The 72089-nt window shown below is 40.3% G+C and overlaps 1 protein-coding gene and 1 long non-coding RNA gene across 5 annotated transcripts in view; both read right to left on the bottom strand.

Moving 5' to 3' along the window:
- Positions 1–29739: 29739 nt before the first annotated feature.
- LOC138405861 (uncharacterized) lies at positions 29740–65423 on the bottom strand. Its single transcript, XR_011239532.1, has 3 exons — positions 65290–65423; positions 41353–41440; positions 29740–29856 (listed from the first exon to the last, which is right to left on the bottom strand). It is a non-coding gene; the product is annotated as an uncharacterized lncRNA (long non-coding RNA).
- Positions 65424–68272: 2849 nt separating this feature from the next.
- The window catches only part of ptp4a2b (protein tyrosine phosphatase 4A2b), a 22109-nt gene continuing 18292 nt past the window's right edge, over positions 68273–72089 (bottom strand). For all 4 annotated transcript variants that reach the window (XM_020090573.2, XM_069516075.1, XM_069516077.1 and 1 more), the window contains exons 6-7: positions 70282–70356; positions 68273–69568 (exon numbers count right to left, since the gene is read on the bottom strand). In XM_020090573.2, the coding sequence (XP_019946132.1) occupies positions 69457–69568; positions 70282–70356 (187 nt within the window). In that variant the 3' untranslated portion in view covers positions 68273–69456. The remainder of the gene's footprint in view (positions 69569–70281; positions 70357–72089) is intronic.

The following is a 72089-nucleotide window of genomic DNA, read 5'->3' as shown; positions in this document are numbered from 1 at the left end:
AGACATTAAAATCACGTCTCTGTGAGCTCTCTGCCTAAGTGCCCCCTTTTTTCTGCCACTTTAGCTCAGATTAAAAACAGAAGTGAGCAAAGCCTCCCCCTGCTCTCCTCACCTCGGTCAACATTCTCTCAGTTTGGGATGTTTCCCCTTAAACTTGCCTGAATGTCTCCAAACTTACATTCAATTCTCATCACTCTGGAATAAGAGAGGAGTCAAGGAAATAGCTATAGATCAGCAAACAAGGTAGGGCTGTCACTTTTTATTAGAATTTGTAACATTCATTCAAGCTTCAGTTCATAATTGACCTGTTATGACCCTTTTTGAATTCAAAATATTCAGTCCAGAAGCGCATCTGGTCGTCTGAAGTAGTTTGTCTCCTGATCCAGCACTGACCACTGATGTTACATTGTTTTGCTATAAAAATGGAGGACGCTAGGAAAACAAACGATCCCGAGCCAACAACCATGATTTAAATGGAAAAGTGATGTTCAAAGGTGCGGCTGTTTGTGGTTTTTGTACCATCCATCTGCTTTATAACAAATATGTGGACTCACCTCTTAGCAGCGGCTGAGCAGGCACAACAGAGCAACATCAAATGTTCAACTTTGGCTGCACGTCAAATTCATTCAAACTTGAATTTTGGAAAACTGACAGCGCTACAAGAGGGAATGACAACGTGCATCTTACTGAATCAGGAATTGGGCCTGGATTTTGGACTTATAATTGGCCCCTCTGTGTAAACTGTGGCCCCTTTACACACCCTGATTTAGAAAAATCCTAGACGTGCTACTGCCCACTCCCCACCCCCCGACTGCTGCGAACAACGAATCACCTTCTCGCCATCTATCATACATAACCACATCCACCCCTGGAGGCTTTATCAGCTAAAAACCCTTCAGTTGGAGATCCCAGGCATAAGCCCATGTGTAAATTTGCTGTACGGCCCTGAGGACACATTGCGCTGGGAGACAGCTGATAAAAGCTACCATTAAAACAGCATTTGGGGCCTTTTGCTCTGTAATGAAGATGGAGGAACTGCACTCTTGACAGTGTTGGTAGATAAGCAAACGTGTGCTCTGTTCGAGCTCTGAGCCATGGTTAGGTTAGTGTAGAGAAGAGGAAATAAAAACACTACATCTGTGCATTTAAGCTTGTACTGTGGTTTCTGCCCCGCTACGGCTAAATAGCTTGACACTATCTTGGATCTTGTGCATCCTGCGCGCTAGCATGTGTATTCAGAAAGTGTACTGTACTCTCCTGTGTGTGTGTGTGTGTGTGTGTGTATGTGTGTGTATGTGTGTGTGTGTGTGTGTGTGTGTGCCCTCGCAAATCTAATCTTGGGGCTGCAGCTTCAGTTGGAAGCTGCCTTGCAGTGGAGAAGATGTATATTTCATTAATTCGCAGTAGTGACCTCCTGGGCTGCTCACTGGTGTTCATCAGGCCTGCTGCTGAATCCTAATATCACTCTCCACAGCTACCTTCGCTGTCAGTGTGTGAGTAGCAGGGGAGAGGGAGGCTGCGCAGGGATATAGAGGTTGCAGGGGTCATTTTAGGAATGCCTCTGCTTCTGTCAGTGAGAGTGTTTGTGTGAGTGTGTATGTGTGTGTATCATGTACTTTTTTCACTTTGTGCATTGGGAGTTGAGGCAAAGTGGCTCCAGTACCAAGACCATTCCCCTGGTGAGAGTGGCTCCAGCTGAAAAAGACCACGGGACGAGCCGATGGAGATGATGGGTTATTAAGAGCCGAGGTGAGAAGGTGAGGTCAGGATCAGGACGCGGAGGAACCATAGAGGGAACCGCGGATTGCTTTTTACACCACTAGGAAGATTGCTTTGGAACAAACCGAAGCAGCTCTTGAGTAAATAAACACAGCTGTATCTGCGGGGTCATTCAGAGTATGGAATAAAAAGTGATAAACCTCCGACTTGTGTTTTTGAATATAGACTTTCCTTCTCACCAGGCTCTGGTCGCGTTGCAGTGAAGTTTCTGCACCAGTAGAGCAGCAAACAGAGAACAGACTGATTTTCCCTCAAGCACACTGCATTCTAATAAACCTGACGTCCTGGTAACAGTTGTTGACAGGAAACCTTTCCACTGCTTAGATGTTTAATTTTTTTTTACATCTGACAACTCAAACTACAATTTTCCTTGTGTGCATGTACCTAACAGTAGATATTTTCTGCCTGGTGTGTGTTCTCCTGCCAGTGACTCTGCACACAGAAGTAAGGCAGTTACCACAACAGTGCACAAGACTGTGAGAAGTTAAAGTATCACATTTGCAAGCAATGTCTTATCAGATGAGAATAATATTCAAGGTTTTGAAATAACCTCATCATCAAGTTACTCTCTGTGGATACATATTCCTGCCACAGCTCAGAACTGGAAAATGTTAACAAACTGAAATTATTTCACCAGAGCATCAAATATAGTTTGACTAAACGAGAATCAATCACAAAACTTTAAATCTTGCACATTCGTTAAAGATTTACCCTGAGAAACTTGATTAATTATAACCACAAATGTTTCTAATCGAAATGTTGGGGATTCCTGATTGGTGTAAAAGTGAGGCCAGTTTGTTTATTTCTTTTTCAATTGACACATAACCAATCTGAACTAGGGGGGAAGAGCACTGAGGTAAAAACAGAAATATCTAAGTGAAATAATCAGAAGTACTCCATGTTCATTTTGGATCCAATTGGTTCCACTGAAAAATTAACAGAAATAGAATGGCATTCAGTGGAGTGCATACCTCTGCCAAGGCCAACAGTGCCTTTAACTAAGCTGCACCAAATTACACACACTCACAGATACCAGTTCCCTAAATATGCCCGATTTATTTCATCAAGATCCAGGAATTATTCCCTGAGAAATTGGTTAATATATCTTTTAAAAAGCGCTGATCTCACTATATTAAAGAAAGTTCAAAAAAATCCTGGGTCCTCCCCAAACTTTAATGGCTGCTTTCTTGGCCCGTGTCCCATCTTTCTACCGCATTCTGTGAAAATCTGTTCAATGGTTCAGTCAGTTCAAACTGACAGGTGCTAAAACATAACCTCTACAACCTTAATAACGGAGGTAATAAAAAAAGACAAAGCTGGTTTTCAAAAAAAAAGAAAGAAAAAAGACAAAGCTGGTTTTCAGGTCTTCCTATGAGGAAATGGAAACAATATGTGGAACTATCAGCTGCCTCACCAGCAGTAATATGCTGAAAATTGAGCATCGCAAAAGCTAATTATTTTATTCAGCATTGTAAAAACATTATGACGGATGGCTAACGAGGACTAGAGCAGAGTCAACATTCATAATCATACTCCTTTTTGTGCTACATGATGAGAGGTTGGCTGTTGAGTGTTGGGGAGTAAAGCATTACACAGAAGCTCATTACAGAAATGTGACAACTTTTCAAACGAGTAGGGTGAGGGATTCAACTTCAAAATGTACGAATTACTAATCCTTGTGATCCTCAGTTACTTTGACATCTAGGGGTCAGCGTCACTGCTTCCTTACTGGGAGTTTGGTGATGGGTTGATAGCGGTTAGGGATTTCTGTTTCATTAGTTCACATACTGAGGATAACGAGGGCGTCGGTAACCCCAAAGTTGGGAACACATGTGAGTCTTCATTCAGCAATGACTTGGTCTTGTTCAGAGCTGGAGGTTGTGTGGACCTGCTGCTGTGCTTCCGTAAATATCTCAAAACTGTATCTTAGCTCCTTATGGCCCTGTTCAAACTAGGTCTAAACATCCGTCCTTAGAGAATCACAAAGTATGTGTGGTATAAGGATGCGTCGTAAATGTGTCTCCTGTAACAACTTGTGATCAGATCTCACTTACCCGCTCTATATGCAAATAGACATGTGTCATTTGTGTTCACATGGACCAAAACTTTGTCAGTTTGTGAAATTACATGTGTCTGATTTCAATGTGTGTACAGGGGTTTGTCTGTGCAAATAAGTGAGAGAGAGAGGTAAAGGTCAGAAGTCAGGAGGGGCTGAATGAATATCAAGCAGCTGTGCTGTGAAGAAAGCTTTTTCCAATATGAAAAAATTATTAGCCACCGTATGGACACTGAAAATACATAAAAATATCTTTGATTCATTGTTGCAGTGTGTGTGTGTGTGTGTGTGTGTGTGTACCCGATTTGCAAACAGCTTTTTGCTCAGAACTATTCTTTACTGGAAAATCCTTGTAAACTAAAATTCAAAAGATTGGAGTGGACCTTATGATTATGCTGCTTTCACAAAACTTTTTGACTCATATGTTTTCCTCCTTTTTCCTTACACTCAAAAAATGCTTTAGATAAATGAGAAGAAGTTATGCTTAAGCTTAACCTCAACATTAAATCTCTTTACAAACTCTTCCCCATTTGAGGTAGGGAAGTGGCATTGGAAGGTATGTCATGACCAGTGGGGCAGATGTTATCATGTGGATGGATGGATGGGCAGAAGGAGAGATGTGGCGATAGAGGGATGGATGAAGAACAACTGGGAGCTTGTCTCAGCCATAGGGCAAGATGAAAATCAGTGTGCAGCTTGACAAGGGGAGGGTGGGATGTGAAGAAGTGGAAGCGGGAGAGGTCAGGGGGTTGAGGAGAGAATGGGTACCTGCGGGTGGCGGCACAAAGCCCATGTTTACTGAAACAAACAGGCAAGATAAGATACATGAGAGGCCATGGGACTTTGGAGAAGAAAAAAAAAAGAGAAAGAGAAAGTATAGACTTGGGCTCAATTTAAAAAAATATACCCTGAAACACATTTGATAAATTTAGATAAAAAAATACATAATGCTGTTGCATTAACTAGCTATATGTTCACTGACTTTATCTAAGAAAGTTTAGTCTTCACTTCAGTGAACCCAGGTAGAGAGAATACAACCCATTGGTCAACTCAGTGTGGCAACACTAGTAACTAAAGACTTTTAATTTTCAAGAGGTGTATTTAATGATGGTGCTCAGACCAGCAGATAATGATTGGTACTGAGACCGTGTCCAAAATCATCCACTCATCATTCACTATTCTCTACTTCAATATGTTGTGATAACTATAGAGCACTACACAGTGAGCTCATCTGGGAAGCAAAAAAAACACTTTCAGGACACTCGGCGCATTTTCTCTTCGGCAATGACGTTAAACCAGCAACATCAGCCGCTGGAAAATACTGAAGTAAAATTAAAATGTTTATTTTGCACTTAGTATTTATATTTTAAGGTAAAGAAAACATGATGTTGAATCTTTAAATGGAGAAATAAACATGTTTGTGCTGTGATGCGCTGCTATGCTTCTATTTACATTTAACCAACAAGTCGGGCTGTTCCTGCTGCCCTCGCTCCTCTCGTCTCTCCACCACGAGCACAATACATGATGGTATATATTGCTTGGTTCGTGACTTTCAGTTGTACACTACTTTTCATCATGCATTGTGGGAAACAATGTGTGCACTATATAGGGTATCCTGTCCTGAAAACTTCACTTAACATTCAGACACCGCTTCAAAATGGCCAACTCCCTATATAGTTATTAGTGATTGATTTAGGACACAGCACAGGTCTTAACTTGGCACTAGCTCATGATTGGTCAGATTTATGGGCAGTTAGCGCAAATTAGGAAATGTTAGCAATAAAGTGACATAATATACACATACTGATTATAAACCCTAAGTGAAGTCAAATCACCTTGATTGCCTGCAGAACAGGACATAAACCGCACCTCCTCCATGTCCACAGATGGGAAATGGACCAAGCTAAAAGGTCAAAAGTAAAATAAAGTTGAATATGTGTTTTGCTCAAAGAAAACCAGCCACTAGGGATACTCTTTTGAGTAGTTCTAGTGCCGGTCCCAAACCCGGATAAATGGTGAGGGTTCCGTCAGGAAGGGCATCCGGCATAAAACTTGTGCCAAAACAAACATGCGGATCACTAATAGGAGGGGTAGTGGATATATTGGCAGATGATCCGCTGTGGCGACCCCGAAAAGGGAGCAGCCGAAAGATGAAGAAATTTGTTTTGCTCAAAGAGTGTTTCTGACATTTTAATATAAATGGTGTGAAATATCATGATTGACTGATGATACTTCGGCTTAATTTTTGTACAATGGGAGAAAGTGAAGATACATTTTTTTAAATACAGTCTATGGGTGAACATGGTAAACATATCAGTTTAACATGAGGACGGTAGAATCATTATTTTCACGCACTAGTGTGCCTCACTCTGCTTTCTGAACTTCATGTGTGATTGCTGCTGATTCAGTCATGAATATTCAATCTGGTATTTAAACCTCTCATCTTGCTGCAGTGACGTACACGTGTACTCTACAGCCCTCATGGTCATGGCCTTTAAAGTCTACATGGTGTGAGTAAAAATAGTCATCTGGTTTCAGACTGGAGTTTCTCTTACTATCCCTCCGTTGCCAGGATGTCAGGCCCTCAGCATTCAGACCTGCATTAACCTTTCTCCTCTCTAAAGCACATAGACTTTTATCTGTCCATAGACAGAAGGAGGAAGAGAAAACACACAGAGAATAACAGAGGCAGAGGACACTGAGGTGGGTGGATGAGTGAACAGAAACAGAGCCTTTAACTGTTTGGGGTTAGAAATTAAATATATTATACCAGCACCCCTCCCAAAGAAATGAAGCCCATTACTGAATGAACTCATGCATTTGCAGATGAGAACCGCACAAGCAACATGAAATATGTATCTTCCCGAGATATGGTTTTCTCTCAGAATAATAATCAAAGCCGTGGACAGTGCAGGGATGTAGAGACAAAATCAGATTTCACAGCCACCCGCAGACACAAAGTAAGTCCGGTCGCATCGTCAGGCGTCACCAGCAGCACCATCCCCCCGGGGGGGTTCTGAATTATGTTACAGGGGCACGAAATCCACGCAGTCTCCAGACAAAGTTTTCACTGTAAAACCGACCGAGCCTGCGAGCCTCCGGTGGCTTCACGTTAGTTCAGCTGTCAGGATTCTCTGTGTTTCTGCGGCGAGAACACAACAGCAAATGTTTTTTGGGGATGATTTGCTGGGAAAATGTCAGCAGTTTTATTTTGTTTGTCTCTATCTCTTGCTGGGCCTGCAGTATTTTTACACATCACTGCCTCTGTGCTTTTTGTAAATATTGCCACCTTGTGATAGAATAATTAACGGTGACATTCATGCCATTTCCCAGGTATTTGCATATTCCCGGAAATACAAGCATTCCGCACACTGTTTTTCTTTTTATCCAAATCTGCTCCCCCATCCATCACTCAAAGGGTCGAGCAACGCTGGAAACACCACATCCACTGCTGGTGCTTAATCGACAGCCAAATTCAGCATGAAAATGGCTTTCTTTGTCTTTACAGGAAATAACAGTGATAACAGGGCAGTGACTGTGTGTTTGAAAACTCAACTGTGAGGCGGACAAGCAGTTTCCTCTTCAGTCATATCCTGTTGAGATTAGGAACTCTGCCAAGTTTGGCCCAAATTTGTTTTGCAGTCAATGTAGAGCTTTCATCGATAAGTGACCGTTTGGTGAAGAAGCAGCAAAATTGTATTATTGCCTATGAATAAATTTAAACCGAAAAAACACAGACAATCTGGGGAAACAGCTCCTTACACTGTATGTAGACATCTAGGAGATAAAATATAGTCTAGTCGAGTCTTGACGCCCATTCAAAGCATTTTAAAAGTTACATTTACCCACTCACACATTCATATACAGATCGTTTTTGGTCACACGGTGGTCGGTTTGGGATTCAGTGCCCCAGAACACTTCAAAATACGGAAAGGTCCACTCAAGTTTTGAAATGACCCACTTTCTAATCAGTGGACCAACCACTCTTTCTCCTGGGCCACACACAGTTTGGTCCCCAGTAGGGTTGCCACAGTTTTACATGGTGTTCAGGCACATACAGATTATATAACGTGCCCACCGGACACCCCTTCTGTAAAGTTTTTCATAGTCATGAAACTTCTTTGGGCAATTTTTCTGTATCGTGGTAGCACCCATCTCACTATTTATCGATACTTTAGTCTGATCCTGCAGAGAAAGTGTCTGCTGCGTGCAGTAGGGCTACATTTTTCTCTTCGACCCGACCTGAGCCAGACAAGTGATTTCATTTTTCTATCGGAACCTGGCCGGGCCGACAGATTTCACTCAGACAGACACTGAGGAAACACACAACTCTTCCTGATAAATGTCCAGTGTTTTCGGCAACACCGCTGATGTCATGAGTTTGTACCCTGTCATCCCTAGTCCCCAGAGTATGAATCCCAATGACTTGGGTAATTCTAAAAACTTTCCCATTAGTGACCACAAATTAAATAATAAACAACACATGAATCATAAAATAATATATTGATTTCCCAAGTAAAGACTGGAAATATGTGAGGATACCAACAAATCTTCCAGCTGTAGAAGTAAAATACTGTTTTGTGATGACATGACTGCTATTGAGGAAAAGTTTAGTTGAAGCCAAAACAAGACTTGGTTAAGATTAGAAAAACATCATGGTTTTGATTTAAATTCCTTCTTAACTTTGACTTTGATGTATTCCGGTCCAGGGTCTCAATTATTGAGTCACAAACTGAATTTCCTTCTCTGCTTCAGGCAGATGATAGTTCCAATTTTAAGTATGTTATTTGGGGAATTTTCTGAGAAAATACAGATCAAGTAACAGGATTCACTATGAAAACCAAATACATAGATAGAAGCACATGGCATTTTCAATTACAATCTCAAAACAAAATGGCAGAGAGCTAAAGGAAATTAGTAAGTGGTAAAAAGAACCACAAGCTGGTGAACCAAATAGAGCCAAAGATTGGTTTAAAAAAAGTAATTTTAAAACAGGAAGCAAAGAGAAAATCTTACTGACACTTATACTACTAAAGAAATGGTCAAATGCAGTTTTTGCATCAAAATTAAGAACGAAAAGAGCTCTGTACACTTAAAAGAGGAAATCTCATTAGAGTGAGTGTAAAAAATAATTTAAGACGAATTAGACTGAGGCGAGCCACCGCAGTCTATGCAATTAATTGGAAACACAGTAGAAGAATCATGGATGTTGAGGCAAGTTTGTCATTTACATTTGATCTTATAGCTGCGTCGGCGTGTTGATAGGAATGAGATGTCTTCAGTTCTTGACATTTCAGCCTTCAGACTGACAGCTCTCTCTCTCTCTGGGCTCAGATTTGAAGCATCTTGAGTGATGCCTAATGTCTTTGATAACATTCTTGCTTTTTACTGACATGATGATTGGTTTCATGTCGCATGTTTGCCGTCACTTCACTTTCGATCTCCAAAGACAGCACGTCTGTCAGGCTTCGTTCACAGCGGCTCTGACGGATACTCTCACTGATCTGTGGTGCTTCTTTGACGGTTTAATTCTCAGCTCTAATCATTTTGACTGTCAAACCACACAGGGACCACGGGGTCAATGCACCCAGAGCTTTGCATGACAGAGCTTCATGAGATGACTAGTTCAGGACATGGCAGAAGTGAAATTAGAGAGTTTCTAATTTGATTTTCTTTTTCAAGTGACGGATGAGTCACTGTAAGTATTTTTATAAGGAAGTCAACTTCTAATAACTTTCACTAAGAACTTGGAAACATCACCAGAGTTTGACTCTGTATTTTCTGGGTCCACTACCACTTTGAGATGTTTGATCTGACTTTTAAGTCCCTGGTGCAGTGCCCAATCCAAAAATGTCTGTATGTCTGGAATTAGTCTGAGGTAATGATGCTGGCAGCAGCTTTCTTTCTAAAACTGTAGCATCTGGCCACACTAGGTGTATGTGCTGTGTCACTAAGCCTCCTCAGAGAGAGTGTGTGCTGCAGAGCTGCAGCGTGAGGCTTCTGATACTGTAGTTCCTCAAATTAAAGTAGCTCTATTTACTCCACTAAATACCACGTCTTTACACTATGAAGCTGTGCATCTACCCATCCTGTAATAACAATAAAAACCTTGTTAAAACTAACGAATGGATTCAGTCAACAAAAACACTACAGTGCTTTTACTTTGAAACATGAATAGTAAGTGTTGCAAATATTTATGTTTGTGAGATATTTGAAAGATAAACATGGAAACTTTGGTAAAGGTACAAATATAATGTATATTCTGCTGTGAACCGCATGAGGGACATGGAGAATATCAGATAGACTCCGACTTTGGAAGAGGAGACCTGCGATGCACATCTAAAATGAGGCCACTGTAACCTGCTAACATGAGATCAAGCCGTTCTGCGACGCACATAAAGTAAAGGTTACCTCAAAATTGAGGTGCGGCAAGTAAAGACCCACTGTAAGACTCTCCAAAACCCTGAAGCCACCACTGCTGCACAAAAGACTAGATCACCCCATCCTCATGTCACAAACGCCATATTGACATAATCAACAACATCCGTTGATGGGTCCCAGTCACCGGTGCTACAGAGCGCCGGTTGCCTGTTTATTTAAGTGTTATAAAATTTTGACCCAAAGTCTACAGTGAACATCTTTGGGCTTTTATGAACGAGATTTCTAGAATTAGATAGATGACAGATTCTTCAAGGAGTGGATTGGAAGGTAAACAGAAGCTACATTAAATGAGTCACAAGCCACAGCTTCCTTTCTAGATCTATTTTCAATTCAAACTTTGTATTCAGATCAGTGATGATTTGATTAAGATATGCATTAGACCTTTATCTGCATTTTCCAAATCATAAAACAGATTTGTCACTTTTAAAATAAATTGATATTAGAAGTCAACAATGATGTGAATGAGAGCTGTCCATTAACCAAAGACTACAGATGTAAAAATATCAACAGGATTTTGCAATTACAGGTCATTTTTAAAACCACCTTAAACCCATGTTACGGCAAAGCGCCGATGTCTATCATACAACTGATTAATTCCTGCCCAGGCAATAATGACCAGTCTTGACATAACCCCAGCCGCCGTTCTATCAGGTCACAGAGCACAGAAAAGCTCCACTCAAGGCCACAAATAACCTTCTCATTTCTGGGGAAATGGCCTGTGTGTCATCTTCTCCTGCTTCACCTCGCTGCAACCTTTCAAAACCACTGACCATTCTCTCTGATTGTTTTTTAAACTGTGCTAGAAACACAGGTAAAATGTGGGGCTCTCCAAAGCACATTTCCAGCTCTTATTCTACGCTCTCCAATTTTCAGTCTCTGTAACATCACTCATGTTCCACTGCCTTCATTTACTCATCTAAAGCGGTGCTTTTCATAATAGCCATCTGTCAGCCAAATGGCCGCCTATTTATTGAAGTCCAGCCAGCTACTTTATGACCGTATTTACTCAAATGGTGACCATGGCCTTTATTTACATAAACTGCAGAAGGTAGCAGCCCTGTATTTGAGGTAGACTTGTATTAGAGAAAGACCTTTATGTCTAATTACCTCTGTTTGATGACTACAGGTGGCTACATTTAAATAGAAAGCCTTGTTTTGATCCACTCCAATTTGCCTTGATGCATGGTCGCTGCAGTGCATGACACACACATACACAGACAACGAGACAACTACATTCATTAGTGTCTGTTCAAAAAAAACTGTAAGACCAATAAAGAAATGCATCAAACCAGCTGAACATCAAGCATCTAGAAAACTGATGTTTACCACAGTTTCATCTGAAGCCCCCTGACTGTATACCACATGTGCACAGTTAAGGCTAATCAGAATCAGAAGTACTTTATTAATCTCCGCAGGGAAATTCAAAGTGATCTGATATATAGCAGGGAGGAGAACCAACTTAATGCTTTGACAGGACTTATATAACATCAATAATAAAACCAAGACGAACACGAATATATTGTTTTCCTTTACCTACTATTTAATGGCAACATTGGAAGTTATCTCACGAGTGTGATAATTAAACATTATAACAAATACTCTTTTAATTTGGAAAGTTGTGTCATATAAACTTGCCACCCTGTGTTATTCTATGTTAATTCAAGTTTTGCATCTCACAAAGGATTTATGTTGGATTGACTTGGTACATTTAGCAGTGTAATTTCAACTGTCTGCAAAATAGAGTGGAAGTAATGTATCTCCTGAAACTGAGTGCATGTGTTAAGTCGGTGTGTGTGTGCGTATATGTACTGTACACACGTTGAAATGCCTCTCCCTGTGCTGCAATCAATCCCTTTAATGACTCTGTCCTCGCTGCAACCGAAGCCTTCATCAAAGCCTAAAACATTGCAGTCCAGAGGAGGAGGAAGAGGGGCTGGACGAGAAGAGTTATTCCTGCCGGTAAGAACTGTTGGATGTGTGCAGTACTTCATTAAATGTGCAGACTTGACAGTTTTCATATAATATGTGGGTTTTTCAATTTACAGCTCTGCACATCTGTAAATCTGTCATTTATGCAAATCAGTCAAATGTATTGGCGTGCATGTGCTATTAATAATCAAACAACATCCAAATTATAAAATATACAGTCCTGCTGTTAGAAAAAAATAGCTGTTTACTTTTCTCAAAATTCCACTTGGGCAAACACAAACCATTAAATGTGTTTTATAGGTCTGCCTCCTCTCACATGGCTCTCAGGGATAGAAGAAGACAAAAGAATGGACCGCTGGGCAAATCGCACAAGCTTCCAAGTTCAGGGGCCGCATCCTTCGGAAAACTTGGTATTTGAAGGTGTGGCATTTGTAGACAAAAGTGGTCCTCTAAGGTCAAGCTAAATGTGGAAGGTCTTTTATACGGAGGATATCCTATTTGCGTCACCATATTGTGCCACTCTCACCATTGCTTCATAGCTACTTTGGGCAGCTGGTCTTACTGCAGCTCAGCTTCCTGCATAGCTAGCCTGCTAGCTTTATCACTGCCCGCATCCTAGGACAATCCTGGGTTGACACAGGAAGGAGCCACCGATTGGATCCCTCTTTACTTAGGAATGGAGGGACGCATTTGTCAATGTATGAAGGAGCCGAGTCGTGCTGCTGTGACGCAAGCAGTCAAATGCAGCCTCTGAAGGATGCAACTTCTGAATTGAGACACAGCTTAATCACAACAAAACAATGGTGAGTTTAAAACTTAACTGATCTGATATAACAGTAATGTAACTGTGTAGCTTGTAGCCTAGCTGAACCTCACATTCTATTTATATTAATTATCATATTTTTAGTTGCTGCTTTACTGATCCAATGTCAGCTCTACCAATATATACAACTGGGACCACAACTTCCCAGTATCCTTAAATATAAGTTTCATACGTGTAGGCATTTTGTTCATTAAATGATTTTATAGAAATCAGACTTTGCTGCCTTTCTCACTTCACATTAAAACTCCTCATGTACTTTAAGGCAGGGGGCCGCTCCACACTGTGTACTCCAGTTGACTTGCTGAGAGTGCAGTACTTGTATCCTCTGGGCAGTGTTCAGAGGCTGGCCTGAGGGTGTTACTTTGCTTTTCATCATTCTCTACTATTAGAATGTACCCATAGGAGGTGAAAATGCTGTTGGTGTTGTTGTTCGCCTCAGCTGCACTTTTGCCGTGGCAGCTCATTGTTGTCCTGGTCTAATGAGATAACATAGAAAGTACAGCACAAAAACACATTTCACCAACCATTTCCCACCATAAGAAATGTGTGGGGTTTAGATTTGAGGTGGAGGAAGCGGATCTCGGAAAATCACAGTCCTGAACCATCCCCAAGTTATGCTGCAGTATGCCTATAGTGCTGGAGGGATTGCAATGATACATACATTTATCACTGTGGTATTCCCTAAGTGTCTTCTCAATAGTGGTATTTTATTTTGTTTAGATTTAGCACAGGTTGGTCCACCTGCTTCGCATTTCTGCCTGACACACCTCCACCGGTGCCATAAAGCCAACTACAGGGTCATCGACCAGTCACTGATCTCTTCTCAATGTAGTGAAGCAGCGACAGGAATGTCTTCCTTGCTTGGGATATGCTGTACATATCTGTCCATGTGATCTGACCATAAACTCAGAGGTTGTCCATGTTCCTTGTTGCCATTGGCTCACTGCGCAGATTTTGTTGCGCTTCTTGTCCATTTTGGTAACTTCAGAGAAAACTTGGTCCTACTTTTCTTTCTTGGTGGCTGTGGACCACATCTTGGGTGCCATTTCCCATCCTGACTGCAGTAAACCAACCATCTCCTGCTGTTGGCAAATGATGGCTTGGTCTACTGCTTATGTTGCTTTCCAATTATGTCCTATTTGAACTTGGGCCTTGGTTTTCTGAACAAACAGATCAGATGAGTCTCACCTTCTCCTGTCTGTAGCCAAAGCTGATGGATTTCAGGGGAAGCTATAGGGTGTTATTGCCAATCTGCACTGTGGTAGAGAGACGTTATTAATTACTTTAAAGGTAATTAATATTCCTGTTGTCTGGCAACAATATAATACAGTTCACAGGTGTAGAAATCTATATCGAGCAAACACTTGTGTTTTATGTCATGTTTTAGTTGCCATTACTTCAGTATAAAGTTGTAGGAGCAGCAATTCCTCCTGTTCGCCCAGATATTATATCTTCATAAGTGATAGCGTCTAAGAGATTCTTGAAAAAGGCCAAGCAAATGGCACATCAATATTATTACAGTGAAATGCTGAGAAGATAAAGCTGCGCTCCGCATAGAGAATCACAGCAACTCTCCCAGGAACATTTAGGATTCTGACCCAAATGCCCTTGAAAATACAGCTTTAAAAATAACAGTTTACTCAAGCAAAACCCATTTGTCTTGGAGGAGATGTGTAAATTATGTTTGTGCACACAGGACCTCAACTCTATCTTGCACAGGAATGATGTGATATGACTCTGTTTGAATTGTGTGGTCAATATCTATGTATTCCTATCCGTCCATAACGAGTCAACAGTATTTGTCTGAAACCCAGAATAAAAAGTGTCATCAATCCATGGCCTCATGTTCTGTTTTACCCACATCCAGGAGCATGTCAAGGGACTTCAGTGGCCCCACTCCCAAAAGAAACATGATACCAAACCACATCATTACAATCTTTAACGATTATTTTCTTTTAACTTCCACCACCATCCCAGACACATCACACACACACGTAAACATTCTAGACTTCAACCAGACTACAACATTATGAAGCTAGTGGCATGGGGCAGTGATAGGGGGTTTCTGACCATGGCATTGTTGCAGTCTCCTGTACATAGGCCTAAGGAGATACTCACAAAACTGTGTTGCTGTGGACTAATGTAATAAGCCTTTCTTAGGGGCCCCATGTCGGCTCTTGGAATCAACAGCTTTGCCTTCCCTGTTGCAGCACCCCTGACCACACCATTTATAGCTCTGTCATTTCATCGGAGTCCACATCAGAGTTACAGACGTTACTTTTTTGTTTTTTTGACAAAGTCACAGATTTAAACGATGATGGCCATTTTCACTCAGCAGTGAACACGTTTTGGAATCTGTTTTGGTACCTTTTTCTCTGATAGAGGCGATGTAAAGTATTGCATCAACTTAAGTGACTGTACACTTGCTGAAAAGAAGCCCAGTCAAAGTGTTGATTTCTGCACTATTCTACTGTGCACGTACCCCAGACACAACATTGCCACCTGAATGTATGTCAAACTGCACTGCATTATTCCACTTTGTTCATCCTTAATGGTTCAGTGATACAGCAAGGCCTCCGCCGAGCTACGGTTTCCTCGTCACCGCTTTCATTTTCTCTGGTTATTTTTCCTCCTGCCGAATTGTTTGTTGTGATCCGTCTCTGCCCCCGTTTCTTGGCAGTGAGCAGCTGATACAGAGCGAGCAGAGAAATTGCGAGAAATGGACTCCAAGTGCACTCGTGGTTTGACATAATTTCCATTTGGACATCTGGGGCCAATCAAGGAGCTGAATTGAAGCAGGGGGAGGCGCAGGTGTCTGAAAGGCTTTCATAATAAAGAAAAGATTCTGGCACAGATTCACAAATGGTCAAAGCACACTTGTTAATGACTCACAGAACACTAGCCAGATCTCTCTCCCTATGTTATGCCTCTGTCTCTTTCTCTCTCTCTGCCTCTTCCTCACACAGACACATACAAATCTACGGTAAACTGCTCCCAGAAGTGCCAAACAATGATACTGCATTTACCCGCTGTGGTGTATAATGCACTTTGATCACGTCTGATCAGAATTTTTGACACTTTGCGGCTCTTTTTCTTTTCCCTTTTTTGAATATTAAAGGAACAATCTCTTAAAGGTGCCTTTAGTTTTTCCATTTCCTCTATTTAATACCTCATTGAGAGGCACATCTCCATCTTTGTGTTACGCAAGTTCATTTGAAGCAGGCGCAGCTTGAGGGGTTTCCAATCTGGATTTCAAGGTGAGGTTACGTCAGAAGCCGAGGGCTCAATCTTCAGCTTTGATTATGCACGTGTATATAGGATGGCAAAAAACTGCTTTTTTGAACCATCTTCTCTCATACCTGTAATTTGTGCCATCTTTCTTTTATTCCAAACAATTGTGCTTACAGCTACTCAATCATCATAATGAATCTACCTCCTCTGAAAGTCAGCTATCTTTACTGCTTTGTAATTTAAGGGTCTGACATTGGGTGAGAGGCGGGGTGGGGACATGATGTCTCTGGCCATTGGCTGTAGGCCTGAAAAGTCTTTCCTCTCATACACATGTTCACCACAGGAGAGAGACAAGCAGAACAAATGAAGACAAAAATTAAAAGCTGTATATTCCAGGGCGAACAAGAATATATCTTGTTATAGGTCAACTCCTTATCCCAGTGTTACTATAATTATAGCGTGGAGGGGACAGAGTCATGCCACATTATTGCAGTGGTCATCCACCATCTGGATGTGAGAGTCAGGGAAAGGGGGAGAGAGAGCGAGGATTTTGCAGGTCGTACATATGGCCCAGTTAGTTTCTTGTCATATTTTTTGTAGAACAGGGAAAGGTCGAGGCAAGACATATCGAACCTACATGGCATAAATGCCAGAGGGTGTTTCTTTCTTCTTACTTCCACAACTTGTCTTAAAGGGATAGTTCACTTAAAAAGTACATACACTCATCATCTACTCAGCACTATGCCGATGGAGGGGTTGGTGAAGTGTTTGAGTCCACAAAACACTTCATGAGTCTCAGGGGTAAAAAGTGTTTCAGCCAAAGTGACCTCTTCTGCAAGGTCACAACCTTATGGTCAAAATTGACTTGAATATTATTGGCTTCGGCTGCAACTCTTTTTAAGCCTGAGACTCCAGAAGTGTTTTGTGGACTCAAACACACTTTTCCATTGCGCTCTGAAATCTGATGGAGGGTCATTTTTTTGCCTTCCTTCGACCAAAACACAACAGCAGAGTGTATAGATGATATTTAGTGTATTTGTCTGCTGTAATGTGCGCTGCAAACATAAGTATACGCATTACCTCCAGAGCCAATAAGCACAAGACTGCATATCATTTATTATCAGTTTAAATTAAAAAAAATCTCCATTCAGTGCTGTGTGGGAGCAAAGATGCCACGATGCACAGGCTGATGTTCATGCAGCAGAATCTCCAGTAAACTTTTACACCTTTGACTTGAGTCCTCATAAACTGAGACTGCTCTCTTGTACAAGTGAAACATACAGTCTCGACCATGAAGAGTAAAACATAGAGCTCTGTGTTTTTTGTCCAACTATGTTTTCTCTCCATAAAAACATACAAACAGTTGTGATAAAGTGAAGTAACACTAGAGGTCTCAAAGTTTCTCGCTTAAACAAGTGAACTATCTGACCCAGGAAAACAAGATTTATCAGTGTTATATTATAAAAAATAATCCAAAATGATAAACCTTCTAGGGCTGGGCCTTATATAAACTTTTACCTCCATTGTGATTAATGAAGGATTATTTATTGTCACCCCCAACGGATCGTGATTGTTGAGCATTTCTATGTAGTTGAAAGAGAATATTCCTTGAAGCATAATTGCACAACATTGTCAGTTCCACAGTGGAAGTAAGATTAAATCAATTAGACCTCCTGGTCTATTTAATAAATACTGAGGGAAAATTGTAAATGGCGATAGATGAACTGTATTTAGATCGTATTCCATTGCTGTAATGTTGTCTTTTTGCATTTTTATTTTATTATTTCTTTTTTCAAGAAGGATATTATGTTTTCATTGCTGTTTTTCTCTCTCTTAGCAGGTAATGCAAAAAATATAGAACTGATGTTATTGAAACTCAGTGAAAGGCTGCATGGGGGGTATGGGCCAAGGAAGAACTCATCAACTTTACGGGGCAGACCCTGGCTTTTTTTGTGAATTTTTCAAGAAATATTGCAGAGATCTAATGAAAAAAATAAATAAATAAACATACCTTCTGTTTTTTTAAGCCACATTTAAATACAAGGTACAACTTTATGTTCCTCTTCGAGTGCCGAGCGGCCAACCCAACCTTTTAAATCACTGTGAACATAACTCAACTGTATTTGTAAGACACTTAAGACCTTCCTCTGTGTTTCATGCCATCTACTTAGATTAATATTAGTCTGTGGAAAGATCCATTTATCCGACACTCCGCAAAGTCCACACTCAGCATGATCCCAGTCTTGAAAGGATGGGTCTACTCACTTCCCTTTATAAAAACAGGTCAACCTGGAGCACACAGTTGGCTCAGATACAGCACATAGAGGACTTACAGGAAATCATTTCTGTCCTTGTATTTCTCAGCGTACTCTGCCCTGTGAAGTCAGAAACTAACGATCCACCACTGGGACCAAAAAAAAACGATCTGGATACACGAAGGATGTTTTGGATTCATGAATTAGGGACTCAGCTGTTTTTTTGGTACATGTTCAGCTCATTTGGAATTTTAAAGGTTAATGAGTCAAGAGAGTGAACACAAAATGACCGTCCCTAATTAAATATGAATAACAAGGTCAGTTTAAAACATTAAGGGGAACAGTGCACTGCGTGTTTGTGTGAGTGCATGTGTGTGTGTGTGTGTGTGCCATTCAAGGCAGTCATTGCCTTGAAAAGAAGCCTCTCACAAACACACACAAACCATTCAATTAAAGAAAACCCTGGCCTAATCTTTACCCCCTCTAATTAAGCCCTGGTGAATAATGTTTCCAACCTGCTGAGGGGTTTCCACGCCGACAACCCTACTGTTGCTAAGATACAGTTATCCCTGCCTCTACAGAAATGCGGTTACCGTGTGTCATTACCATCCAGATTCTCATTCATTTACCTAAACTGCTGTTTGGATTGCCTTTGCTCTTTTTTATTTCATTTTCATGAGGCTCAAATGCTCCCCAGAGGTCGTCACTCATGGGTCAGAGCGAATGAGTGAGAATTCAAAAAGGCCAAGGATAGAAAAATCGAAAATACTACATTTTGTATTTATGAAGGCAAATGTAGTAAACTACTTAAAAACACATTCTGAAAAATAATACATCCTGAATGTGTCCTTGACTGAGGCAGCATATCTGGTTTATAAGTTACATTTTTGAGGCAGGTAAATTCTTCTCTTAAGTTTAACACAATTGGTTTCCTGACTGCCAGGCAATAAACAATACCATGTGCTGGGTGCTTAGTGCTCAGCCATTTCCAGCATTAGAGGAGAGTGCAATCTTGCCCTGAATTTATGGCCATATTCCATGATGGATTTGATAAGGACGGCACCGTTTCCCTTCCTCTTGAACCCACCAAGGGGCTTGATGTGAATTGTCATTGGATTATCCCTCCGCTGAGAAAGCTCGACAAGAAGCACAGTTCAGATGAGTTCATGCGGCGAAGGAACGACAGGAAATGGGGGAGTTATTTGTTGGAAAAGCCTTTTTGGTGTCTGTATGTGGTTGTTCATGTGTGCCCGTGCCCTTCATTATCACTGTCATTCAGACATCCAGCCTGCCAGGAACATTTCAGGGCCCATTGTGACATCACATTCTGACCAGCATCAGTAAATGGCAGGTGTTAGGATGATTGCTGAGGTCTGTAATAACACGGAGTAAATATCTCCCTTTCCCAGCATTGTCATTTCCATAATGTCTGACCAACCATATTAATCGAACATTTCTAATCTGTCCCTCATAAATTGGGTTTGGACAGTTCAATACTTCAGTTCTGCAACAAACGATTACTTTCATGACTGATTAATCTGTCAAATGATTTGACCGCCTATCTCAGAACATTTTAAAAATGTATAATTTACTGTTCATACCTTCACAAGCCTCTCGACCAAAAAAGTGTTGCTTTCATTTTTAAGGGGGCTGTATAACATTGTAGAAATCATCTTTGCAACATATACAGGCCATATGCAGCATTGTGTGATCCGGCCCGCGAGGGAATTCATAAATACAAAAAACGTACGACCAAAAATCTGTAAAGTGCTAAAATTCTCCTTGATCGCACCGGTGCACATCTGCACCTCTAACATTGAACTGGTCTTTCTCTCATCTCCTCTCATCTGTGAGTGAGGCAGAGTTTACACTCACACACACAGTCCCCAGACCGGCCCCACCCCCACTCACTCATATAGGGAGAAACAGAAAGTGAAGCAGAGATGATGAAGGAAATGTCGTTAACGTGAACGAGCCAACACACGAATTACCCTAACTGAAACACTGGAATACCTAACCTAATACCTAATACAAAGCTAATAGCACATGTAAATCATAACCATCCTGTTTACTGAGCTGGCAACATATATCCTGTGGCAGATGTTTAATATTTATTCAGGAGCTATTTTTGTTAACAGAGCCAGAGAATCCATGTTATTTATTGTTTTGGTTGTGTATTTAGGATATTTAAATATTTTTAATTCTAATTCAAATTCAAAATTCAAATGTCAGACTAAATATTCTTAAGAATTAAGTTAACAGCTCTTTGAAAAGGTGTCATTTGCTTGCATGACTATGCTATTGCATTATCAGTGGTTGAAATAGCCTACCCTAATATTTATATATAATAATATTTTTAATAATGCACCAAATAAGAGGTTTCTTTGCAAATATACACACAAAATTGGTACTGCACAATGAAATATCCTGAACTGATTTGAATCCAGACATGGTGAATTGGAAATGAATCGATTTGGGAAATCAGTGCAACCAATGTAAAAAGTTAATCAGGAGCCCTGGTGGGATTTATGTGTTAATGATAAACATTAATTTAGTATGGCCCTCGAAGGATGTAATGAAAATTAAAATGTCCCTCGACAGAAAAAACGTTTCCCCACCCCTGATGGTCCATGTCTAGGATGTGCCTTAGCTGTGATGTTTCAAAGAGCATAAACACCGGGCATCCTGAGAGGAAGGTAATCGGATTATTTTCAAAAGAGTGATTATATAAATCAACATGTGACTAGATATGGGACAGCAAATAGGTTAGTGGGCTACAATTCAAGAGAACAGCTAGAATTAAATGAAGCAGAAAAAAGGTGCAGCTGTATATCTTTCATTTCCTTTTGCTATGTTTGTGTGCACATATGTTTGTCCCCTGTGTAATCCAGCTGCAGTGGTTTTATAATGTATACCATAGTGTTATAATGACGTGTAATGGGTCAATCAAAGTACTGACTCTCCTATAGAAATGTTGACTCAACCATTAGCTGCCCTTATTGAATTATTGTTATATCCAGTTCTCACTGTGTCTCACTAACACTACATTTCAGAGTATTTGCTGTGTGGATGCAAATACCCACACAGACAGTTGCAGGCTGATTTTCCTTCTCAGTCAGTGTCTATAGTGAGATGCCTGCTTGTGTGAAATCCTCCACACACTACAGGAATAGGAGCTTTTGTAGCCGTGCAGGAACATTTTTCATTTTTATAAAAACAAAACACTGCATCTGAAAGATGGAACTTGAGCTTTTTCAGGGTTTTTATACTGAATACATATTCTTTATGAAACAAATACAGATGATTTTAATTAAAGTGCAATTCGTGAAACCTCCTGCCTTGTGTTGCTTTAACAGCGGTTGCAGTTGCAGCATACCATGGGGTATAGAGGGTGGTGTTGAGCCTGCACTACAGTGTGTTGCTGCAATATGAGAAAATGAAAGAATTAATAATTCATCACATCACATTGATGGATAAATGTTGTAACCCAAGTTTCTAGTTCACCCCTATTGATCAAAGGCGTTAGCTCTATTGGTTTCAAGTGCGTTGATGTGGCAAATGTCCTCAGGAGTCGACGTTTCACCTGCTGAGCTCATCGTGCACGTTCATCGGTCAAGAAGGTGTCAGTGAATATTGACACAATGAACTTCCTCCTCGGCAGAGGTTCCTCCCATTGAGACAGGAGCCAACATCAGACCCTGTCGCTCTTGACTAGTGGGGCAGGGATAATAATCCACGGTTTGTGACATCCTGATTTAAGAAGAAGCCTTGAGGATGATGATTTGTACATGAAATCTATCGGTAGCAATCTCCAATGTGAGCCTCAGACACAGGGTAGAAGGTAAAGTACGACTTTCATTGCAATACAGTGCAAACTCAACAACACATCAATACACTGCTTTAGTTCTACTCATTATTTTAAGAGACAAGTGAATAGTTTCCGCTTTTCTTTATCTTATTTGGTGTTCAGTGGATATCCTAGATATCAAGTGGCACCTACGTCACCTATTGGTTTGTGAACTGTGGTTCTGAAGCCTTCAGATTGGCATTTTGTGCCATCTGACTGAGAACTCAAGGACACTGTATTGTCCACCTACACCTGTGACCTGCACCCATTGGACAGCAGTAACTCTCAATCACACTAATATATACAATGGTTTATTATCTATTTTACTGTAAATTGGACCATAATTAACACAACTTAAATTACAAGACTTGACTTATTTCATATGACTAATTTTTGCAAGGTTTCACTCTGCTGTTTATTTAAGAGAATACAGGTTTGAGTCGCTTCCGCATTCTCTTCACTTTATGGACAGAGTCTACGTTCATTTTTATGTGCAGTCTACGATAGATAGTGATATAGTAATGTGAAAAACAAAAGCCACATTCAAAAACGTTTACTTAAGTAAAAGGACATTAGGTCGATCATGTAAAAGGCAGCATGCTTGGCAAAGCCAATAAAAGATAATGTATTCTACTAATCCCTAATCCAACAACATATGGTATATATTTAAAGAAAAGCCATTCACTGCCACTAGCGGTTTGTTTCTTCAGGAAAAAAAAGTTATTGTTCTTAAGAGCGGTTCGGGATTTTATATATTTAAAACATGCTAATGAAGTATGTATCTGCTTATAGTATGCTTGGCTAGCAGTTGGTAATTATTGTAAACAAGGTGCTTAGCATAAATCTTTTCTACACCGGTATAGAAAATGAAATATCAGACGTGCTCTCACATACATACACCACTGTACACACAGCCACACACACACACACGCTTATTCACACACCACTGTTGAGCACAGCATCAGATATTCAGAAACCATCTGCTGCGCAATCCATGCGTCAAATTGACTATACTGATGACAACACCCTTGGAAAAAAACAATCCTCCAGTGAACATTTGCTCGTATGTCTTCAACACGCCGACATGAATGCTAAGAATGTCACTGACATCGGAAAAATTGACAGTTCCATCAGCACTTGTCAGACGTGGGCTTTGACTGCAATCACCTCCTTAAAGAATGTTTTCAGATGCAGCTTTTGAAATATTCACCAGTAGAGTTGACTTTTTCTCCTAAGTTTGTTGACACAGTTTGTTGAATTGCTATTTAATAGTAATTAAGCTGTGGATACCAATTCACAACATGATACCAGGAAGTTCAATCATTTTGTTTTGACACTTCAAGCGAATGAATGGACTTCTGTCCTCTGACTATGTATGACCTTAATCAGTGGACAGGTTTGTCAGCGGACATCCACCTTCCTGAGAAAAACAGAATAAAGGGATGGACAGTTGTGTAAATGATATCTGCGCTGTACGGTCTGAGAAAATGTCAAAACAATTATGGGAATTAAGAATAAGCGGCGACTGGCTCGGGCTCATGTTAGGTAATGCAGGTTAGTAGCAGGATAGACAAATATTTTGTAATTAAAAAAACGACAAATATGAGGTATTAGAAACACAATTGCACTTTAAGTAAAAGACTGACCGTGAAGAAGCACATAATCGGTAGTTGTATGAAACCCATGTTCATTTGTTCCGAGAGTGTATTCAAGCTAATGATCATAAAACAATGAAACAATAGCCTGAGAAAACTTCCACGGCCGACATTTGACTTATCTAAGTGGGCGCTTCATTAAGTTTGTTCTGATCATGAAAACGATAATAGGCAAAATGGAATAGTGATGATTAAGCAGTTTATTTCGATGATCGTAATGATCTGGACCTCATTTTTAAAACAGTTCTAATGACTAATATTTTCAAGTCCAAGAATGAAATCTACTGCATAACAGATTCAGAGATGAATCATATCAATAAAGAAGCAAAGGCAATCATTTTGATGAAATCAGTTTCTGAAAACATGTTCACATTTAAATTGCAGTGAAGTTCATTTTACTGCCTAAGTCCAGACTCGCCCTAAAAAAATATTTATGTTCCTCTCCAACACAAAAACTATTCATGAATATTTTCGCACAAATTACACAGTGTACACTTGTTTTAAAAGTTTAACCAAATTTCATAATTGAAAGCGAAATTAAATCTTTAATTCATTAAGGATTATAGTTTAGATGTAACCAAGTCTAATTCTAAATGCATTACAGAGTGACACATTTTAATAAAGGATTAACTGTTCCAGATTATAACCCAATCCTTGTTTAACTCAAGGTTTAATGTGCATTATGATAAAATCTGCATCTTGATGCATTTCGCCAAAAGCTGACATAATCTTTCATTTTACAATTACATTGAGACTGAGAAGCACAGAATTGAAAAACAAAACAAACAGGTGGGTTTAAGACACATCTCCACTTCTTCCCACTCTCAAGAAATGAAGCTAAAATATGCAGGATAAGAAAAGTGGCATTTTAGACAGTGCAGCGAGGTCCCACCTATACACACACTCGACCAATCCCAAGTTAGTCTCAGCTGTCAATCACGAGGTTTCAACCCTATATAATAAAATCAAATAACAAATGAAAACCAAACTCACTGGAAAAATGAACACTTGAACTAACATCAGTGTGATACACAAGAACAAACTAAAATGCACTATTTACCTAATTATTTTGTCCATGTCCCATCCACTAACATGGAGGAGGCAGGATTTATGACTTATACTGCAGCCAGCCACTAGGGGGCAATCAAGACACTTTGGCTTCACTTTTCAGCAGAGGTCATGTCGTCCATCTTCAGTCTATGGTTTATTAGACTACTATTTTATAATCATGGATCTTTTCTGAAATGTTCAACTATTCATACAAGCTCAGAAAAAGAAAATATTTCTATTCCAGTTGTGTGTAGTTTACAGTTTGACAGGGCAGCTACACACACTCACTACACACACTCAGAGATAAGTCAACAGCGTCTCTAATTGTGAGGGTTGATCATTTTTGCCGCATGTCAGAAGCCCACATGACGAGGCGCTGCCTGCTGCTGATCGGATGATGAAAGTATGACCCTGTCTTTGTAGAGAACCCCCCCACCCCCCACCCATCACACATTAGCAAAAAGCAGAAAGGATGCACTTGTTGTTTTGGATCATCGCTGTGATGTATTCACTCACATCCACGTGTCGGAGTGTCTCGTCTTTCCTGCTCTGCTTTCTGAGAATCATGCTTTTATTATCATTTTAGTCGACATTATGATGAAAGAGCGTGTGAGTCTTTCTCGCTGCAGACCACCTGCTGCAATCTCATCATAATACTGGAAATGCATGCCGCCTCACAACCTGATATCACACACACACACATCTGCCCAAGCACCTGTAGAGGTTTTTAAGCATTGCCAGCTGCCCAGCCATCCTAAACTCACGGTGCCAGTGTCTGTAATAATCTGCGAAAGCTTCGCAGAGACGTATTCAATGCTGCCGTTCTGCTGTTTGTGTACACTGGCCCAGTTTCATTAGAACAGTTACATACTTAGTGCTTTGGAAAATCCCGTTCACAATGCAGCTCTCCTTCGAGGTAGAAGGCGAGTAATTACTTTTTTCTTTAAAAACCAGGGATTGGAGCGTGCATCCCCCCATAGACGCTAAGAGTAAACACTTAATATAAGAGGCTTTGGTGAGCAAGACAAAAATAAAAAAGTTATTCCTGTTACTTCTTTGAAAGAGTCTTTCCTTTTACTTGTGCACTTGCACCCCCTTTCATTTTGCTCTGTTATCACAAAGACACACACAGACAGTGGGGGATCCTGTTTGTATTCTCTATCTCCACAGACACGTCTTCCCTCAACCCCACACCAACATCTGCACCTAGTTGTTATTCCTCGTTCTGTCCTGCTCTCATTTCAGTGCAGAAACTTTTCTCATCTGTCTCAGCCCCTCCTCCTCCTCCTCACTGTGCATCCCTTCTTTTTCTTTCCCCATTTGGTCCAAGCAATGTTTCACTTTCTATTTAGATCTTTAGCAAACCTTCTCTCCTCCCCTCATTTCACTCTGTTAGAAAAAACAGAGTCAGCACACAGATGTCAGTCAGAGATGGGTTGTTTTTTTTACATGATACAAATGCCCATTACTTTGATAAGTTAATGGGAAAAATGGACATTCGCAAAAATACACTTCCCTAAGCAACGCAACAGCTTCTGTTTGGTCTTTGTTGTGAGGTTTTATTTGTCAGTTCACAAATAAGCCATGAAATTAATGCTATGTTTACTTTTACAGCCCTCATTTTGTTTTTGTGTTTTACAACTATATTTCAAACAAGTAATAAGCAGGTCATTGACAGTGTTAGTTTATGGATGAATAAATACATTTCCAAAATGTATTTCATTGCAGAAAATAAATTCTGAAAAACCAATGGGGTGTAACAAGGAATGTATTTCCTCTGGCTTAAGATTCAGAAACGAATTCCCCCTGTGAAGACATTTGTTATTTTACAATTATAGATCTACATAATTAATAAAATTATTCATCAAGTACGGAGCCTTCACTTTAAAAACACAGATCAACTGTCAACGGCTGCTGCACTTCAGCAGTGCATGTGAGCCCCAGTTAGCTTCAGGGACTCAACCAATCCTGCTCCTGATTTAACTTAATTAAGCTGTAAAATCTCATTTCTCTCACTTAAAAGTTGACTGAATTTTCCAGGTACTATCTTTTCTGTCTGTACTGTTTGTCCCAAGCTGCCACTGTATAGAGGTTATCCAGACTACTATATTTTAGTTTGAAAGAGCATCACTGTCATCCACACTACTCCGAACTCTTCGATTACTGAGAAGTTTGGAGGTGCTGTTGGTCCCGTGTTTGAAAACTCCAGTATGGACGTCAACAATGGAAACATTGGGAAACTACGATGTAGTCACTCCCATTCACTTCCCGATTGGTTCTTATCAGTCACGACTAGCTCACCAGTGCTGAAGACAAACTGTCAGTCACAGTTCCACCTCACCTGCTTCCTGTTTACTGGTGCATGATATATGTTTGCAGGTGTGTTCGCTTGGACGTGATGTTGAAATGGAGTGGACGGGACAGTTTGAGTTTCAAAACGAAAACATCTTCATGAACAGCAAAAAGACAATCCTCGATTTTTAAGTTCAACAAAAATAGAAGTCAAAATGGCCACTGGTGATCAGAATTAATGAATTAGTTTATAAGTCTGCCGACTGCCAGCCTCTCTCTTACTGAACCTCTGTTCTCCTTCATGCCTCTCCTCTTCCTCGCTCCTCCACATCTCAGCCAGCCCACACAGCCAGCCCTGCTCTCCCTGCCAACGGCTCTATTTCAAACACTCCTACCTTCCCTCCTTTGAACAGCATCATTCACATTTTCCATACGATTACCACCCAGCCCTTCCCCATCATCCATCCATCATTTGCTTCCCACCTCCTCGTCTCTCCTCTGACCCCTCCATCCACCACTGTGTCACCGCGCCGTCTAGCGAATCGCGTTCGCAGCAGAGCGGGCCTCGTGATCAGAGCAGGGAGCTCGCCAAGAGCTCTGGCCCCGGACCAGAGCGGCAATCGTGGGCAGCCCGTGCTCAGATTAGCCCCTCCTCAGAGTGGCGCTGGAGCTCCCATGTTCCCCGGGCTCCAGCTGGAGGAGAGGAGATTAGAGTGAGAGGGAGGAGCAGATTGAAACACTGGAGATTCCAAGAGCCGTTTTCAGGCTGCCTGTGAAATTGGATAACAGATTACTCTCAAATGTCCTCCTAACACTTTATATTAAGTAGAACTAATAACATTAATCTAATAAATTGCCAAATACTTTGGTGGTTCTTTGAAGGGAGCGCGGGAAACTGGGTGTGTTCTCCTTCTTGACACTAGAAGATGAGCTTAGGTTGTTGCGGATGTGGTTGTTGCTGTTGTTCTTGAAGTTTTTAATGGAGCTGCTGTTGCCATCTTAGATTTGAAAATGCAACAAGCAATATGTTTAATATTTACAATCGTATAGGTGACTCCATGTGGTATGAATATTTCAGGTCATGCTTGGTTTTCTCTGAGCTGTCCCCCATGCCAGTAACAGGTCAACAAATAACAAAATCTTCCAGTAGCCGTTGATCATATAGATCAATCCTTTTATATTTTCCACCAGGGCTGAAACTAAACTGGGTTTTAATCAAAAATACACAATGCAGGGACATTTGTCAGGTGGACACAGAGCTCCAAAAATTTCCCCCACAGCTCTGTGGTGAATGAATGTATAACTGTGGCAAAAAACTAATAAATGCGGCATTACCCTTACATGTGTATGTATACAACACAAAGCTCAAAATATCTTGAGAACAAATAAACATAACTATGTCAATCCCAAATAACCCAGTATATGACATGTGGTTAGACTGTAGCAAACAATGTGTTAGGAGAAAGCGCCCCTGCCTCAAAGTTTCAGATCAGAGCTGTGGGATAACGCTACCAAGAATAAAGTGATTCAGAAGCTCGCAAATGTGTGAGGAAAATTCTGAAGAGTGGATGTTGTAAACTCAACTCTGATTACAACAGAAGTGGTGTATGGTGTATGTCTGCAAAGTTTCAAAACGAAGATTTGCCATTTCAAAACTCAACTTTCAAACCTGGAAAACAAACTGATGCAATAGGAGAAACAATTTGAAAGCCTGACAAAATATGTTTGTTTGAGAAACACTAAAAATAGTGCTGCAGTTTTGGATGAGAGAAACTCAAATACAAAATAATGTTTGCAGAGATGTTTGTTTTCCAGCCCATCCAAACATTAAAATGCTTCAGAACTTAGTTTCTTTCATGCAAAACTTTTTATTTATTTAATTGAATTTCAAGCTTTCAAAAGCTTTTTACAGTTTTGAAATATTGAAGCATATTATATTTTCTTGTTTTTACGCAATAGTAAGTTAAGAGTAAACTTTTATTTTTTAGAATTAAACACAAGATAGAAAATAGCCACAAATTCAAGTTCACGATCCCACATAATGTCACCATAATCACAAAAACATAGATTTTAAAGATTTTAGACCAAATGCATTCAAGTGTCAGCAGAGCATTCAGTCACAAGTCACAGTATTAACAGCTTAAAGCCAAAAACATAATTTAGACAATGGTGTTACTGATAGGTTGCATAAAAGCACAAGCTAAAAACATGAGATACCTGGCATCTCTGGCCTTCAATTTATTTATTTTTTTTATCTAGTTTTTTTATTTCTGTCACATTTCCACAGTGAGCTGTAAGTTGCGTCAGGCCAAGAACAGTGAGGCTGACACCCATCTACTGGGGGAAACCATTCACATCGTCAATCACATGTCAGTATAAAACACATGCTCACATAACACGTCTCGCCTCCCATGGGGGGAAGGTATCACCTCATCTGCCGTCTTCTTCCGTTCCACAAAAAGTAATAGGAGGTGTCAGAAGAAACATCTCCTCATTTTCTGTGGGTAATAATCACATACTGAAGTGTCAGTCACGCTGGAAAAATTAGATTCTGCTTGAGTGTGTGTGTGTGTGTGTGTGTGTGTGTGTGTGTGTGTGTGTGTGTGTGTGTGTGTGTGTGTGTGTGTGTGTGTGTGTGTGTGTGTGTGTGTGTGTGTGTGTGGTGCATCCTGACTGTGTGCCAAAAGGAACAGATTCCGGTGAGGTCTGTGGGCCAAATCAATATGAATTCTATGGTGTGGTGAATCAATAGGGACAAGCAAAGGTTAACCTCCCTCAGACCCCTGATGGCTCTCTGCAATCATCTCGTGATCTTTCACCTTAAAGGGATAGTTCACAGAAAAATAAAAATTCACTTATCATTTACTCACCACTATGCCGAAGGGGTGGGTGAAGGGTTTCATGGGTAAACTTTGTTGCAGCAGAATCCAATATAATTGAAGTCAACTGTGACCCTCTTTATCAGATGTAATAAAACCACATGCCAAAAAGTCAAGCTAGCAGACGTAGCCACACTATGGTGTGTCCGAGGGTCCGTGAACGCACCTCATTGGAAGATATCAGACATTACGGCTAAAAACACAATGTAGAGGACGCCGCTTCGAGTTGAATATGAATGTCGGGGCTTGCAGACACTTGGATGACACCTGATGAGCAGTAAGGAGGCATGTTGTGTTTTTTCTGTTTTATTACGTCTCACGGTCACTATTGAGTTCAATTGTATTTGATTCTGCTGCAACAAAGAGTTATGTGGACTCAAACCCTTCACCCACCCCTCCATCGGCGTAATGGTGTGTAGATTATGAGTGAATTTTCATTTTTCGATCATTCTTGTGGGGAGAAAAAAAAAGTTGATACTCGATGTAATCACCCGTTTAAATTAAGAAAATGTAAATGATATATGCACAACACACAGTTTAAAGGAGTTTGCCTTGAGATCCAGCAGAGGGCAGTCTACACCTTCACTTTCAGCTAGGCCTCTGACCTTCCTGATACAAAAATGGAGGACACTAGCGAGCAAAGCCGTCCCGCGCAGACAACCACAGCACCCTCTGAAGAACAGAGTGTGGTTCAATGCCGTAGATGGCAAAGTGAGTTTGTTTGCAAACTTTTTTTTACATCCGTCACAACAACAAATCTGGATTGTCATCTGCTTGCTTGCCAGGCGGGGCAGCAGAGGTGAGCAGTGCGATGTCAAATGTTGCCGTCAACCGCTCGACAAACTTCACTTCAGCAGGGCCCTTAGCAGACACTTTCTATGCAAAGGTATGTGGGGGGGGGTTGCTGAGCTGTGGGGTCGGCCTTGGCACTCTGAACGAACTGTGATCAAACTTTTTGGAAAAAGTGACAGGCCTAATGGCTTAACTGTCGATTGTGGGTAATGTAGGCGATGTAATAATTTAATTGCTGCAGTAGCTCACCCATAATAAAGATCATCAGATAAATGGCTGAAATGTGAAATCTAAAAGTCTAAATCTACTTGATGGATCTCATTATGTGAGAGATTATACACCATCCATCATAAGATGTGCTTGTGACGAAAAGAAAAAAAAAACTTTTTATGACAACTACACAAAGAGAGTCTGCACTTCTGAGAACCGAGCAGGTACTTGACTTTTTCTGGGGACTGACAGTCAATTAACTTGATCACTTTGGCTCAAAGTACAAATCACGGACTAATTTAATCACGGGAAAAAAAGAGACATTTAAAACCGTAACCACAGATAATGAGGTGTAAACTATTTACAAAAACCATGATTTACAAAATGGCTAAAAGTAGCATCCACACAAGATTTTGTGTCGACCATGCGAAGAGGTGAGAGTGCAGCTGTGGAGGATCTTAAGGTTTGCGCAGGATCATAGGTCGATAGAGTGTCTGTGCTAACTAGGAAGAACTTTAAAAGCTATTCTATAAGGCACAGGGAGCCGATGCATGCTGTGTAAAACACAATTTATGCTCTCTCATTTAGTTTTTTGTTAAAACCCTGGCAGCGGTATTCAAAAAAGTGAGCAGTTTTGCATTAGCAGCTTTTTTTAATGTTACTGACACCTAGAAACAAAAGCCTGAAAAAGCTTTACAGCACCTCGCTGGCTCAGCAGAGGTCTTACCTTTGTGTTAGTGCACAAATGATAAAAGGCCCTTTTGGTTAAAAATTTAAATGGGATGCAACGTCGAGGTGAGAATGTGAAATCACACAGCTGTGTATTGCTTGTGATTGTAAGTATGACGCCAGTGTGCAGTTTTAAATCAAGCAATCTAATTGGTTGAAATGGCCCCTTCTTTTCTCGCATTAAGTGAGTTTCTGACCTCTCTTTGTTAAGAGATCACAGTCCATCTGTTCCTATTAAATTATTGTATTTTGATTGCATTTTAATCACTGCAGGTTGACTATCAACACTTTGCAAAGTGACTGCCTTTGAAAATGAGCCTTTCAGCTAATTTGGGTGTTTTTACCTTTGTGCAAATGTTAATTAATGTATATTCTCCATATCCAAATTAAAAATTAAGCAAAGTGGAAATACAACTCTTACAGAAGGATCAGACAGTGGTTGAGGGACCTGTGTATCTCCAAAACAACCATCAGGGTTACAGGGGAGACTGCACAGTGAGTTATTTAACCACAGAGACTTGTGTTCAGCTCCTGACAGCAATGCCTCCGGCTTATGTACAGTATAGAAGTACAGCTGGCAGTTTTAAATGAAGTGAGACAATGGGAGGTCAGAATGGTTAGAGTCTGTGTGTGAGACATAAACACTTCACCGAACCTCAATAATAATGCAGTCAATCATCAATCAATCACAAAACAGATTCTTTTTTTCAAAGAGTCATTTGTGACTATTTTAGATTCTTAGATTCATGTTGCACAGAGTCAATTCTTTGTGTGGTTCAAGAGTGATTGGACCTTTTCTTCTGCTCCTGTTAAACACTTCTAGATTGCTTTTGGGGACTTATGGAAATTATTTCTTCAGAAGTTTTTTGAATTCATCTTTTTCACTTTTCAACTTTCTGTTTATTTACCTTTGGGTTACTTTTGAAATTATCTGCTTTGTGTGTCTTGATCAACTTGCTGTGATTTCCATTTATCACTACCTCTGTATATTTAGTCTCTGCTCTCCCCATGTCTCCCTTGTCGGTTAATCTGTTCTGTTCCCTGGTGATTTCTTGCATTGTTGTCTGTTCCCATTTAGCTTTGTTTCCTGATGTTTCCTTTTCTTCCTCCATGTATGAGTTTCGCCTGTTTGCTACGCAAGTTTGTTTGCCTGTCCTTACCAACCTTGTCTGTAGTCTGCAATTTGAATCCTATTAAAATCAACATGAACAGAGGCTATCGCCTCTGGTGTATTTGAAAGTTCCTCCATCAACTGAAAACATCACATTTTATTATAATATATCATTTCCCCAGTAGGTTGCCCTAACATGGCAGACCAAGCAGATGTCAACAAACCTGATTATGGATTACAGGATGCCTTTGACCAAATGGGTATATCCTTTTGTGTAACATTCAAGGAAATCAAGTCTGACATCCCAGCATTACAATTCCACTCAAATAAATGTTGCGCATTCATAATAGGCAGTTGTCCTCTGACGTATTTGAATGCAAGTCTTAGGGAAAAAAAGCAGGCTAAAACACAATGTTTTCAAAGACGCTGATCTCTGAGGTCCAGTCTGAGAGGTCAGGAAAAGCTTTGAAGTTTGGTTTCAAAGCATCGGAGGATCACTGCACTCAAGGCCAAACCTCGAGTACTAATACAGAAACTGATGCAGGATGAAAGCACGGAATAATGAATTTATGACCTACTGTTAAACACTGTTTCATTTAATTTCATTTAAAGATGGGCTTTACTCTCAGTTGTCCCGCCTGCATCGTTTCAGTTAGAGGTCTGGTATCAATGAAAACATGAGGAAAGTCTTTTGATGCCACTTTACCTTTCTTAGCTGAAATTTAGGCTGCGGGATAAAATTATAATAATATAATAATCATATAGTTTTCATCAACAGCAATACGACAGAAGTTCAATACGTATCGATATATCTCTTATGCATTGTGGAAGAAAAAACTCTGCCTTAATTTTGTGTTTAGTGTTTGTTGTTTTCTCGTCTTTTTACCTACAAGAAACAATAACGTGATCACACAAACTGCATCTGGTTTGGTCAGATTCTTCTCTTGGGCTCGGACATGCCTCCCCAACCGTGCTCTAAATGGTGGTGCCAAAAGGAGTGCATCTTTTCTTGCACACCAGTTTCTGCAAATCTGTAGTCAGTTCAGTTACACTGTTCTTTTCGTTTGAACGTCACAAGGTATGTGGAGCACAAACAAATCTGAACACTATAGTGCCTTTAGCCATTCATCACACAATAAAAGCAATGTTTCCCTCCATTTGAATATGTTTGATCGTCACATTGCATCTTCTTTGAATTCATTTGAATCAAGTGACAGGAGACATAACTTTTTGTTAATTTAGCTTGCGTTCATGCCAGGGTTATATTTGCCGAAAGTAAAGCAGGAAAAAAATGAATAACATAAAAATATGACAGAGGTGAGGCCTGCGACTGATGTCTTAATCAAAGGACGCTGGGAAAGCACATTTGCCTGAATCCGTCTTTGCTGATGTAAAGAGAAAAGGAAGAAATAAAGAAATGAATTGTTATATTGTTTGTAAGGTACACACGCACGCATGCACACACACACACACACACACACAGGCTGTCAAGGTCAGAAACAGGGGAGAAAAAAAGACATTTAAAGAGAGCGTGCTGTGCGTGCATGAGTCCTGGCTCACAGCTTAGGTTTTTACTGATGCAATCGATGATTCTGAAGAGGTTTCTGCTGCAAGGTTTACATGGTTAAAAGGTAGTGTTTGGCACTGCTCTCTCTCTCTCTGTGTGATGAGGAGGGTGGTGGTGGTCGTGGTTTAGATTATGTGTGGAATAGCAAAAAGGAGCTTCAACCATGCAATCACAGAAAATGACACATGACATTTCAAACTCACTTTGTTCCATATCGCAATCGGTGTAAATTACCAAACCAATCACCCGTGACCACATCTTCCTTCTCCTTGACTCTCTGCAGGCGACACATGCAAGCAAGAAGGGGACGACCCCTCAGCATGAACCATCTCTATAAAATTGGTCACATGCTTCAAGGTCAAACGCTGCATGGCTTTGAGAGGATCCCAAAGCATGAGAGGTGAAATTAAATCCATGGTTTGTCATGGAGCCAGTCAGAAGAGTCCACAGGAGTGTCATTAAAGGCCCTTAAACTCCAGAGGGTGCGGCGTGATGGATGAACAACATGAAAATGCAACATGCAATACTCTGAATTTACTAGGCAGCAACATTTTTTCATTAAAAAGTTCCAACGTCTTCATGCCAGCTCATTCTTCAAAAAGAATGATGAGTCCAGCATCATGAGGAGCTGAGTGTAGTTGTAGTTTTAACTACTCCAGTGGCTGCTGAACCCCAGCGACCACGCTACAGATATCACATATCATCTATACTTTTTTAAAAACAAGCTTACCACAGAACAAATGAAACAACAAATTTGATTCAGAAATGTTTCAAATGGATCAAATGTAAGCATTGAGCACAACAGTGAGAAGTATTATACCAAATGATTTAATTAAAGACATGACATCACCACACACACACACAGACCTGTCATCAAAAGTTATTTTATAACCCTTGTCCTCCAAGTTTAGGTGAAATCTGTCCAGTAGTTTTTACATAATTCTTCTGACAAACAAATCAAGCGTGAAAACATAACCCTCCTGATAATTATGATTTAACATTGCACCATATTATTTTCATTCCAAAGGAAAACCGAAAGTGAGCCATTTAGCTTTTTTTAATTTAGTCTTGCCTGCTGATCCAATATCAGAATTGCAGACTGTGTAGAATGCACGTTGAGGACGTCTGGAGATGCACAGTCATCTCTGTATATCAACCCACCCCAATCCGTTCAAACCTTATCTTCATTAAGACTCATTGTATCCTTGGAGATGTCTTGTCTGCAGATATATGTAATAGTTGAGTTCCATATTTTACATGAGTGTGTCGATGATGATATCAAAGTGAAAGTCACGCTTTACCCCCGTCCTTGATTTGTCTTTGCCTGGTGGATTGAATCATCCCTCACGACATGTAAGAGACTATAAAATATCAATAATTAATGAGCGTGTCCATTTAGAGCGAGAGTGATAAGATGTTGTAACCTCTTTCATCTGTCTTGTTTGTTCTTTGCATCTCCCCCTCACACTGGTTTTCTTCAAATCACAGAGGTCGGACTTTGTAAGAAGAATTAGCTGCAAGCAAAGTGGAGTCTTGACTCACTGTGCCCGAAAGCAACCAGTATCTGACAGTAAGACTCAATATTTAACACCTTGCCAGTCATCTGAGGGATGGATCGCATCAAACTGAAGTGAGAAAGAGAAAGAAAAGAAAAGAACAAAGCCCAGAGAAGTTGAAGTAGACACTTGCCTGTTGGGAATTTAAAAAGCAGACCTGGCTAATGAAAAGATTCAAAACACAGCCAAGATAAGACAGTGAATGTGAACCGTGTTTGAGGCAGGAATGAAAAGAAAAAGACAACTGTATGAGGGCCTGCAAAAGTCGATAAAACCGCTGTGTTCATATGACTACATTGAGGCGCGCCTCATGTATGACAGCAGCGTGAAGCCACGATGAAGCCAGCCATGAAATTGATCTGAAACACGGAGGCCTCAAGAGCTCCTACAGACGCCGCAGCTGCTCCTGCATGCACGTACGCACACGGATGTGGTGGCGGGGACAAGAGAACGTCTTAAAAAGATGAAAAGAGCACCTGAGGATATTAGTAAAGCAATGAGAGCTGACCTTCCACACTCAGGAAAGCAATATCCAGGGTGACACAGAGCGGAATACAAATCAGCAGCCTGGGTAATAACTGGGCAGAGACGGCTGTGCTTACATGCACATTTTTTCATCGATACAAGCATCTGTCACATGACTGATTTGATGTTATTTTACAGCTGGATGTATTCAGATGACAGCTGACAGAAACATTTAGCTGCTAACGAAGGCGAAATAAACCCAATGAATGTCTGTAGCTTAGGAGGAATTTTTATTTTTTCTGATTTTCCTCAGGATTAAGATCTGAAGAATCAATTTCAATGAAAATATAAGAGACAGTTTAACTCAAAACATATTAAGATGTTGCATTAAATTGAAGGAGTGCATTTATTGGTCTTTGTCAATCAATTTCTCTTTGTTTCCTGCAACCCATCACTCTGAATATCATCACTTGCCCTCGGAGACCTGCTGCATTTAGCGGATCAATAGTTTCTATTGATTGGAATCACTCACAAAACATATCATCCATTACAGTCGATTAATGTGGTGTATGTAGTTCACAGGAGCGAAAATGATGCAGAGTATAAGCTGATCCTTCATATGTGAAGCACATCAGGGCTGATGTGCTTCACATATGAATGCACTGGCGTTTGTTTGTGTGTTTGATGTGAGAATCTGTATGCATATATTGTATGTGTGTGGTCACGCACTAGATTTGTGTGTTTGTGTGGTCTCTCCTCAGTTGATCAGCATGCTTCCCCTTCCTTCTCTTCTGCAGTAGCCCTCCACCAACCCCGAATAACACGGCAAATTTGCAAGAATATATTATTAATTTCTCGTCAGAAATGGCAGCCGCCTCCTATGACAAGTGCTCCTCTTATTCCCCCCCCTTTCTTTTTCATTTCCTGTAGTGCACCTGAGACACAAATCCTCCCTCAGTACTCCTCTTCGCATTTTCCCCACACACACACATGCACGCACGCAAAGCTATTGCATCGTCATCTAACACCAAATCGTTCTGCGAATGGTCAACTGGTTATCTTGCTTGCAAATAGGAAAAAAAAGAGTAATATATAAATGCTTGAGCCCCCGTCGCCTTCAGCTCTTTATCTGTTTTCAGGTCTTTAATACCTGCTCTGTCCAGTTAGTCAGGGCTTTGCGTGATTCTGGCAATAAAGAGGGAGCAGTGACAAGGGTCTCAAAGCTCACCCGGAGTCAGTGAAACTCAGAGTACAACAGCACAGTAGAAAATATCCTTCTGTTATATTAAATTCAAGCCCCTTGTATTTTATAATGACTTCACACTGCACTAGAGCCCCCTCTAAACAGAAATATATGGTTAAACTGTCAGTGTGAATTGTTCGATACAAGTTGTGGAACAAGCTGAGTCGATCTCAGGACTCATAGACAGGTCAAACTCTGCTTCCGTTACAGAGTTCAGTGTTTTCAGAGACTATGCCGTCTTTGGGATTCTTCTGAGAAAAATGATTTTTACGAAGCACCGACAACAGAAGAAAAAGAACATAAAGGTCTCCCCAAGGTCCCAAAACAAAGTGAGTCTTCCTGTTCACACTGCTGAAGAAAAGACTGAAACATTCGTCATTTTGATGATGTTATTAAGTTTTAAGGACCACACTGACTTTTTGGTAGTTTGGCACTTTGATTGCATTAAATAATATCCACACAGATAATTACCTCTGCTCTGTATATTGAACGTGTGCTTGAGACATGGCTTGAATGTCAACGCAAAGGGTTCTCGCTTGACAAAAACATCCATTTGTCGACCTTATAACCCAGAGGAGACGGCTTCATTGCAGTTGTGTTAGAAGTAAGGTTTTGTAAAATATGAAGACAAATAAAAAGACAGACTAATATTCAGGAACCTGAAACACATGGTGCCACAGTGGCACCAAGGCAGCTTCTTAGCTATAAGCTCGTTCAGTACTTCTGCCAAAAAGCGTGAACTTTATCCATTTCAAATCCTCACACGTTTGAGCCGAGCATTCAGAGATCGTAATAAAATTCAAATGGAGATTTGGCCATATGAGGAAAACCTATGGAACTGAAATGTTCTGTGTCTCGGATCCTAATTTGAGACACATGGGCTAAATAAGAACTTTTTGGAGGGACTCTGACTTTTGTCATGTTACCCTTAATATTGATCACAGAGAAATGGTCCTCATATCGTTTTAAAGCCCCTCTTCACCTCCATCGTCGTCATGAGGCAAGTCAACGAGGATAAGCAACAGCTATGTGCTTCTTTCACCCTGACTCAGCAGGTACCAGAGGAGACAACACTGAAGGACATGTTTGTCTAATGTTTGATGTAATTGTCTTTTTACTGTGGAAAATTCTAATTGCTGTCATGAGAATGTCTTGTGGACCAAAAGGTCAGACGTTCTGCAGCCCTGTTTACTCAGAATGGTGAAAAGTTCAGATTATCAATCAAAGAACAGACGAGTATGTGAACGCTTGACAGTTAGCTATAAAAGTGAGTAAAGACCGTCTATGATATTACTATAGATACTTTGTTTGTCATTGTCGGAAATTTACAAAAATGACTCAAGCAGACTTATCAGATTTATCCAGCTTGCTGTTCATTAGCATTGTGGCTGTGTGACGACTGATTGATCGAGGCGTCACTGGCTTTGCATACAGCTGCAGAAAACTGAAAGTTGTTTGACTGAACAATGAATATTAATTGCAATAACCCACACAATTCCCCTTCAATCATATTAGTCCTAACTAATCAAGCTGTTATTTTTTTGCCTCCACAGAAGGATCTTTTTAATGCATTTATATTAATTCATTATTTCAATCTCATTCAATTATTCTGTCGCAGGCCCCGGTGGTGCTGTTGTGGCAAATTAAAGGCAGTTTGCAAAAAGACACATACACACTTTTGCGACGCTGACAACAGTGACAGATCTTCATTATAATAATAATGCACTGTTTATGTACAAACTCATTGACATGCACACATGCCCTGTTTATCAGAGGGTGTCTTTGGCAATAATGTGATTATTTGCAAGTGTAATGCAGCATTGAATATGATGTGTTGAGGGGGGAGTAAGAGAATGGATACAGGGGAGGGAGTGTGCATGTTGTTTGAAAGAGGATAAAAGGGGATAAAAACAGAGGGAGGGGAGGGGGCAAAGTGCTGATTGGATAATTGAGCATTTCTTTCTGGAGCGATGCTATAACAATAACCGTTCAAACCCAGTCAGGGTCCAAACCTCCTCAGAGACAGGACAATGATTGTTTACAGGCGATTAGGCAAATTACTAACTAAAAATATGTGTGTTTAGGAACAAATAAAAAAGGGTCAAAGACTAATGGAGTTGTTAGGGTGCAGTTTCCGGAGGCACAATCCCATTAACGATCCTTAGAGTATTAAATGGACCCCAGGACAAATGTTTTAAAGACAACATGTCAGCTCACAACTCTGTCTTCCACATCCTTCTTGCCAGTGTTCACTTACTGATGAGGTGAGCAATATTTAAAACAAAGTTCACCTGAGATTCTCCATTTGGCCAAAAGGCTTTTTCAGTGGGAAAAGCTGCTCATCCTTCACTGAATAAAAGAGGCTACAGAGTGAATCACAAGGACATTTTCATTAGCTGGGCATCACTGCAAGAATTTCACACCTCCGTAGAGAAGGTCAACATATTCACAGCAGATAAAGGTTCTTTTTAATAAAGCAAGTTTTGCTGCTTAAACCATACAGATACTGAAGTCGTATCAAATATGCAGATGTATTTGACAATATTATCCACGTTATAGTTAGGGTTGAGTATTTTGGGGGTTCTGCCGAAACCAGTGCTAAATCGATACATTTAAAATCATAGCTCAATCAAGATCTACTCAAAATGACGGCGGACAACTACACATTTTATTGCTGAAACAAATTGGAAGTTGAAATTGAAAACTGAAATAAATTTTAAGAAGTGAAAAACTCGTACAGGGTCAATGTTAGCAGTGAAACTTTAGTTAAGCGTTTGTTAATCGCAAGTCATATCGTCATTGCAATATTCAACAAGGTTATTGCATGTTTTCATAATATTGTGTAGCCAACAACCAGGCTCATATTTATAATGGACAAACATCAGAGCAGGTTTGTGGCTAAATTATTCTGTAACCAAGTTGAGTCGATAATTGCAAAGGAGCCTGAAAGAGAAGACAGAGTTTGTTGCAAGGTTCTGACACAAACCCAAAAGACACAAAAGAGCAGGAAGTGTATTAATCATGAGGGGTCACTCACACACACTTTTGCATCTGTGAATTCCTTACTGGGAAATCTCTGATGTCAGGGCTGGTGATACTCCAGGGACTTGTGGTCAGATGTGCCGTCAGCGAATGGGTGCCTCATTTGCATATATTTAACATGGCTTTATTTAAACTTGCCTCCCAAATGAAATGGATTCAGAGAAAGGAAGGCCATTCCATAGCTTCAATGATTGTTCCCTATTCAGCCTGCGAGTCATGTTTAAAAGTATTTCAAACAAATGAAAATGTATAACACCTCAAGCCTGGAGATGATGTCCAGAAATAGTCCCTGTGCTCACAGAAATCAAACAACACACACATGCTTAAGGCTGGAGAGTAGGTCGAGGCGATGGTTTAATTTAGATTAGTATTTAAGAAAAATAGAGACGTTATGCATTACCTTAGGCCTGTTTCTTCTCCTGCTCAAACTCAGGGTGCAGCTTTGTGCAGAGACAGCGAGGGCAATGAAAATAACCAAGTTAGGTAACCTTGAAAAAAGAGGGCAGTGTTGTTGAATATAAAAATGGGACAAGAAAAAGAGACTTACAGTAGTCACACTTGTACCTGCTTCCACTTTTAGTGTGGAGGCAAACCAACCATCTGCTGATAATAGTAATACAGGTGAACTAAAGCCATATTCAAAAATAACCTTGTTGTGATCATGGTTCTACAATTTCTGTGCAAATGTCTAGTGTGAGTAGGGGCTACTTCCTCTAAAGCATGAGTCTGGGGTGAAGTGGGGTAATGTTAAAAAATGTCATGCAATATTAATGAAATTTGGCTGCAGACATAAGTCAGAGCAGCGCCAGTCCGTGAGCCTTCACACTGCGTTTTTCTTTTTTGGAATTGAACGATGTTAATCCACAGAACAAGACACAGAGCGCTTTGTGTAAGCATGACGCAGCTGGGAAAAAAAACCCAGACAAAGCAAGAACGTGTAGACGCACTCACAAATCTGACAGACTAATCCACGAGCAGTGCAGAGCCGACAGTAATGACGAGGCACTCAGTTTGGGTGAACACATTCCTATAGGCGCACTCAATATCGTGGCGTTTTGACAAACAGCCTGCCAGAATTGTTCCGTCCACAGAGGGGAGACGTGAGCCAGCAGAAAGTGCTCAGAGGCAAGGCTTTCGTCGAGGGATGAAATCTGCTCAATGTCCTGGAAGGCTGCACGACTTCAAGGACGAGCCTCCATCTGAACACAATGAGACCTCGGGCTGCTCCCCGTCCAGCCCAACTTTCAACAATGTTGTGGACAAATCCGTAACTGCAAAAATGAAAGTTTTCTGTCTGGGAGAGAGTGTGATAAGCTGATGAGGCAGTTATCAGAAAATAGACTCTAATTAGGGTTTTTCACTGGAGCTGTAATTTTACATGAACCGCTAATCGAAAAATCTGCGAAGGAGGGAGTGTTTTGTAGAGTCTGATGATATGAATGTACTTTGAGAGTGTGTGTGTGTGTTTTCTTTTCTAAAAACACTGAACTGGGAAATAAAAAGGGCACACTGGTTGCCATGACAAAACACAGCAGAGACATGATTCGTGTTAATGTCTAAACAAACCATTTATTTAAGGTTCAACTGTCAACTAAGCTGCAGGTTTTTTGTTTTGTTTTTTTTAAAGAGGAATACCAGATGTAGTAAGTAACTTTAATATCTGGAGCCTGGTGAGCAGTAAACCGCAGCTTGGGTCCCTATACTCCATCCAAGCCCGACCCGAACCCGTCAGGCATTCTATTTTTTGTGTCACGAACCAAGTCCTATGTTCTCTCCAATTTCACACATGTGCAGTGTAAAAAAATAAAGTAGATAGCCCAACCAATGTGACCAAACCCAAATACCTTTTCAAATTTTGGTCCGAACCCAGCTTGACCAACTGTGTCATTGTATGAAAAGTGAGATACAAATAAAACCTAAGCCTGAATGCTTGATTGATTAATTCATTTTTACCCCAAACTAACAAAGTGCATCTTCTCTTCAAAAAAAAACTGTAGTTGCTTTCTTAGCAATCGAGTATTTCAGGCTTTTGGTACTCAGTAAAACATTTGAATATTCATTAAAGCTCTGGAAAAATCCAACATGATGAAAAATCCTCTCATCAAACTGATGGTTCATCTAAATATCAAAAGATTTGATGAAACAGGAAAAAGCAGCTTTTTGACTGTCGAAATAAATAAATAAAAAATGATCCCCCGCTCACTTCTAAGTCATTGCCGATGCACATCATTCCTGCTGAGTGCAGATATTTGGGCTTGTTTGTTATGGTTGAAGTGTATCACTCACTGAGGCTGTGCTGTGCTGCATCGCATGAATTAATGATGAAAGGAGGAAGAGATGGAAAGAGAGGGAGCGAGCGAGGGAAGGGAGATTCAGAGAGACGACAATGAGATGGACAGGACGGAGAAACGTGAGTGTGAGATTATTCAGATACATTAGAAAAAGCTCATTCTGAGAGGCAAAATGAGAAAAGGGATTGGAGAGAGAATCAGGGCGATAGGGAGGAAAAGAGAGAGCGGGGGGGGAAGAAAAGAGAGAGAGAGAGCAGCCACTCTATAAATTAGACTCATGGTCTTATCTTCCCTGGTTGTTTTGTGGCAGAATAATCATGGAACTCATTTGATTACAAGTGTCTCATTGAAAAACATGGGTTTTCATAAGTGTGTAGCCAAATGCTTCAATCACAAGCACATGCCGTTTTGTAACTGGGGGTTTGTAATAGGGACTAACTTCACATCTGGATGATTCATCTCGTCTGATGCAGAGTCGGGGCGTCTGACACTTCTGGTCATTCATTCTTTAGACTCCGTTCCAAGAAATACATCAAACCTCCGAGTGTTCAGCCCGAGTGACACCAGGGACGGCAAAGTCAGCCCGTCAATCCCTCTGTCTGTTTTTGCGTTGAGTGAAATATCTCAACAACTGTTGCATGGCTTGCCAAGAAATTTTGTGTAGACATTCACGGTGCGTTGTGTGTCTGGTGCCTCCTGCAGGTCACGCTCTTCACTGTGTCGGTAAAATGCTGCATCGCAACATCCATTTGATGGATCGACGTTGACATTTGCAGAATGTCATTCAGCGTAAATGTTTTAAACTGCAGTGATAAACATACCTAATGAGAAAGCTCTTGTGGTAAAGGTCACCTGTGATGGGGATACTGCAGATGTTTCAGGTGGAGGATCACACATGACACTTATCTCTGTCCGTGGATTTACAGCCAGTCCTCTCAGGTCCCAATGCAATTTGTATGAAGTAGTACTATACATTACTTTGTCATCTATCTGTCAACGGCAACAACATAAACTAAAGAAGAAAAGAAAGAAGAGAAAAGTGGACCCGGGTTCTTTCGTTCGTTTCATTGTATTCATAATGAACCTTGACATCTGTCGATAATTGAAACTAATGCGTGCCGTTCATTTAAGCATTAGTATGCAAGTATTGAACATGGCATCATAGCGTAGAGAAGGAGAGAAATGTGTTCTGTCCTCCGCATATAATAGTGTTTCAGAGGTGAAGCATATTGTTCTCCCTCTTTTGTTGACTTGGTGATTTGCTACCATCTGTAAGTACGTTACATAGGTTAACTGTTTAAGAGCTCAAAGCACTGGGAAAAGAGAAAAAACACAAATTAAGATCAAAACATCCACAATTTGACAACACATGCACTACTAATACACAAAACACAACCAAGCAAAACCCCCATGGGTAGTGCAGATGGATGCACAGCTCTACAGTGAAGCAAAAAACACTGCACATAACTTCACATTTCCCAGAAGAGCGAGGCTGCCCACAGCAAAATGTCTCCAGTGTAATCAGCAACACTGGTGTTCTCACGAGTTTATTATCCAGCGGATAAATGTCCCCTGTAAACCTTTCATCTGCCAACTGAGCAACACAATTGTGAATTAAGTTGTGTTGTGTAATTACATCAGATTGGTGAAGATGTTTTTTTAATTTGCTTGTATTTTGTCTATGTGTATGTTTTCGATTCAGCCACCGTAATCATTACGATTCTTCTGATGGCCACAAGAGGGCAGCTGCCCAGACTGAAAATGTCACTCTGATCATTATCATGTTTTCATTGTTGTGGGTGAAGCCAAAGTTTCTGTATCCATGCATGTGAACAATGCCATCAGGCCTGGTTCTTTCCACTAATCATTACAGAGGGGATCTATTACCTCTCGTCAGGACGCACTACTAATCTGCCAGCATATTTTACTCTCTCCCTCTAGAGATGTCTCATAAGATGAATATGAAATATGAGAGTAATCAATATCCAAGTGTTTTTTTTCTGTCTCATGAAGAGTAATTACCACGGGCACATCGAGAGCAGAGTGTGAATTTTATTACCAAGGAAACATGCTGTAGTCGTTAATGTGTCTATTCACTGTCAAACTTATCAATAAAACAAGTTTTATAACTCAGAAGTAGAGCAAATGAAGCAGTACGTGCATGTGTATTTGATTCCAACTTGTTGGCTTGAACATCTGTGTTTGTTTGTACATTCTCATAAAAGCTTCTCAAACTTATAAAGTATGACATCATGCATACATGCAGGATTTCTGTTTTTCACAAGTTTTTTTTCTTTACAAGATTTCCATTTCTCTTCCTCATTGCCTTTATTTCCAGCTTTAGCAACAAGAGGGCTCTCCCCAGATGGGCAAAAATAAATTCTTAAACGCAATGTTTATGTGCACAAAATAGACAATTATCCATTTTCATTAGTGAATGATAATTATGATGGAGTTGAGACAATTAGCTGATGAGTTGACGGACAGAATATTAATCAGATACTAATTTGCTAATTGATCGTATTTGTTACATTGCCAGGCAAAGTGCCAAGCATAGCTCCAGCTCATGAGGAAGGGAATGTATGTATGTAGGAAAGGGAACATTTTTGATGAACTCATCATTATCTATCATCTTTATTGACATTTAATGGGCAAAAGAAATAATACATGACTCAAAAAATGTTTAGTCCAAAGTGTTAAAAATAAGAGGCAGTTGTAATTGGCCGACTCTGTCCAGAAGAAAGTAAATTGAACTTATAAAGCTCACTAATTAACATGTTTATTCAAGGTGTAAACAATGTAGTTTAAGGGTTCTGGTACCAAAATTTATATTTGTTTGTTTTGGTTGTTTGGCAACTAGTATCTAGTGTTGATTATTTTTGACTTTAAAACTTGATCTGAAAACTTTTCTAAAACATTTATTTTTGAAAATACAGACAAATTAACAACTGAACCATGATCATTAGTTGCAGAGCTATGTGTGTGTTTTAACACACAGAAAACAACTACAGAAATAAAGGTGATACAATTTTAATAATTTTTCATGTCAGTGCTCATTAACAAGGTTGAAAATATCAGTCACTATATATAAAGCACAATTACAAAAGCTGCAGTTCTGACCCTCTTCATATGGACCTGTCTGCAGCCTCAACACTGAATCTTGAACAATTCATACAGCCTCTTTCATTTGTCAACAACTAATCCTTCCAAAGGCCTGAACCACAACTATATGGAGCAGCAATGATCAGACGCTGCGTGACTGCGTCGTCGTCCCTATATCCCTCATTCTGAACATTTAATCCTTCCTGTCCTCTGCCCCTTCTCTCTATCCATTTATCATCACTCCTTCTCCAATGTGGAATAATCTCAGATCCACTGAGAAATGCTAACCATTTTCAGAGTAATGAAGAGAAAGATAATGAGTTGGAGAAGGCAAAAGAAGAACACACACACACACAGAGATTTGTGCAACATTACGAGTTCTCAACATAATCAAAAGTGACAGCGTAACACCGGCGTTATGGATATTTGATCATGGCCAGAGATTCAATATGCACACGCTCTTGGCAACATGCTCGTATGTAAATGCAAACACACACAAACTGAAACGCACTTCAAAATGTGTTAGTTTACCATAAAGTCTATTTCTACCACCCTGCATTTACACCCAGCTCCAAAACATTTAATTTAAAAAAACCTCCAGGCGCATTTTGTAACAGTTTAATAGAGATTTTTACATAAATACAAAAGTTTTCAGTCTCCTTCTAACCAAAATATGTCTGTGTTGTATTCTTACTGCTGGAAAAGAGCAACAAAAAATCCTGTGACATTTCCCACCGCATGCCATCCGGTTTTTGTTGCCCTAAAAATAACATCTTGGCGAAGAAAAATCCACCAGCGGTAAAGTACATTTTCTCCCATTTCTACCACCAAGAGACGAAACTGAGAACAGAATTCAATATGGTCGCTCGTGCCAACGTCAAACCAGAGGTGGGAGGTAATGTTGGCGATACATCATCATTACAGAAGCCCTGGAATAAAAGTTCAAATAATACACTTTTCTTTTTTTTTTTTTGCACTTTGCAGCAGAAAACATTATAATAAATCTCACCTCACTCATCACCAGATCACTAATTTCACTCCTTACTCCGCTTCTCCCAGGAGACTGAAGAAAGAGTAATATGTATGAAACCCAATAGATGCCAAAGGTGTTGTTTTGACAGTGTGAGGGAGAGAAGAGTATTATGGGGGGGGGGGGGGGGGGGGGGGGAGAAAACACCTGACATGGGATGATAAATGTATGGCAGAGGTGGAAATGGCTTCCACCTGATTTGATATGGGACGTACTGCCTGTCCCTCTTAATCTTACAGACTCGGTAACATATTCATTGGCACTGTCAGACAGACTGCTTTATGGGCTAAAGGTGGGGGGTGTTGCCACATGCTCTTATCTGAATAAACCCATGTGCAACTTTTAGGCATTTCCACACACAGGCACACACGCACATACGGGCGCACGCACACAGCAGTAGATGTTCACACGGGGGCGTTCGGGTCATCTAGGAGCTGATTTATCATTCGTATATCATTAAACAATATTGATGTTTTCCGAGCTGACTCAGACGCAAACATACGTCAAGGTTGTTTCAAATTAACATTATGAGTGAAATGGCCGAGCATTAAAGTCAATCAGCCTCTCTAGCTGCAGGCGTAAACTGATTCTGTATCTTTCCATCTACATTTCTGTTTCTGTCTATCTATAATTTTCACACACACACATGTGTATATACACAAATTCCCTGTCTCTACATGGAAAGCTGGATAAGCTGCAGCTGGTGATATAGAGAGGCTGCAGATGCCCCAGCTGACCTGGGCTCTGCTACTTTATGAATCTTTTATCACATCACCTCTGCAACCACTGCGCTCACCACCCTGCGCTCCCCCCTCTCTCCTCCGCTTCCTGTTCATCATCACGCTGCAAAAATAACCAAATAAAAAAGGCTGCAACATCCCAGAACATTTTAACATTATTAGACCATTACCATATTAACGACGAGGCATTAGTGTTATTTCCATAAACAACTGACACGACTGCCAAGAAGACCGTCACCCTGGATCCGCCACTTGAACTCTGAGTCGGCACCTAAGCATTAAGTAAATGGAGCCTGATATTCTGATTCTGATTGGTCTAAAGCCTGAGCAGAATTAAAATGCTCCATATAAAACACGTCAATAGGAATAAACAGGACCAAACTGATGGGTAGTTTAAACATTTTCATAAAACGACCAAAATTAAACTGATCGAACAGGCGTCAGTGCATTTTAGCGATTCACTCACTGAATGAACTTGAGTCCTCATGATGTGTGCAGGGTCGATCAAGTCTCTCCCACACTTCGTCCTTCTCATGTCTTAAGGTCTTAAATTAGGAAGTATTACCACATATTTTATTTCCTAATTAGATGAAAACTGGGTAAAACGTTATCAGTTTGAGAACTACCTAATTTGAGTTGTAGTCTTTCCATACATTTGATATAAAATATATACTCATGTATAAATACTTCAAATTCAAATTCTTTAAATTACACCATCTTCGAAAAATACATAACGAATGGTGTCTACAAATAAAATACATCAGCCTCTGGCTTAATGACCTCTGAAGTGTTCATCCTAAAGACAGATGTTCTTTTACGTTTTGCTTCAAGACGTTCAAGTTCAAGACGTTGTTCAAGATGTTACTGAAATAAAACAAAGACAAAGTGACTGACATGTTATGTGCATTGTTTTGGAAAATATGACTGACATTCGCCTGAAAATAGTCTCTGAAGGATTGAACTTTTTCCATGGTCTGGTAAACAAAAAATGCAACCACAAGGGGGATAAGGGTATAATCCCAGTCATACTAAATATTTATGACTAAATATCTATGACAAAAAACTGAACCAGTATGAAACTCATAATAACCATCTTGGTATTCTCTTTATTTTTGTTTTCCATTCCTTCCAATAGCAGTGATATTTATTGTGCAGATCCTGTTTTTCGACAGTATTCATCTGCAAACAAAGAAAACGTGCTGCATCTGAACCAAAGTGTGAGAGGGTCAGACCTGCTGCTTAGTATCAAACAACCTTTTTTAGTCATTCATTTGCAGACAAGCAACTGAGAGAGGACCTTGTTATTTTGTACTTGCACAACAACTATATTGTAAGGTTTGTACAACTCTGAAACTGCAGTACAGTTCCAAGTTGAGCTTCAACTGTGAAGTGTAACTGCCCTCTATGTTGCCATTCAATATCTTCACTGGGCTGAAATGGATAGGCTCAGAAACCAGGTGAGGTTTTTCTCATTTGACCTGGAGAAACATTTTTTGAAGTGTTTGTCTCCATTTTTCAGGAATTTGGGTCAATGCAGTTTATACTGTCCCACAGCAGTAGCTGCTTGGCTGCAGTGCAGATGCAGCACACTGTACTGGGCTTCAGAGATGCCCTCTGCTCTGCAAGCACACAGATAAAGTATCTCAAAGACGAATACAAGGCTCTGAAGAAGCAAGTTAACCAGGTGTAAAATACTCTGAGGCAGCTGGAAAGCCAGCCCCTAAGAGGAGCTCAGGCAAAAGGAGGAGCTCCTCAAAAGAATAACGAGTAAAAGAGACAAGCTCGCAGGAAACGGTACAAAGGCTGTCTGGACCTGCTCACTCCAAAAGAAAGAGAGCTAAAGAAGAGTGAAAGACAGATGAGCAGAGGGCAGGCCTGCAGCGGGAGCAGAGAGAGCGAAAATTACAGAAGGTGAGCGAGATTGAAAACAAGCAGAACAACACTTGAAAAGAACCAGAATATGACTGAAAACAAGCAGGAAATCAAGACTCAGAAAGAGGAAAATATGGGGAAAAGACAATGAGAACATATAGGAGACGACAGAGAGAAGTAAAGATGAACAAATGAATGTGAAAGGAGAAAAGAAAAACAACCACATGGGCGAGTCACTGCCATCCCTTAGACACTCCTGTAAACAAACCCTTCACTCCCTCACAACCCTCCTCCTAATGCAAGTATTAAATATTTTAAACTGTTCAGTTCTGTTCCTGCTCCTGATGCCTTTCTGAATAAAGATGCAGGATTAATGGCTCTTATCGAGTATTAAAGTATTTATTATAGAGAAACAGATCAGAGATGATAAATCTTTAAATACGCTTTTTTCCATTTTTAATGTGCATTTGCTCCAAATATTTTCTTATGTTGATATTATCACCTTATAGCTCCAAAGGCCCTTTCGGATAGAAAGCGATTTTAAAAACATTTATTTAGTTATCAATGGATGATGTCGGATCACGACCGTTCTGGTCACTTTATCCCTGATGTCCTGGCTGTGTGCGTCACGTCTCCTGTTGTGTGTAGCAGGAGGACATGCAGCAGGTAATGCGGCGCTGTACAAGCTACCTGAGCCAACGCTGCAAAACGAATGAGCGAATGCACGCATTGGGGAAAGTATTAATCAACATGAGCAAGATTAATATTAATAATAGGTTATAAATATCAGTTTAAATACATTTTTGGTTTATTGCTAAGCCCTGGTGTCACCACATATTAACAACAGACATCGCAAACGAATGTGTGCATGGAACCACAGACATTTGAGTTGATTCTGCCCACACAGGGAGACTTTGGCTAACGGGAAGTCTTTGTCGAGCGGCTCACAGAAGCAGGAGGAGGCAGAGCTCAGTGACTAGAACTATTCCCCTCTAGATTATGGTCACGCTTTAGGGACCCCACCTGCCTGAGATCTGATCACAATCCAAGTCTGACAACCTCCACATGTGGTCCCTCTGATCCGATCACATTTCAGACTGCAATGAATTCTGTATGAATTTATTCCTTTCATTTCAATGCACTTGTCTTCTTCCAAATAGAAGAGCCAGAAACAGACTACATATTAATACCAGGTGGAAATGTGGCCAAATGGCAGATGCAACACTCAAACATTTCAAAATAAAAACAATGAACTAATGGATTCCCCAAAACAGACGCAATATGAATTTGTTCACTCCTATTAAGAGTTACTGCTTAATATAGTATATAAGTATGAATATTTGATCGCAATCTGTTTGTTAAATTAAGTTTCTGCTGAGCTTCAATGATAGATAATTCATATTTATTTTAAATTCATAATACAGGTGAACTGTGCACAAGTTTAGAGGCTAATTTTCAGTATACTGCCTCATGCATGTCTGATGAAGCAGATATGTTATTTAAAATCAGCCACACAAAGGCTCATGTATCATTTGCACTCCATATGAGTAACGCTGGGAAAAAAAGCATCTTTTCAGTCCATTTTATTTCAGTTCATACTCGTACAGTCGGGTATTGATTTCAGTGCAGAAGTACTTCTGAGCCCTCAGAGGTGCTCTGACTAAATGCATCCTGTGTGGATTCGGGACTGAAGCTGCTGCTGCTTTTATTACTCAGCCCATATAGACGTGCATGTCTAAAAACACACTTTAAAAATCAGCAAAGCTACTTCAATCAACAGACGAAAAATAAGAAATAAACTCTGGAATGAGAAAATTTAGCCTCACCTATATAATGTTATGCAAGAGATGAATGTTTTTTGATTGCATCATTTAACATGGATTTACACTGCAACATGAGGTATCGAGCTGGGTTCAATAAAACATGTTTAGTTGGCACGTCTGTCAGTGAATGATTTTAGAAAAGTGCACATTATCTTTTATAGCTTCATGTTAATTCACACAGTTGTGCAGGTATGACTCTACATTACATTCTAAAGGACAATATATTTGGTATTTCATATTTCTAACCGTCACGTCTGCCATGTTTGGGATCAATAAGGATGTGCTGCATAAGAATTGACTGTATAATCAAGTCATCAGCTAACATAATAACGAAACCAAACAATCTCATACGCTAAAGACAACAGGTGATAGAGCTGCTAAAGATATTATCAAACAGGAAGAATGTCTTTGTTGCATTATATACAACTGATCTGGTTTTATTTTGCAATTTAACGAAAGCCTGCGTCACATCTGTGGGCTGCATCTACCTTTACTCAACACTAATTGGTTTGTGGGTAAGCGTAAATGAAGAGGGGTGTTGAAGAGGGAGATGGTTCATTTCATATCAGTTCGTTGTGATATTATGGAATTACCACGAGCCTCACCAAGTTCAGGCGCAGTGCACAACACCAGTTTCAACACACCGCCGTTGAAACAAGTCGTCGGAGTTGAGCAGTGCAAGAAATCCTGCAATCAACTTCCTCCAATTGGTCTGAAAATCAAAGGTATCAAAAAAAAAAAAAAAAAAAAAACATTTCCACTCTGCAAACAAACCATTGAAGAAAAAGAAACAAATTTCCGAAAGGGATGAATTGAGAGGAACAGGTTGAATATTCCCCACTTGTTTTGGTTTTTCCATCAGCTGGGCTGGATGGAAAGAGGCGGAAGATGAGGGGCCGAGAACCAGAATTAGAGAAAATGACAAGCAGGATAAAAAGTCACCCTGAACCCGCGCACAACTGCGTAAACACTCCAACAACAACAACGCATCTCACAAACTGTATTCAAATTCAAATGCCTCTCTTCTTGACACTCCCGTCATTCCATCCTGCGGCGGTCCGGAGAGAAGGTGCGACGTTCAATTATCCGCCTCTTTACAGGACGAGTGCGGCGACCTTGCCCTCCCCCAAAATGAATGACAGAGCGGACTTTTATTTGAAATGTGAAACAGTACTACACATGACAGGCAATTACTCTCGGTGATGTCAGTCTTTCAAGGGGTCACTCCTGCCACCATTGTTGTTTAGTGCCGCTCCTCCTGTTCACCCAACTTTTGATGGACGTTTCTTTAGAGTTGAGGCCGAGCGCAGCTGGCAGTTCGTGGCTGCACCAGGACAGAAACTCAATAGTATGAATGAACTTGGAAAAAGGGACGAGGGGAGGAGGAAAGAAGGCAATGAAGAGAGAGAGAGACAGCGGCTTTAAACACACATGGGGAGAGACGGGCCTGTAGTGAAATCCAGACATTTCTTTTAATTTCTATTTACATGCATAACATTTGTTTCCACAGTTCGCCCAATCCTGTTCATCCGAGAGGCTTCTGACTGCGTGATGATGTGTTGAGTGACAGTGGAAGAGCATGGCACGGAATCTTTTAGGCTGTTTCAAGATACAAACACAAGCAGGCATCTTACAAATGTGTGCAGCCATCTCTTTCCATTTTCTTTTTCCTCAACGCAACTGCATCCTATTTCCCTGTTGGGCATCAACTTGGTGCTCATCTCTTCCATAAAGAGAAGAGAGAATTTTAACAAAATAAACTGGGCCCCAATTAAAACTTCCTTTGGCAAAATAGCAGCTTTTTATCCCTCGCTGTCCCCATGTTTTTTTTGTTTTTTTCCGCAAGACATCTCTTAACAAACTGCAGGAAAGAAGCAGTGAAAGAAGGCTATTAGAAACTGAGAGCCCAGTGAGGGAGGAGGGGGCGAGAAGGGCTACAAGACGGAAAGAGCAAGAAAGCTATTAGTCACGCATTATTCAGACATTATGGAATAATTTCAAATGTTAAAACTCCATATCTGGTATTCAGAGTCATTATTATACTGTGGTTTGCTTGAACCTTAGGGATTGAATGGACTGCTTCTGCAGAGCATGACGACGACCAGTGAATTCTGTGGAGTTTATTCTGCCATGCTCTTGCTATGAGAGGTCTTTTAAGTCAAGATGGAGGGTTATGAAAATACAGCGTCTCTGAAGCAAAGGTGATTTATATCTCAACATGCAACATTGACAGTCTGTCATATTTCAGTGTGCAAGTGCTACGATTTGGATCAGGTAGCGAGTTTCCTGCTGATGCTGACGGATGGGCACGAGCTTACGATGTCTCTATTCACAGCACGACGCGACCCGATATTTATTCGCACCCCCGTCCTATATTTGGGTATCGCACATTGACGCTCACACAGAGAGAAAACTTCAACTGCAGTCAAGTTAAAAAGCCCAACATATTTCTGCAGCCCTGATGAGCGGCAGTATAAGCTGTGTGATCATTAGTTATGCTTGTGGTGCCGGGACGTCTGTGCTTTCTTTTCTCCCCCCCCCCCCCCTCTATCTCGGCAAGCCAAGCGCTCTGCTTGTTGTTCCTCAGAATAGAAAGTTTCCACCTGGACCAGACCATGGGATTCAATTACTGAGCACAAAGCCCACAGCAGCACAAAAACCACAGCAGCACAAAACCCACAGCATTAAACAACAGTAGCTCCAAGAAAGTGGAAATGGCTTATGAGGTATTCTGATTGAAAAATATCCATTGATTGCTTTCTATCTGTCCTGGTTTATTTTTGTTTGACTAGCCACAGTTGAAATACCTGAACAACAAGGACGTGCTCTAACTCAGAGCTTGAGACAAATATCCTTTTGTCCCAGTCAACCTAATGCAACTGGACATAACTTTAATCACAGGAAAAACAAACTGAGTTGAAAAGGACATCTCTGTGGAAATAGACAGAAAATTACACAGACATTTTTAAAAGTTACGATATTTAAGAATGAAAAGAAATTGGTTTCTATTGTTTTTTTATTAGCAGACTGAACAGACTGTAACGTAGTTTCACCCATAAGACCTAAGGCGCTGAATAAAAATCCAATCTGAAACTTAACCATTGTTTGAAAACCATCTTTTCCGAAGAGCCGACCGAATTGAAAACACTTACATTTTCTCAGATTCTGAAGCAGGAAGAGACATGAACTTAAAAAAATATTTGATGGCTTAAGCATTTGGTTTTAGCTGTAAGTAATGTATGTTATTTCATGCTCATATATGATAATAATAATAATAAAGTTTGCAAACTTGGACAGAGCCTTGGGCAGCAGGAACATCGTCAGATTTTGAATCTTCATTGTTACAACAATAAAACACTGCTGTAATCTGCTTCATGATCAGAATGTCAGCCACTGTCTGAAACACTATTCTAAACACACACGTCTCATCTGGCTCTAAAAGAAGAAACACACAAACCTGGACAAACAGGTATATATACACGCATATGTTGCAGACATGCTTGAGTTATCAAGTTAACAGAAGTGCCTCAGAAGTGCCTCTGATCTTGTAGGATGCAGGACGGCTTGGAACAAGCAAGATGCTGGTTCTATGGAATAGTGCCATTAATGGATGTGCCAGGTCTTCTCCAGGGGTCAGGCTCAGGTGCTTGAGTGCCTTGAGGCCCTGACCCAGTGTGTTTCTGAGCTGAAAGATGAGAGTAAGATGCTGAAAACTGCTCTGCCTGGACTACAGGACCAAGGCAGAGCGCAGATGAGGAAATGTGATGAAGTGCGTCGACCTGCAGGCACCACAGCAAGGGTCAGGGCTCCGAGGAGGCAGAGTGTGAGGGAGGGTATACGACTGCACTCTCAGAGGAAGAAGAGCTAAGTGCAGAGGGATGAAGAACAGCCTGCAGATATGTTATCTGTTCTCTTTGAGAGGATTGAATGCTTGCATCTGGCTGCTGAATCTGACTAGAGGGTTCCAACATCTGTCTGGTGCAGAGAAGAGTTAAAACAGAACTCTGTGATTATTTGGTGGCTAATCCAGTGGTGAGCCTGAACCTGATATGTGCTGAAAATCAACAGTCTGGAGAAGAAGTAGTAGAAGGAGGAAGAAGCTGTAGACTAGAGGTTCCAGCACTTTCCTCTGGTGGGTGGTTGGCTGCTGTATAGGCCATAAACCCTGTATCCTCCATGTTAGCAGATGGGACATGGACCAAAGTAAAAAGTAACATCTAACAATTTTTGTTTTAAGATCAAGTGCTCAATTTTCCATTAAGTTCCAGTCTCCAAATGACATGATCAGCACAAGAAAGAGCGTTTGTATTCAGGATATGTTGGCTGAATCATTCCTCAGTGCTCTGATTGTGTGTTTACAATGAGATGATTAGTCAAGGAAAATGTAAATTAATTTTCACATGTAACATTGACACGTGAAGCAAAATCAACCTAACATCAACTAATCAAATCCAGAAGTCACAGAGTGAATTAACTTGAGTAAACATCAGCATATTATATTATAAATACCTAAATCTAGCTGAATGTGAAACTTGCAGCTTCACTGTAACTCTCCATGGCATGTAAACAATCAGTCTGAGGCTGAACACCATTGATCCACAGCTATTTCACTCCAGCACAGATAAGAGAGCCACCATTGCTCCACATAAATGAAATCAGGGACCATATCTCACTCTGGTACATGACGCATTATGAAATGTAAGCTGGCAGCCATGTAAGCTGGGTAGGTACTGTGTTGGCAGAGTGTGTGTCCATGTGTTTGTGTGTTGAAGGGAATGTGACAGCAGGGATCAGATAGCAGTGAATGGAACCCAGACTGGATTTAGAGTCTGCCTGATATAAGAGTGGAAGCTGGAGATTGTCTCAAATATTTATTAACTGAAGCGCTTGGGGAAGCGGCAGTGGCATTGCATGCAGCAAAGGAAACGTCTGCGCTTTCCACAATTCCCAACTTGTGCAGGATTGGATTTCCTTCACACAGTTTGATGAAATGAAGCCTTCATATGATGCTCTGCAAAAAACAATTGTGTCCACAATATTCAATCTCTGTGTAGCATGTTTAGTGCAGGCTTGAACTGAACATTCTCCTCAAAAGTCCAGTTGTGACACACCTAATAGAGTCAACATCCATACTATTCTACCCCTATGTAAAAGGTTCTGCAAAGAGCATTTCAGGACATGGCTCCTAATCCTGTCACTTAAGATTAATTCATGCAACTCTAACTACAATAGTGATAGGGCAAGAGGATAGACTGCAGCGCTAAGGAGAAAGATGGGTAGAGAGAATGAATTTAGTCTTTGCAGGGAGATTCAGGAATGCTGCAACGATAGGTAAGAAGAAAAATAGCATGTGAGTTATACTGCTGCCTTTCTGCATGACTGAGTGTACAGCGTGCAAAACAGTGAACAACGCTCCGTGTGTGCATGCCTAGGGTAACAACACAGTTTGTCACCAGGAGTTTGTGTCCTAACAAGTCTTTGTCTGCATTCAGACTGAGGCAAAGACCTCAAATGGACAAGAGGTCTGGAGAGAGGGAGTCTGATTAGCTACAAGAGGTTGTGCTTTCACAGCAGACCTTTCCCGAGACCTTTTCCTGTCCTCGTCCTCTGGCTAGTAGAGACAGCTGAAGAGAAATTGTGCCTTAGGTGCTTGGCCTTGAATGCAGAATAGTCCTCTCACAGTAAACACAGTGGGACGATGGAGCTTTATTTAGCAAAGATATTGCATCACCTTTTGCATATCCCAACGAAGGTCTGAGACAAGGTTCCCATTCACTTGAATAGGAGTCCATCATAGTGCCTGACTGCTTAACATTTTTGAAGGTCAATGCCGATGATGATATTAGGGAGAAAAAAAGAAAAATGAGCTAATGATTTCTAAGATGTCACAGAGGCCTAATACTGTATAATTTAACCTTATTGCAAACTTTACTGTTAATAACTATAAATAAAACTAAAATACAACCAAATATATAAAACTTGTGTACAGATGTATATAAATGTAGACAAAAAGTTTACAAATCACAAATCTTTACTGCATTGTGTATTTTGTACAGGATTTGGTCTTTGAAAGGCTCATATTGGCCAAGACCATCAGTCGGGACTCATATATTTGAGGTACATGTAGGCGTGCATTTCCTGATTTGCTCCCCCCCCCCTCCCTTTTGCAGTTTATTTCTCTCTGGTTTATTTCTACATCCTGCCATTTGTTTGCTGGGGAAATTGCATCCACGACTAGCGTGGCCAGAGTACATTACCATCAAGGGTGGTGCTCCACAAACACATTTGAGGAAACACACACAGAATAGTGGAGCCAGTGCATTTGCATGAAGACGTGTTCACCAGTTTCTCAACCTCTCGTCACCCTCTGATTTCCTCCCCGGACACTCCTATTACCTCCACCAACAGGAAACTGTTATACATCTTGACAGCGACGGCTGTTTGCCTATGTACCAGTGCAGTAAATGGTTGGAATACTAAATAGGTTCTTATAATGCTTCTATATGGGCTCTGCTGCAGAAACAGAGTTGAATTATACATGTATTTGGAGATCAATGTGAATATGTGCATGGAGCAAGGAGGAGGGAGAGAAAAAACAAAGCCGAAAAGGTCGGAGTCCTGCCATGTAGAATCAGCTGTCAATTATGCAGGCCTCCAATGTAACCACTCCTCTCCCTGTCTCTGGTGCCCTCTGTCAACTGCACTTGTTGAATGTGGATGTATTATTGTGTTTGTTCCCTCCCATCACCTCTCTTGTTCAGTCCCTCTGATTGCAATCGCAGCTCCAGCTTTCCGGCATTAAGTATGCAACCCCTGCTTCATGCTGTGCATTTGCTATCAGCAATCAGCCAAGGCTATCGTCTCATGCCTAAAGAAAAAAAAAACTAACACATGCCAACAGATGGGAAACTGAACCCTGTCAGGGGAAAAAAAAAAAAAATATATATATATATATATATATATATATATAAAGCAATGAATGTCAACTAATGCAGACATGGAGGCATGTAATCAAATGCACAAACACCTGCGAGTGTACAAATAAGATGTTTAAAATGAAAAAGGCCCCTTGTCATCTCACTACACAGCCTTACATCCATACCTGAGGGACATGGGAGATTTGCATTAAAAGATAATTTTATAGATATAATTCTCAAGTCTATACAGTAAATGTGAAGGAACTTAGGAACATTAAAACTTGCAGATTGTTTCATATTGGTCAAACGTATGTACTTTAAAGTAGGGCTGCAACACCTAATAGAAATAAAATAGATTATGAAAATAGTTGGCAACTAATTTAGTCATCGATTAGTCGGGTCTGTTATAATCACAGCACACACTGCGGTGTCTGCTCAGGTGGGGCCAGTAAACCAGCCAATCCTATGCCTTCTGTCGCTCACATGGCGACGCCGTGACCTCTCAGGAGTAAATGTTTGAAAAATGACCGAGACGGGCGCCGCTAATGATACAGAGGAGCCAAGTCTTTAAGTGCCTGACCTGCATTTTCAGCATCACTAAATCCAAAACTTTAAAACATCACTACTGAAAACATTATATTTCATTTGTTTCTGATCAAAAACACAGGTTATGTGCAGGACCACGTCTTGGCCAGGTGCCATAAATTCCTTTTGTTTTGTCATCATAGTTCGGTTAATAGAAAACAAGCAGCAACTCCAAGAGTTGGCTAAAGAACTGTCAGGAACCATAAAAGCAAAACTTGTTATTTATAACCTCCAGTTTTTGTACCGATTGAACAAACAAGATACAACATGCTGACTTTAGAGAGAGCCAAGCCTATAAATGTGAACTAAGCATCTCAAAATGTCAAACAATCTCCTCTTGCCGATGCAAGAATAATTCATTGGACAGGACGTGATTGGTGCTATTGAACTTCCATCTGATTAGTTGGGTCTACAACCTTTCATCCACTCAAGGAGAAGCTTTGATACGACATGAGTATCATTCTCTGCAGCAATGTACCTATTCAGAGACCTCGCATAAACACCACTTTGATCTGCCCACAAAAGAACAGGTAGCTTAGCGCTAGTGGTGCGATCACCTCTCCAAATTCCTCTCATCCACTCCCTGTGATTTCATTCTGGCAACAGTCAATGAACAAATGCATTGTAGACTGTAAGAGTCAATAGTGGAAAAGGGCTGCGCTGACAAGAAAGCATTATTGAGTCAATGATTTGAACAGCACATTATTTTGATTGCGTGGTTCAATGCAAAATCCAAACATGGACGATCCCGGAGACGGACAGACGGACTCTTGAGCGAAGGATTGTGAAATCAGCTGAAGGAGCGTTTGTTGAAAAGAAAAGAAAAGAAAATGCTTTTGTTTTGATTGGCAGTTTGACCCCTGAGATGGACTTGGCTCGCTGGTTGTCAGTGAAAGACCAGAGGGGAGGGTTGGCATTCAGACCGGATTCCTTGGGAGCGGTTTCACTCAGCAGGGATCAGCTGTCTGCCAGAACAGATTACACCGGGGATACTGACGCCGTCTCTGGAGAGTGTTTTGACAGCTGAAAGGTGATCTCTGATGGGAACGCCGATGCACCGCAGAAGAGTAGATTTAATACAGAGTAGGTTTAACTTTGGTTGAAGTGTGAGGATTGCATATGGATGCAGCTGAACAGATTGAAGCCTGGAAACCGCCCTTGAATACTGAGCATTAACATTAAATCCTGGAATGGACAACCTTCAATTCTACATTGTTAAAATCTAAATATTCATCTTGATTTACACCCTGAACACTGTAAGAAATGTAAAATTCATTTGTTGCTATCAAAGTTACCTGAAGGCCTAATATGTATCTGTAATATGTAATATTTATATTTGTAACATTAATATCTTTAATATTTAAACATCCACCTTAAGATGCTTCTCTCCACTGGACATGTTACAGCTCCACTTATAAAATGGCAACTGTTTCAATTATGGATTAATTGATAAGCACATTCAAGTAAAAATAGGTTCTCCAGACTTTTTGGGATCTTTGTCCGGTTTATAAGATGTCAGAAGATGGCCTCCTTCAATGTCTTGTTTTGTCAACAAACCAAAGATATTCACTTAACTTTGAGCAAAGAAACATTCACATTTTAGAAGCTAAAACCAGAGTAGATTGCCTTTGTTTCATTTAAAAGAAAACATTTAAACCGATGAAGTGATTATGTAAATAGTGGTGACGAATAGTTGATTACAGATCAATTAATCATTGCAGCCATAACTTTCATTGCTTTCTTGTTTTTAATGTGACTGAATTTGGTGCTCTGGAGGATTTGAAATAATCACTCTGGGTTCTACAATATTTATATTTTTACAATTCTAAACATGAGCCTTATGAGGAATAACCTTCATTTTATCTGACTGAATCAATACATACATTGTCTGTATGAGTGGATTGAGTGTATATTTATTACAAAAGGTCAGAGTATCTTGTTTTTCAACAGGTAGGAAGAGCATGTTTTTTTTATTAAATATACTCAGGCAGCACAAGAGACCTCCTGGTAATCTCAGAGTGATAGAATTTTTTAAAAAGAAAAAGAAATACACACACCTTCCTACTGGAACACCATGACCCTAACTGCTGAATAGAGAGCTCAAACACAGCCAATTAGTTATGGTGCTTGTTAAGCCGGCCACTTAAAGCATGCTGTGTCAGAATAGATTGGCCTTTCATGGCTGCTCTGGGGTTATTGATATGACTGCTGACGAGTGCATTATGACAGGAAAACTGCTTTGGGCCTTACTAAGCCCAATACCACTCTATTGTGGTGTTCTCAGGATGACTACTTGAGTTTCACTGGGCAAACAGATGAAGGTCATTCAGATAAAGAGAAACCAAAACCCACACATCTCCTGTTTACTTGCTTCCTTGAGCTGGTGTCTGAGAGGTAGAAATGGAAAGGTGAGAGAGAGATGACAGGGGTTGGAGGGTGAGGCTGTGGGGCGCAGCAGAGCAGCATACCCACAGGAAAAGGGGAGGATGGTGAGAAGCAGCTGGAGATGAAGACGAGAGCTATGAAGCAAACAGGTAAACAGAGAGGAGAGGAGGAGAGGAGAGGAGGACTTGGCACGGTGGAGGGAGGATGGAGGCAGCGCCATGCTGAGATGCCTCATGGGAGGATGACACATATTTTATCCCCTGGAGAGTGAAGGAGAGAGTCCAGACAACCCTGCTGATTGACTGGCGGTGTCTCGGCCTGCCAGTCACCGTCCAATCACACTCATCAGCACTGGCGGGGGGGGGGGGGGGGGCTCCCTGTGACAGAGCCGGGGGCAGAAAGCAGCACTACTACACAATAAGAGTCACCCAAACGAAGCTGCTCCACGCCAATGCATTAAAAGGAGCATTCAAAACACGAGATTCCCTTTTTTCAAAGAACATCCGTGTTGTTCTGGCAACACATCAGGAGCTGTGTCAAACATGTCTGAATTAAGGAAGCAACAACTGTCATCTTAGGGAAGATAAATACGTGCCAAGTCAACCAGTCAGCAATCAGCTTCCAGTTGTACAACGACAATCACTTTTTCCTTGTTGCAGTCTCCATTCTTATTTAAGGGTGAGTCACAGACAAGTTGAAAACCCTCCACTCCGTGATGGAGTCAATGTGTTGGTATTAATTACTGCGAGGCCTCTGAATGCAAACGTCCTGAACACAGTGGCAGAATGACTCACCAGATTGGCGCCGTCAAAGGTGCTGCCAGAGAGAATACATCACACTTCTCAACACTGCAGCCCACCACTGAAATCTGAGGGGCTGCATGTATTAGTACTGCGCTCTAGTGGTCATTAGACTGCATGGAATACTGCACTGTTCACGTAGGTCTCCATCGGCATCTGGTGGGTAAAAGGGGGCATTACACTTTTCCAAGCCGCTCTGTGCTGGACTGTAGAAACAGAGAAATGCTGTGTGATGGACATTGTTCTGCAAAGCTGTGTTTAATGCTGTAAGGAAATTAGATGGCTATATTAAAGACCTTGATGGTTAATGGTCAAAACATGGAATTAGAAAACTAAACGGTCGTGGCCATTCATGTGGTGTCAGAATAATCTGAAAAATGAGTTCCTGACTGTGAGATTTTCACATGAATGAATTTTCACTGACATCATTACATATAAACCACTTAACAATCAGCTCTATACAGAAGCATCTCTAACAAGCACCTAACACTTTACCCTTTAGCCAATTCAGAAATGTTTCCGATTAGCATGCAGTCGACTCTAATTATTTATACGCCTGTCAGACCTGATCCTTTCTTTCTTTGCTCTTGGTTATCGTGCAAATATTGGAAAGAGGTGTCAATACAACACAATTGTTTACAGCGTCCATGTTGTTTCCACATCACATGCACCACTTTTATTTTTCAAAAATTTGATAAAAAGATCGTTTACACTTTTTTCATATTTTCCTCATTTTCTAAAGGGTTGAACGCAATTACAATTTAAATGAGCCAAGATAGAAATTGGCAAACAGAATTTACAGCGTGTGTTTTTTTAAAGCCCTGAATTAAAAACTAGAAGATCCTAAACACTTCAGTAACCTCAATTGATGCTCCAGCCCCCGTTTCTGGGCCTTGAAGCGGAAATCACTTCTAAGTTGTCACAGCTACTATCTGCAATGCCACATTATTATTCATTCCTCCTCCAAGCAACACATTCTAATGTGACAAACATCCATTTTTACAAATCTGCCTCTCTGCTAAATGAAATTTGATAATTTCTTTGAGTGTGCATAGTCTAAGAGGATGCTAAAATCCCACTTTGAAAATTAAATGGTTTTGCTCTGGAGCATCAGAGAATGATATGCACCAGTGTAGCCTGTGGGGAGTTAGTGTGCGGAAATATTCGGTCTGCGTTAGACGGAGACAATTGATCAAAACAGACTAATTAATGTATGTGTTTTACATATATTCATTTCCGTATCAAATATTTATGAAAATAAACGTATTTGTTTTTCAAATGAGCACGAGGCTATCAAATATTTCAGACACACCTCATTAAAGATACAGAGCCAAGAGCGAGCATGCATTTTTAAAGGGCCACGATTCACAATGGCATATCACAGAGTTGGCTGCTTAGTAATGTGACCTGGATCAGCTATGCAGAGGTTCAGAGCGCTGCAAGAGATCAGGGTCTCCTTGTAAAAGAATTTGACCCCCACCACCCTGATGTAAATCTTGGGCGAATTCTAGTTTGGAGGTTAAGGTCAGGGTTACGATTCACAAGAAAATGGGGCGAGGTGGACCCTCCCAGCCAAGAAAAGTGGATAGAACATTATTCAGAACTAAAAATACTGGAGCGATAAAGACAATGGAGTTAGTAGATGAAAACTGAGAGAATGGACGGACTGAGGTTGTGACAGTTGTTTGCGTTGAAAATAGGAATAAACACAAGTATAAAAACAGGTTAGGGTTGAGATTCATAAAGCTCTTAAGAGAAATAAACAAGTTCAATTTAGGACCTTTAAGAATTTTTTTAATTCTAATGAGTCTGATGAATGAAATTGAAGATCTATGTTAAGTGTGGCAGATATAAGGGAATATCAGAGACACAGAAGATAAGGTGAAGTAGCCTAGTAGAGAATAAACCTCGAAATCCCAAGTTTTCTTGCAAACTACAGACAGACACCGTTATCCAGAGTCTTTCCCACAGACAAGCTGAGTTTACCTGAAGAGTTCAGACCAGAGTTAGCATGATGCATCAGTTCTATGTTGGTCTTGTTTGTAAATTTGAAAAACGAATATAACACAGAACATAAAAAATGAAAGTAGTGTTGAATGAAAGTTGATTTAACCTTAGTTAATTAACCGAAATGTATTTATGTGATATGTTATTTTGGACTTAAATTCATGAATTCATTTTCTCAAGCCCTCATTTTTTATTTTCAAGGATGATTTTTTTCCCCCCACAACCCTCTGCCACGAATTCACAGAGCAGTGGATCTATTAGACTAAACCCTCTCTTAAGAGACTTTGCAGCTTTGGCCCAATACATTTGCAGCGTTAACTTAAAATATTAACCCAGCATTACCACAATTACACAGAAGCCTTTAGTGACAGTGAATATTCTAAAGTCAACATATTTTACATGCACTTCTACAGATGACACAATCAGGGGGCTGGCAACAAATCAGCCATGATTGGATGAAGTGAGTGTTTGTTGAGAAAGTCCAAAGACAGAAATAAAGACAAGGAGGACATTTAGAACTTTACAGTTTTACACAAAACAACACAGGGCTCCACTTTACCACGCTTATCTCACAAAAGAGAGAACTCACTTAATGCCTATGCAGATAACTAATCCATATCAAAGCAGCAGGCCTCACACGTGCCACATGGAATCATGGCACACACATGCCCACACGTTCAACACAAACTCAACAGGAAGAATTGACAACCCAGGGATGTTTTGACACAGAGCTCCACACATGACAAACAACACAACACTGCGGATAACAACCTGCTCGCACTTACTGTTTGTTGATAGAAACACCAGCAGCTCCACCATCCATGCGCCCGAACTCCTCAACAACTCCTGGACTGCGTCGCATGAAGTAATATCCGGATGCATTTGCGTCCACTGCGTAGAAAACATCCTCCGAACATTGCCACAGCGGCACCACATGTGTTCACAGGCTGTTGGTGAGCATTTGCATGCCACTTCATGTCTGGAAACATTCGGATAGTGTGCGTGTCAGGTGACCGCCAGCAGAGTCCTTCCATTGGAGCAGCAGCACAGGTGACAAGCCGGTTGTTATGTTGACTAGTTGAATTTAATTATCTTCTCTGGGTTATTAATTATTTATTTGAGGGTGAATTTCAAACCAAACTTGTGAAATATTATATCAATGTGACCAATTAGTTCATATTTTTCAAGATGCCCACAGGAAGTAACATATTGAGGTATGATCTTTGTATGATCTGATTATTGTCGATCAAATTGGAAGGTAGAGATGTTTTGTTATTGTGAAATTAAAACTAAGAAATGTGAGCGTACTGCTAAAGTCTTACTCATCTATTAGAATTTTTTTAAGTTGCATTCCAAGTTGTTACATTAATTGCTCTTTTTGTTTAGTTATTCTTTGATTACATATCTTACAGTTAATTACACTTATCGTTATTCTCGTATAATGATGTATTTTATATTTGTCACACTTCATTTATTGTGATGCCTACAGTTTATTTTTTGTCCATGTAATTGTAAGCTATACAAAATAAATTACCATTCATCTCATCGCAATAATTTATCAATATTTATTTCATGTTTTTCAACTTAGTGAAATATACCAAGTTCTTTTCAGTTGCATCTGGATAGTCTTTGATTGATACAAGAAGGAATTAAGTCAAACAGTTTTATCAGTGTTATCAAGCAACATGCAGGGTTTGTCAGTCATGCTGGTATTTAAAAGTATAAATTGCATAGAAAAACATTTTTAACTATTTTCCAATAATGATATAATAATAATATACCTCAAAGTAATCATACACTGTTAATAAAATACTGTGTATTATATTACAGGACTCATTAAGCAAGCTTCTCTTTTTACATAAATTGTATTTATATCTTTAAAGGGCTTTCGACTTGTAGTCATAGGAAAAGCACAGATTTTACTAACATTAACAATGGCTCTATTCTGTTTAATTATCCCTGCAAGCTTTAACAATGGGTCCTCGTCCACACAATCAGGATCCAGACACCAAAGCAGCTCTGAAGCAAAACAATCGTGTCAGTGTGAGAAGATATGACCTGCTTCAGGTCAAGATAACCTGAATGTATTATCTTTTTTTACACCTTTAAAATGTGTTAGTTGTAATGATTAATGGTGTCCATAGCAACCAGCATCACCGGGTCACACAATATAAGATTCAGTCAATGCAAAAGTGTGACAACCTATCAATATACCACAAGTAGCCAATGCTTTTCTAAGTTGTTCTTATAGGAGATTCGCAGACATGTTAAGGTTGACCTTTGTCAAACAGCCTGGATGATAGACAATCTGAGGCAAAAACACCACAACGAGTCGTTTTAAACTCCGAAGAAAGAAACTCAACTAGCCCGTCTTGGCAAGACATCATATTTATAGAGTTGATCATTATCTTACCCAGCAATGACCCAACACTTTGACATTTATCTACCGGGCTACAACAGTTACAGCTCTAGTTAGACCCTGTTTTGTTCTTAGACTGCAACAAAGTGCATCAGATGTTCATATATATATATATTAATGCATATAGACACATTTCTGTCTCTGTCTAAACAAGCAGGGACTCTTCTCCCATTCTGTATCATGACTTAAGCATTAAATAACCCAAATGACAACAATTTGAGGCGTCTTTTAGGGTTAATAGTTGGATTTCAACAGATTTCCAAGTTGATGACATTTTTTTTCAAAGCAGCCTGTGCAGCATTTGTTTGTGGTTTTCACACATCGGTACAAGCACTAGCAGTAGCTCACAGACTGTTTGTCAGGGCTCATTCTAGCAAAAAGGCCAAAGTTCAGACTCTTCGCAGCACATACTTCATACTGTATTTCAAATCATTAAAAGCACAGGAATAAATAAAAGCATTAATCCTTGCTCTACTATATAACGTAAGGTGAGCAGTATCCATGGATTTGATATCATTGGAATGGAGCCATCATTGATGTTAACTGCCCAACTCTGACCTTCTTATGATTATAAATATAAAGGGAAAAGGGTCTATTGTCACAATGATTTATTAGTTTGTGAAAAATTGTTGGTGGTGAAGTTAGAATATTAAATAAATTATCTTCTGGAAAGTAAAAACACTATATTCCTCTTGATGTCACTTTGTTGCAACTCCCTACTGCCCCCTAATGTTACTCTATCTAAACCCTATTTACCCCAATTGTGAACACTTTCTGCCATGACAGGATTTGAACAGCAGATGGGGTTCTTTCTATTAGTTCAGGTAATGGTAGGAGTCGTGATTACCAGCTCAGGCTATGAGTCACTTCTCAGTACCACGGTGTCCTGTGCCGTTCTACATGCTGCTGACTCACTTTCCACTGGGGAAAGGACATGTAGGGCAGCTTTTGACTGACATGTCTAATGAGCACACCGTGTCTGGGGAACACAGAGCATGTTTATCAGTGGGAAGGGGAGAGCATTGTAGCTCCGCTTCAAAAGCAGGATGAAAAAAAAATGACATTTCGTTGTAAGGACTTTTTTTTTTTTTAAACTTGTATCAATACTGACTTAGACTCTGTATACGAGGATTAGAAAAACATTGCTACTCAAATATAACAAAGCAGCTTCCAGTAAAGACATGTAAGCTTCACAGCTACATATCCAGCTGTATTAATTGTCAACATAAAGAACTCCAATCCACTTTTTTTTTTTTTTTTTTTTTAAACAAACCACAAAATAACCAGCATTGATAAAGTGAAGACAGCCCACTTGTGTGTGCAAATGAGGCAGACACAATAGACAATTATGCTTTTTATTTCAATTTATTTATCTTGTAAGAACCAATACGAATTGGGGATGTTTTCAAAATGGGTACAATGATAAAAAACTGACCATTTTCATTCTTCTCCACCTTGTCTTTCAGATTGGATCTTAGGCTCTGGTGTCTGTGTCTGTCTGTGTGTGTATGTGTGTGTACAAGTTTAAATATGCATAATTAGGGAAGTCCTATTGTAGCCCCATCACAGAGAATGAATGAAAGCAGGAGAAGTACCTGTTGTAAGTGGTGCGCTTGGTTTTTTCCTCTTTAACTGCCTGAATGAGTGTCTGAAGTGTGTGTATGTGTGTATGGATGCTCAGCAGGGTTTGGTGGGCTTATCTGAGGTGGACCGATTATTGCACTCCAACAAAACAAAACAAAAAAGAAGAAAAAAAAAAAAAAGACATGGCTCTCAAGGCAAAAAAAAAAAACTACAAAAAACTATTGGATGACAAAAGTGTCCTTGCCCCTGCCAAACTCATAACTGCCACACATAGCATGTTTGTGAATAAATATTGCAGACATATTAAAACTTAGTGAACCCCTAAAATGAAAGTGACTTTAAGCAAGTGAAGGGTAAAAGGAAAACAATTACTGCATTTTCAGGTGAACCTTTGAGTTTTTGTGCAAAAAAAATAAAATAAACACCCAATACCAAAATGGACAATCAAAATGTGTGTTCGAGTTTAAAAATGTTTTTTTTAAAGTTACATTATTCTGGCCTAATCATAATATCATTAATTCATGGGAAATAAAAATCTGAATATCATTTAACATAACATCTTTTCATCACCACTGTTTGTGTAAAAATAAAAATTCACAAAATGGAAAATGGTATCCCATGATTACAACTGAAAAAAAAACAAAACAAAAAAACAAAGGATGGACTCAAGTTAAAAAAGAATAATTCTGGCCCGTGGTTGTACAGTGTAACCGGGAGGCGGGCCGATCTGTGTGCTTTGACCTTCCATTCATTGGTTCAGCTGGTGGATCCCCAGATCTGGATTCATTCATTCCATCGCTCGCTTGCTCTCTGATCAATTAACCATGACTCAGTGTTAACATATCATCACAATATTTACTGATAGCACTCTCTTCATATTTTTTTCATCTCCCCTTGTTGGGAGATTCCCCCACTAGATGCACATAAGAAAGATGCACTGACAGGCAGCCTACTGCACACAGCAGTTGTGGCCGTTGGTATCCTTGAACCGCAGGCGCATCTTGGGTCTGTATTTCTCGAGGTAAAGGAGCTGTTTGGAGTTGAAGGCTCCACGTCTCTTCCTGGGAAAGATCAGAGGGGAAAGGGGGGAAATTAACACAATGTTATCCACAATAAATACACTATATTTAACACAGTGCAGTGATTAACAAGAAAACAGAGTGATTTGTATTGGTTGACAGAGTTTAATAAGGTCAATACCACTTTTACCTGTCTGTTAAATATAGATGGCTACAGTTAACAGCTAGTTTAAGACTAGCAACAGGGTGGAAAGCTTGCCTGGCCTTATCCAAAAGGTTACAAATCCACCAGCCAGCACCTTTAAATCTTAATTAAAATATGTTTGTCCAAAAACCTGAGAGTAAAAATGACAATATGCTGCATTGCAGGGGTTTGTGTGCCAGACTATTTCTTGTTTGGGGTCAGTAACTTCCTGGAGTGTCTGCAAGGCCAAAAGCACAACATTTGCTAAATGTTGAACTATTCCTTTAACAGATGAACTTGGCATGGTGCAGTTATTTCTGGTGGCATTACCAAACTCAAAATTTATACTTAACAGTTCCTAGAATTCTGCAGATAAAAAAAAGACCAAAGTCGATGCTCTGAAGTTGTCAACAAACTAGAGAAACAAAATGTTTTACCTAATAAACAATCTTAAATTACAGTTTAATACTTTACATAGGTATTGCTTTATGGTACATACATCAAACATCTAAGGTATCTGTATAAATTCTCATTAAAACCTTTGAGCAGAAAGGGAAACGAGGGTACTTACTGCCTTATGAACTGCACAGCATCTTCATACTTCATTCCACACTCAATGAGGGCTAAGGCCACCAAGACTGGAGCTCTGAAAGGTGAACAAATCCAGTAGGAGATAGTCAGAGAATCAAAGAAGGAGAGAGAGAGAGAGAGAGAGAGAGAGAGAGAGAGAGAAACAGGATTAAATGCCAGGGTTCACATGGTTCCATAGTAATATTGTGGAGGAAGGGGGGTGGTGAACGGTGGACAGTGGAGGAGGGATGGGGTTGCTTAAACCTGGGAAACAGGCCTGGGAAATCAACAGGGGCGCACAAGTTCACCGCTGCCCTGCTGGGGCACCGCGCCCACACCCTGAGCCACACACACACATACTCTGATAAGTTACAGTAAGACAACCTTCTCCTTTATCACCAGGAGAGATAAAGGGGGAGGGGAGAAAAAAAATACCTAAAAACTTTGGAGAAAAACTTGGCAGGTTAAATCCTGCGCTGACTGAACATTTCCTCGAGTGGCTTTTCTCACACACGCACAATTCGAGGGATGGCATGTGAAAAAGAAAAGGGTTGAAAGAAAATGGAAAGAAAAAAATGTGTGGAAGGAGGGGTGAGAATATTGTTAAAGAAAATAACAAACAACAACAGGGCAAATGGCTGCAGCCTCCCACGCTGAGGGCATTCCACATCTGAGAGTTCGCAAGGGCTGTTTCGTAATTTCGTACGTCTCTGTGCAGACGCCTGGTGAACTGGCACACTCAAAGTATAATAAGAACAACTTTGAGGCCTTGGTGTCCACAGATGCTGGTGCGCACATCTACACAAACAAGTACAATTGAGGCCTTAAGAAAATGTTGACTGGTGTCAAGTAGATCAGACTGTAAGGCAATGGAAAACCCACATGACTGCAGTAAATACAGCACAGGGAAGAAAAAAAGAGGCAAATGCCAGTCTGACCAATACTGGTAATTATATAACTTCCCAAAGGCCACAGCAATGCAAAGCGCTGGAATCCATTGAGAACTGATTGGCTTATTTTATGTCTGTTCTCACACTAGCTCGCCCATGTCATGTGCTGCTGTTTTCTTATTGTTGAGTCAACATAACTCGTTTGAATAAAATTCACCGTCATATTGGACCATGTGAATATGACATGTGTTTATCTGCGAATCGCCTGTGCAGCCTCATGACCAACAGACAGATCACATGCAAATGTAATTGCCTTTCTTTTTGCTGAGGCCACAGCAACAGACTGTCTTTGCTATTGATAGAAAACTCAACCAGCTGTTTACAGAGAAATAACAGGAACAGAAAGGCGACAGCCAGTAAGGATACTGAAATAATCACTTGTGTGCATTTATCATTAGTGACAGAAGAACAGGAAATATAGTTACAACGCTGCACATTTAGTGGAGGCAAACTAAACTGTGTGAAGAAATAAGTGTGAAAGAGGAGGTAGTGTGTATGTGGGTATATTTCGACACTGATAACATTAAATAAATAAATGTGTTCTGTGGCCTTGCGTGTACTGACTCTTACAGGTGCCACATGTCTGTTTGGATTCACTTTGTTCCAGTGGAGGTGAAATAGACCCTGGTCTGAGCACCAAAACAGAGGCATCACACTAACCAGATAATAATAACATGAAGGGGAAACTGAGAACGAGAGATAAGGTCAGCGTTACACTGGGGAGAAGATGATTTGTGTTGTTGCCTTTCCAATTAAAGTTTCTAACCTCACAAAAAAAGAAATCTGGGCAACACTGCTGTCCAGATGTGTGGATGGACAATCTTTGGATATCACATCTACACAACTGCCTTCAAACCTC

The sequence above is a fragment of the Paralichthys olivaceus genome, chromosome 20 (genome assembly GCF_024713975.1).
Source record: "Paralichthys olivaceus isolate ysfri-2021 chromosome 20, ASM2471397v2, whole genome shotgun sequence".
NCBI lineage: Eukaryota > Metazoa > Chordata > Actinopteri > Pleuronectiformes > Paralichthyidae > Paralichthys > Paralichthys olivaceus.
Note: the sequence above shows the minus strand (reverse complement) of the source record. Positions and strands in the feature narration are given on the sequence as shown.